General features: G+C 40.9%; 1 protein-coding gene across 1 annotated transcript; it reads left to right on the forward strand.

The window, feature by feature from the left end:
- The first annotated feature begins 2,307 nt into the window (after positions 1 to 2,307).
- Positions 2,308 to 37,545, forward strand: dkk2 (dickkopf WNT signaling pathway inhibitor 2). The gene is made up of 6 exons (XM_059965384.1): positions 2,308 to 2,323; positions 2,528 to 2,594; positions 3,345 to 3,575; positions 23,650 to 23,803; positions 29,402 to 29,551; positions 32,420 to 37,545. Coding segments are annotated over exons 1-6 (843 nt in total). The 5' UTR covers positions 2,308 to 2,321; the 3' UTR covers positions 32,659 to 37,545.
- Positions 37,546 to 72,089: the final 34,544 nt, after the last annotated feature.

A 72,089-nucleotide genomic window follows, 5' to 3' on the forward strand; every position in this document is an offset into this window, starting at 1 on the left:
GCATACACACTACCCTGAACTACTGTGTTTCAATGATGAATTGGAAATTCCATTTGTTCCTACTCTATATAAAGAATGCACTATACAAAGAAGCTGTTAATTTTACATTCTTGTCCTGGCCTTTATATTTTAGTAGTACATTCTGCTGACATATTAGTACAATTTGGTAAATAGGTTTATACTGAGGTAGACTGAAAAACACACACAAAATTCCGGAGGATCTCAGCAGGTCAGGCAGCATCAATGGAAATGAATGAACAGTCAACCTTTCAGGCCAAGACCTTGCATCAGGACTGGAAAGGAAGGCAGAAGAAGCCAGAATAAGAAGGTGAGGACAGGGGAACAAGCACACGCTAGAAGGAGTAAACCCAAGTGGGTTGGGGAGCAGTGGGTGGATGAAGTATGAAGCTGGGAGGTGAGAGGTAGAAAAGGTAGAGGGCTGGAGAAAGAGACATCTGATAGGAGAAGAGAAATGACTATGGGAGAAGGAGAAGGAGGAGGAGGAGGGACACTGGGGGGAGGGGGGAGAGGGAGAGAAAAGTAAGAGGGGAGCCAAAGTGGGGAATTGAAGAAGAGGGAAGAGGGTGGGAGAAAAAATTACTGGAAGCTAGAGAAATCAGTGTTCATGCCAACAGGGTGGAGGCTAACCAGGGAGGATATCGAGCAAGTTGGTAAACCTTCCATGCAGATCATTACGACAGTGTATTGAAGTAGAACAAGGGAAGGCAATTACAGAATGTGGAATGAAGTGTTGGAGTTGCAGAGAAAGTGCAGTGCAGGTAGACAATAAGGTGCAAGGCCACAACAAAGTCAATTGTGAGTTTATGATGCCAGGGGTCTGTTCAAAAGTTTTATAACAGCTGGATAGCCTGATGGTACATGCTTGTGTGGTTGTACACAACCTGATAGTGAGGGAGACGGCGGAGGTGGGGGGGGGAATGGGGGAGTTGGGAGAGGTGGAGGGAGGCGGTAAAGGGGGGGACAGGGGGCGAGAGGGGTGGGAGAACACCCGATCATGCTGGAGTTACCACAAAGGTCACACTGACAAGCTTTGACAGGAACCTAAGGAGGAGGGGATGGGGGAGAACTTTGCAAAGTTGACTATGATTTTAACACCTTTTCAGATGTCCCTAACATTTAAAGACATTCAAAAACTGTTAAAACTGAACTAAGCGGCTAAAATGTCTGTAATTTAATTGTCAAAACTGTTAACGCACATTAGAATATAATTTAGAAAACTTATTATGCTGTTAAATGATTTTAACAATATTTGTAAAACAATCCAAAGGGCTAGAGTCCTTAAGGAATAAGTAATACCTCAGACCCTACGGCGTGCAGTCAGGATCACGGAGGATAACTCCCTTGGTAAATGGAACGGCAATCGGCATTTGATCAATGGTTCAACGAGTTGATGAGTTCAGGCAGACGAATGAGGATGGTGATGTAGGAGAACTAGTTGGTATTTGTTTTCAAGGAAGCGTTAAAATCAGGTTTAATATCGCCGGCATGCGCCGTGAAATTCGTTGCTTTTGCGGCAGCAGAATAATAGAAAACATGACAATAGAGAAATATGTGTGAGTGCGCGCGCGCAATAAATTAAATAAATGGTGCAGAAATAAAAAAGTAGCGAGGTAGCGTTCGTGGGTTCAATGTCCATTTAGAAATATGATGGTTGAGAGGAAAAAGCTGTTCCTAAATCGTTGACAGTGTGTCTTCAGGCTCCTGTACCACCTCCGAGATGGTAGAAGGGGGTGATCTGGGTGATGGGGGTCCTTAATGATTGACGCTGCCCTTTTGAGATGGCGCCCCTCGAAGATGTCCTGGGCGCTACGCTCGTGCCCATGGTGGAGCTGGCTAAGTTTACAACTCTCTGCAGCTTAGGGTACGGGGCATTATTGGTGCAATGAAGGTGAAGAGAATGTTGATAGTGAAACTGACTTACGGATTGTCAAAGTGCATCGGAGCTCCAAGTGGGAAAAGAGGAAGGAGAGACTTCTGTAGGGCAAGAACAGGCTTGTGATAGAAATGTGTGATTTGAGTTCTCTAAAGATGAACATCCACGAGAGGAAAGAGGTCAGTGATTGTCAAGGACCATGGTTTTAGGTTCGTGGTCCTAACTCCATTCGGTAACCCAGGAGATAAAATCACCGTCACGTTCCAACTAATTGCCTCTTATTGACAAAGGTCAACATTTCCAAGTTGGTACCTTACTGCTATGAGCACTGACATCATTCGCCCTGCAACAGTTACTCATATTTTTGTTCTTCTCGTAAGGAATGCAGTTAGCCTCGTCTGGAGTGAAGATTTGCCACACGTAGCCTATGTATGGACAATATTGGTTGACCGTCAGATTCTCCGTTCTTAACGCAAAATCGGTAGCAAAGAGCTAGCAACAGAGAGAGAGAGAGAGAGAGAGAGATCGCTCTTGAAGCGAACTGTGGAGAGCGTCCTTTGTCCCTCCGATTTTAACTTACCTGCAAAATGCCTCTTGCACTTTAATATTAACCCTTCTCCCACCTTCATGCAGGGGGACCTGTGAAGGGAAGAAGAAGGCTTCTCTAGCGTCTGGGAATCGTAAATTCATGGGTCAGAGGGTGAGTCGTAAGTCGGTCGAGGCGGCCTTGTCAGTAAAACAGATCAAACCGATTTCTCCTCCCCTGTCAAATACGATCACCTCTTCGTCTAGCTGTTGATAATCAGGAGTTTGCCAACTCGAGCGTCTCCAAAAACAAAAATCCGCGGTGCGATCCTTAAGTGCTCAGAGTTTCATCCCCGCACGCAGCAGCGCTCGTTTTCCCGGACTGTGTGAAAATGGGGCAATGACTCGTTGAGGGGAGGGGGGGGGCAGAAATGGAGGGTCTGACCCACACTTATCCTTACAACATGCCCCTCCCACCCCTTTACACCCTTCCCGGCTCTCCCACAGGATTCCCTTTATTATCACGCCGTCAGTTTGAATCTTTGGAGATGATCGCTCAGGGATGAGGAGGGAAGTAGTTTTGTCGTGGCGGCAGTGGTGGGAAGGGGTGGGAGACCCGCCTGTATCCGACCACCTCCCTCCTCACGCCGCCCGTCATCTCCTGCATGGAAGGGCGGAGGAGGGTCTATAAATAGAGGGGCAGAGAGCTCGAGGGGCGCAGACAGCAATCTGCGGCTTCAAACGGAGCAATTACAGGCGACCCAATTCCAAGACTTTATTATTGCAGATTATTACCGATAAATCGATTCCATTGGGATAACCTGACGCCGTGCTGTCGAGCCTAACCGTGCTCTATTTAGTTAGATCTCTGTTAAAGTGCTGTCATTTGGAGAATTATTAATGTGAGTCGCTTGCTCTCACACAGACTTCACCTCTCTCGCTCTCTACAAGACTTTTGGCCATGTCTCCTTCTGGTTGGTTCCTTCTCTGGACCGCGCTGCTCGTGTTCGGGGTGCAAAGGGCTGACAGCGGCAGATCCAAGGTCAATTCCATCAAGTCTCCGGTCAGTGGACAGTCTCCGGACCAACTGCCCGTCAACAGATCCACCGTGATTCCGCAGGCGAAGGTCAATAAGAAAAGTGCCGCCGGGAGCCAGGTGAGTGAACTCTCGCCGTGCACTGCGGGCTAGCCCGTCGGCGACGAGCTGTGGGTAAAGTAGAGATTAATTTTTGGAGGGGGAGCGGCTGTTTATCTGAATCGGATGGCGCACATACTGAGTTTGATAAACTGTTATGCACGTCGGGATTGGGCTGAGACCCTTCAACCGCACGCTGCCATCCCTGTTACCTTCAGTCTTTGCTCTGTGCCCTGGTTAAAGGAAGACAGGGGTAGGTCGGCGGAATTAATAGGGAATACGGAGAGGGAGAGAGCGGAGAGAGATTGATGAGTGAAAGAGGGAGAGAGTAAGAGAGAGGAGGAAGAGGGGAAGGTGAGAGAGGGGAAAGGGACAGGAGGGGGCGAGGGAGAGGAAGGGGGAGAGGGAGAGGGAGACGGATATAAAGATAAATATAAAAGATTGCGAAGGTCCTATTTCCCACCAGAATGAGCTTTCCTGTGAATCTACCTACTGGTGCATCTGTAATCCATGGAGGGTCGGGGGAATCTTTAGAAACACCAGACTGACGACGGTCTGAACTTTGAACGATTTACTCTGTTCTGGCTGACCAGAGCTCTGATGGATACAAGGGATGGCACGGAGACAGAAATGGATTTTCATCCCATGGCAAGTCCGAAGGGGCGAGGGGAAGGGTTAAGTAGAGAAAGTATGGGTCGAAAGCGGGAGAAATTAGGGATTGAATGCACCGCAAGCTGGAGGTTTAAACCAAGAACATCAAGGGGAGTAACCGGCAGACACAAGCCAATACCTTTGGCGCGACTCCGCTTCTCCCGGGTCAACCACTTTAAACTTATGGAGTCAAACGGTATTTAATTATCTTACTGCCACCCACTAATAAAGTTAGAGCAATAAGAAACGCCAATAAATTTCAAACGCCCTGCTGTCAACAATGTAAGTCCAGCTCTTTGGAACCTTGAAGGAGAAATTAACTTCAGCCTTATTATTACTGACGTGGACCCGTTCGGTTAAATGTCCCCTTTGCGCAGCTATTCTGAGGTAATTCTCTGTAAAGTCACCGAAATGTGAACTGTTTCTTTTATTAGTTTAATGTATTTGGTAAGCCACAAATTAAATTTTCTTAAGAACTGGAAGATTTAGTATCAGAAGAACTGAATGCAGTGTGAGGTCAGAAATAGAGATTACTTTGCTCCGGATATATGATGGGGTGCGCATTTTCTTCAGCCAGAATAAGAAAGCATTATTGGCGCTGGAATGTGTGGCGACACTTCAGGCTGCCCCCAGCGCACCCTGGGTTTATTAGTTGCCAACGCAAACGACGCATTTCGCTGTGTGGTTCGGTGTACACATGATAAATAAACTTGAATCATGAAAAGGTTACCTGGCGAATCCATATCACTGTTTAAGTCATTTTACTGTGAGAAGTTGGTAACACTCACATCTGAGGCCAAGTGCCGTTCAGAATTCTTGACGCATGTGCTGAAGCTTTGGTGCCATACAGAGGAAATGTAACATTACTGCTCCTCAGTCAAACCTAAAGATCCCTCTGGAAAACTGGAGGAGTTTGCCCCAATGCCTTGACTGATAAATATCCCTCAGCCTGCGTTAATAAAGGAGATCTTCTGCAACTGGATTCCTGCTGTGCAAATTGAGCCACATTTCCTGATTTGCAACAATTCACTTCAGAATTTCTTTGTCAGCTGCAACATGATTTTGGACATCTCCGGGCCATGAACTGTGCTACAAAAATTCAGCTAATCTAGCTCACCTACCACTTGCTAAATATACCAGACAGGGCCCATTCAATACACTGCAAACTCAGCAGACAGAGCCACCTATTCAGATTCTGCATTTTATATGAATGAATGAAATTTTATTTTTCTGTCAGTACAAACATAACAAAAAGCATCATCTTCTTTCTTTTCAAGATGATTTCATAAGACAAAATTAAATATTTTTTTTTAAAGCTGACCGAAAAGGCGTAGGCTGAAGCTACAGCTTATTACGCCTACCCCTCTTACTTATACAAAAACATACTTGGCATCAATCATCATAACACAACAAAAAATTCATAATCTTTTTTGACACAAAATCCAATTCCAAGTATCATTTATTTTCATTACTCCCATTAATTTTAAATCATGTATTTTATATTTTATAGCAGCTTGTGGTAGCACGCAGTGAAGTTAAACTATCATGGAGTCACTGAGAGGATGGTGTAGTGGCAGCTATCATATTCAATATGCATTTATATTATAGGATGAATGGGAGAGAAAGAGCTTGTCTTTGAACCGCACACTTAATAGGTGCCCCAGTGAAGTTGAAACACAGTCATTACAGGGAATATAACTTCAGATTTTCAAATAACGTGGCCCTATAAATTAGATTAGCCAAATAGGAGCATGGCAGCACAATGGTTGGTCAGCACAACACTTTACAGTATAGACGACCCAGGTACAATTACTGCAAATGCCTGTAAGGAGTTTTTACATTCTCCCTGTGATGCACCATCAATAACTTACACTGAGACGTAAGGTGAGATATCGGCTTTTATTGACTGGAAGAAGGAACCAGGAGTGAGTGTCCATCATACTATGTCCTGGAGACTGAGGCCGAGCGTCAGGCCTCAGATCGCCTTTATACAGGGGCCTGTGGGAGGAGCCACAGGAGCAGTCAGCAGGGGGCGTGTCCAGACAGGCACATAGTTCACCACACCCTGTGACCGCATGGGATTCCATCTGGGTGCTCTCATAGTCCAAAGGCATGCTGGTTGGCAGGTTAATCAGCCATTGTAAATTGTTCCATGATTAAACTTGGATTAAATCAGGGGATTGCTGGGTTCCTTAGCTCAAAGGAAGGTAAAGGCCTATTCTGCGTTGTATCTCAATTAAACAAAGTAAAATAATGTATTATGTAGATGGTGGGTGAGGAATTTAATCTGATTACGGCACAAGGGGGATATCCGTTTTTCTTTGAATAACTTAGGTAATCTTGCCTTCGTACTTCCATGACATAAAACACTATTTTAACATCTCATCCAAAAGGCAGAAAATATAGGACATCTCTAGAGCACAAGAAGGCAAAAACTGAAGTAAGAGAAAAGACAAGAAGTAGTAGCCTGCTTCGGCTTGCCTTGCTGTTCAATACAATCATAGCTAATTAATTCTGACCTCATCTCCTGTGCCAGTTTCCCATAACATGCATTTCCTCAGTCTAATCTCTTGTAAATTTGCCTGACATATTTGTGTGTTATAACCTTAAAAATCGGAAGATGTTCATTGAATAGTCTCCTGACTCAGATAAGGCTGCCACCCTGAGCCAAGGCTGACACCTTGTGTCAAGAATTTAATCTGAATGCAGAACAATTATTTACAAAATCTCGACTGCCACCTTTCCATAGGGAATTCTTCCAAAATGCATCAGAGGAGTTTAATCAAGCAAAGCAAAACCTGTCAAGCCCCATAGGTGAAATAATAAAGTGCCTGGCCAAACAAGTGAGTTTTTATAAAGGGTCTGAATGTCAGAAAGAAAGAGGAAGAGGCAGAGGGGTATAGGAAATGGTCCAGAGATTGAAACCTGAGCCGCTGATGGTACAGCTGGCAATGGGCCACTGGTGAAGTAACTTCATCTGGGGTTAAGGAAGAAAGCATTGTGTGTAGATGTCTTGGAGAATTAACTAGGAGCAGTAATTCTCAGCACCTGTGGAAGAGGTCTTCCTTCTCTGCAACTTAAGACTTGTTAGATTTCTATTTTTTCCGCTTCTGGTGAAAAACTATAAAACTGAAACATAGATTCTGTTTCCTCTCCATTAGATTCTGCCTGAGTATTTCCAACTTTTATTTTTGTTTTTGTTTCATATTTTCCACTATCTGCAGATTTTGCTTTGCAGTTATCTTGGAATAATATTGGGCTAGTGAAGATCATAAGGATCAATTAGTAAGATTATAGAGGGATATGAAGACAAGGTGAGAATATGAATTTTAGGAGTTACTTGAATGGGAGCCAAGTCAAAAGGTGAAAGGAGATGGGTGAATATGTTTGGTGTGAGGAGGGGTATCCAGAGCTAAATTTTGAATGACTTTAAGTTAAGGAAGGATGGAATAAAGGAAACCATTGAGATAGCCAACTGTAGAGGTGTGGATGAGGGTCAAAACCAGAGAGTTATACAGGATAGAAATGGGTTCTTTGGCCTACAATGTACATTCAGTTCATTTGCCCATCTACACTAAACCCACTTGCCTGCATTAGGTCCTTATCCTTCCATGAATTGCCTATATACTGTGTCTGTCTGAATATCTTGTAATGGTAGTGATTGTACTTAATTTCATCGCCTTCCCTGGGAACACATTCCAGATATCAACACTTACAGTGAAATGGAGCACATCCCTCAAATCCTTTTTAAAATTCTTCCCTCTCACTTTAAACCACCGGCCTTTTGAGTTTACTACACCACCACTGGACGATGTCAGACAGGGTGGAGTTGGGTAACATTATGGAAGTAAAAATGGATGGTCTTGATTATCTTGACATGTGCATGTGCCCCAAAGCTCATTATGGGATCAAAGATGGTGCCAATATTATAAACAGTGTGGCTAACTTTCAGACAGCTACCAATAATAGAGACGGTGTTGGTGGCTAAAGAATGGGGCAATGGGAGAAAAGGCTTTAGTATAAAGATGGAGGAAATCTCCACTCATGGAATAGCAATGCTAGACTCACAGTCTGGGTCATGAGATATGGTGCAGACACAGATTTGGATGCTATCCGTGTCAATATTGAAAGTGGTGCTTTGTTTTCTGGTAATGTTACCAACAGCAACATGTTAATTAAAAATGGTGAGGGAGAGGCAAACAAGATACTTAGGGGAGAATAGAAGGTATGAGAAGCAAAAAGTTGTTCCAGATGTTCCATCAAAAGTTGTTCAATTCACAATAACATGCATTTAAAGTTGGCTTGGTTAGAAAGAATGTAGCAAATCAAAGAGAGCATCACTTAAGAGTTCTTAAAAGGTACCACTGGCTTTTAAAAGAAAGCTTACAGGGAAGAGAGGTAGGGCAAGCCATGGGGGAAGATCACATTACCATGACTTTATGAACAAGTATCAGGCTGGCCTGTTTACATTGAAGTGACATGATTACAAAGTGAGTCAAGTTTTACATTGAATGCTGAAGAAATTGGATCGAGCGTAAAGATAAAATAAACAGGTCACACCACAATTTAAATAAGTTTTAACATCATCTGATCTGATCCACAGCCTCAGTTCAAATATTCTGGCATAGATCTTGATTCCTCTGTGGTCCAAAGACTGTTTATATCAGCCATAAAAATAATCAATTCCTGAGTGGAAACTCCAAGCATTCATTATCCTGTGTCTGTCATCTCAGTCTTAATTGAGTGTCTATGTATTCTGAAATTATGTCCCTTTGTTTACGATCCCCGCCCCCAAAACAGAAAGCAACTTGTAAAACTTCCTCAAGTGTTTTGAGAAGGTTTACCTCTCAGTTTTCCCAATTTCACTCAATTTTTCTTCATCAGTCATCTTTCCTAGTAATTAATCCTATAAAATATGTCCTTTCTCTGAGGCAAATATATTCTTCCCTAAACAAGAAAATAAAAAAACAGCACTCAGTATTCCAGGTTTGATTGCTCCAAAGATCTGTTCAGTTGTAGGAAGGGCTTCACTACCTTTGTACTCTAATCCTAAACTGGTTATTCCTTTTGTTTTGCATTAATTTTATGTCTTTGCACCGTACTGCTGCTGCAAAACAATAAATATCACATCACCTAACTCAATGGTAGTAAACCTGATTCTGACTCTCTTGAAATGTAGTTGGAAGCACTACAATGTGATAATAGGGCCACTTTTAAAATATGAAAGGAAGATATCTTATTTACTGATATGCACACAAGGAAGTAATCTCATTTTAGCACATTGTTTTTCAGGATAATTGCATAAAAATTACAATACAGAGTCTCGTCATACAACTGAGCTTGTTTACTGTCCACATACAGTACTCCTAATCCTGAGCTTCTGTTCTATTATCATTGTTCTTCTTTATCGTTTATCAGGCATAGCATCTGTTTTAATTACTAACAGTGGTTCTACAGCCAAAAAGCAAGTACTTCTTTTGTTCTCTGTGTTAAATCTCTAACATTTAATCTTACAGTTATCTCCACCTCTCAACCGCTAGAAGGAATCTATCTCAAAGTTGCCTAATATTAAGTATCTCCTAATTATCACGTGAAAAAAAATCTGCATGTTTCAACGTCTTTCTTGTACGTCCACATCCTAGGAATGATGTACTGTGTAGCTTCTCTATTATATAGTATGTCGTCATGACTAGTGACTGAAGGGTTAAAGTTGATTTTATTGTATCTACAAAACAATCTTGATATTTCACAGCACACATCAGCTCTGTTCCTTAATTAGATCTCATTTTGATGTGTTATTTATTTTGCTTAACTCAAAATACTTGACAGTTTGTATTTTCTTGCATTGTACTTTACTCTTGAATTATTAAAATTCCAATGTGCCAAGTTTATAGCATGCACATGATAAAAAAATGTTGTAAATGTTATTATGTATTGTTCTAGGGAATAGCATTTGCAAAGAACTTTTGTCAGTTATGTAAGATATTTGGACCTTGATTTTGTTCTTCTAGAAGACGGAGGAGAAAGAGTGAAAGGTAGAGGCACAACAGAAGGGTACTTCAAATGGGTCAGACTAGGAGAGCAACAGGCAAAGGAAAGGAACCATTTATGAGGGAAATAGGGAATAAACAGCAACAGTAAATGATTAAAAAGTATCTGGGATATTCACAGTTGCCAAATGCTTTGCTAAGAAAATGAAATGATATTTGTTTTAATCTGTGTACAAAAATAGCAAGACACAAAGAGACAGTCAGATAACAAAACAAATGAGATTAAAGGCAATGCTTTCAAAACCTGTGTAAATGATATGATGTTATGAGTGAGGGTTAACATCTAAGCTCCTAAGTTTCAAAGCTACATGGAGCAGTGGGTGGAAAGGTAAGGATTACGTAACCACCAGGATGCTATCAGTGAAGATTAATTTCCCTGCAGTTGGAAAGCAGCATGTCCATAAGAGCTGGGATTCCCTGTAGCATTACTGTTCTACCATACTATTCCTTTCTGAAACACCCCCGCATGATGCAATATCAAAGCTGCAGATTAGAATCACTCTCATCACTTCTGGGGGTTGGTGGGTTTCATCTCCTGTTCATCAGTAATAACCTTCCTCCCCTATATCTGAACAGGTACAGACTTGTGGCAGGCAGGGCTTTAGCATGCTGGTGCCTATAATGGTCTTGGCACTCCTCATGGATTCCAAATACATTAACTTCACTTTGTGAGGATGAGTAGTGTACACAGAGCTGCCCTTCCTGATCCAAGTACTGGATTCCCTTATTCTCATGTTGCATGAGATTTCTAAACTTCAACATAACACCTTACATTTCTTTCCTGAGGCACAGTTCTCAGGTATACCCATCCATATTTAAGTAACAAGCGATATGCTGGATGAATGAACATCCATCTCTGATGGGAATTCAGTGAGACCCTTTCTCAATGTCCACCTCCTGTGGTTTTTCTTCTGCTGGATGAACATCATTTGTGGGATCACAGGAACTGATCCAGGCTTTCAAAACATCAATAATTCCTTTCTCCCCGCAGATGATACTCCACCTGCTCAGTTCCTCCAGCAGATTGCTTGTTGCTCCAGATCCCAGCATCTTCAGTACTTTATGTCTCCATTTTCTATTTATGCCTGAGATTCACAGACTTCTTGAGGAATCCTAGCAAGTGTGTTCTCATCTTTATCTGGCATTCCCAGACTGTCATTTGGATTCATTAGAATAGTGTAAGGGTAGGGCTGATTTTATTATTTTTTTTGTATAAATATCTATCAAATGTTGAGTTTCCTTCTTCTATTTTGATTCAGGTATATTTCTGAATGAATGCTGGTTTAAGATTGAAGATAGGATTTGCTATTTACAACATGGCTTTTTCACACTGAAAGCCACTTTATAGCAACAGGAGAGGCCATTTTGCTTACTGCTCAATTATTTGTATCAGACTGAAGCAAAACATATTGCCCAACATTGTTATACATGCAGCATACATTGGATTTCAAGGAAAAGCAAATCTGACATTCAGAGGTTGAGCTCCAATTTCAACAACACAAGCTGAATTCAGTAAAAGAATCCACAACTTTCAAAAACATTTCACTGAAGTTCTCCAATTAATTTGAAACTTTTTTTCCACCCGAAGAGTGGTCAGTCTATGGAAGGAGCTGCCAGAGGCAGGTACATTAGCAACATTTACAGTATTGTGCAAAAGTCGTAAGCACACACGCATATATACCTGTAGCTAGGGTGCCTAAGATTTTTGCACAGTACTGTATTTGTCATCGTTGAACAGAGATTAAGTTTTGTAAATCCGGCAAGAGCAATGGATGTTGGGAATGGTGAGGATTGGAGCACCACAGGAGGGATCTAGGACAGGCGGCAGAGAAGGAGAGCCGGGGCAGGGAATGGCGTGGGTGTAGACACACCCAGCCCTGAGAGAGCAAGCAAGGACATTTAATTCCAAACAATTTGCTTATTGATCATTTCAAGTGATAGGTTTCATGAACATTGTTAGATCTATAGTTGTGCAAAATAGTGGGAAGTATTCCAACATGCATCTAACTTGTGGTTTATAGATTATAGAAAAGAATTGAGGTGTCAGGAGATATCACTCCCTGCAGGATATATAGCTTCCATTCTGTCTTGTAACCACAGTATTTACATGGATAGTCCAACTGAGTTTCTGGTCAACAATGACCCACAGGAAGTTGATGGTGGGGGACTTGCCAATGGTAATATATTAAGTGATATATAGACTCTCTATTGTTGAAGATAGTCAATGCCTGGCACTTTTGTGGCCTAGATGTTACTTGCCACTTATCAGCCCTTACCTGAGGGTTGTTTAAAACTTGCTAGATATAGACATGGGCTGCATTATTTGCTGAGGAGTTGAGAATAGAGTTGATCAATCAACAGCAAACATTTCTACATCTGACATTGCGGGGAAAGGAAGATAATTGATGAAACAGATGAAGATGGATGGATCTAGGACACCACCGTGAGGAATTCCATCAGTGGTGCCCTGGAGTTAGGATAATTGATTTCCATTGACTACACCATCTTCCTTTTCTTCAATGTATGATTTCAACCACTGGAGTGTTTTGTCTTTGATGCCCATTGACTTCAGTTTGGCTGGGTATCCTGATGCCAAATATCAAATGCTGTCTCGATGGCAAAGACCGTCACTCATCTTGCCGCTAAGATCCAATTTCAGACTATATGGGGGAGATCTTCAATGGAATTTTTATATCTCTACTTACCCGGGAAATGGACACAAAGTCTATAGTTGTGGGGCAAAGCAGTAGTGAAGTCATGGACTGTGTACAGATTAGAGAGGAGGAAGTGTTTGCTGTCTTGAAGCATGTTAGGGTGGATAAATACCCATGCCCTGACAGGGTGTTCCCTGGGACCCTAAGGGAGGCTAGGGACCTAGCAGAGATATTTAAAATGTCCCTAGCCAGCGGTGAAGTGCTGGAGGATTGGAGGATAGACAATGTCATTCCATTGTTTAAAAAAGGCTCTAAGATTAAGACAGGAGATTATAGCCCAGTAATCTGACATCAGTAATGGCTAAGTTATTGGAAGGTATTCCAATGGTCCAGATATATACATATTTGGATAGACACGGACTGATTAGGGATAATGAATATGGCTTTCTGTGTGGTGGGTTATGTCTAACCAATCTTATAGAGCTGTTCGAGGAAGCTACCTAGAAATTTCATGAAAATAAGGCAGTGAATGTTGTCTACATGGAGTTTAGCAAAGTCTTTGATAAGGTTCTGCATGGGAAGTTGACCAAGAAATTTCAATCACTTGGCAGCCAAAATGAGGTGGTAAATTGAATTAGGCATTGGCTTCAAGGGAGAGGCAACAGAGTGATGGTGGTTGCTTCTCTGACTGGAGGCCTGTCACTAGTGGTGTGCAGCAGGGGTTGGTGCTGCGTCCTTCGTTTGCCATCTAATGTGGTAAACTGGATACCAGGTTTGGACAGTGAAGAAGACTATCAAAGCTTGCAGTGGAATATGGACAAGCTGGAAAAATGGCAGATGGAATTTCATGCAGACAAGTGTGAGGTGTTGCATTTTGGAAGAACAAACCAGGGTAGAACTTACACAGTGAGCGATGGGTCACTAAGGGGTGTGGTACAACAGAGATATCTTGGGATACAGATCCATTCTCCCTTGAACGTGTCATCATAGGTAGATAGGTTTGTAAAGAAAGCTTTTGGCATATTGGCCTTCATAAATCAAAGTACGAGTGCAATTCCTGTTTACCCCGTTTATCTCGGACTACATACAACACTGTCATGTCATCTGCAGAAATTCTCTGATGACTCAGCAATAGTTGGGTGTATAAAGGGAGGACAGGAGGATGAATACAGGCCCTGGTGAATCACTTTGTCAAATGGTGCAAGTTGAATCATCTGCAGCTCAGCATCAGTAAGACAAAGGAGATGGTGATGGACCTTAAGAAGACTAAGCGTGCATTGCTCCTTGTTACAGTTGATGGTGAGGATGGAGATGTGGTGAGGACCTACAAGTACCTGGGGGTGTACCTGGATGACAGACTTAAGTGGAGCTCCAAGTCAGAGGCTGTGCACAAAAAGGGCCAGAGTCACCTCTACCTCCTGAGGAGACTGAGGTCTTTTGGAGTATACAGGCCTTTCCTTCACATGTTCTAACAGTCTGTTGTTGCCAGTGTAATCTTATAAGCAATGGTGTGCTGAGACAATGACATCAACACGGGTGATGCCAACAGGCTCAATAAACTGATTAGAAAGGCTGGTTCTGTTATAGGAGTCAAACTGGACGCTCTAAATGCTGTGGTAGAACAAAGGATCCTACAAACAATCCTGGCAATTCTGGACTATATTTCTCACCCTCTGCATGCCACCTTGGCTGATCAGAGGAGCACTTTTAGTAACAGATTAAGACTACTCTGCTGCTCCAAAGAGTACTATATGAGGTCATTCTTACCCTTGGCCATTAGGTTCTATAATGAGTCAACCTATAGCCAGGGAAGTGATGACTGCCTCCTGTTAGACTGTTTGTGGTGACATTTTTGTAAATTCTTTCAACTTCTCTTCTAATATTTATATCTGTGCACCTGTAATGCTACTGTGACACTAATTTCCTTTGGGATCAATAAAGTATCTACCTATTCTTAGGATTTGGGATGTTATGCTGAAGTTGTATAAGACGTTGGTGAGGCCTAATTTGGAGTATTGTGTGCAGTTTTGGTCACCTACCTACAGGAAAGATGTCAATAATATTGAAAGAGCGTAGAGAATATTTACAAAGATGTTGCTGAGTCCTGAGTACCTGAGGGATAGGAAAAGGTTGCACAGGTTCAGAATTCATTCACTAAAGTATCAAAAAATGAGGGGAAGTTTGATAGAAGTATACAACATCATGAGAGGTATAGATAGGGTAAATGCAAGCAAGCTCTTTCCACTGAAGTTCAGTGAGGCTAGACTAGAACTAGACGTCATGAGTTAAGGGTTGAAAGTGAAACATTTAAAGGGCAAGTGAGAGGAAATTTCTTCACAGAGGGTGATGAGAGGGTGGAATGAGCAGCCAGCGGAAGTAGTGGATGTGGGTTTGATTTCAGCATTTAAGAGAAATTTTGATAGGCACATGGATGGGAGGGCTACGGAGGGTTATGGTCTAGGTGTGACTAGGCATGGACTATATGGGCGAAAAGGCTTGCTTCTGTGCTGTAGTCTTCTATGACTCCATGAGAGGTTACACAAACAACTAATTTATTCTCCAGAATTGTGATGATTTGATCAAAAATTTCCAGCTATTTAGCTGAACTGATAGAGTAAAGAAACATTTTATATAATTGGCACTGGCTTAGTAAGCCTGAACTAAAAAAAATAATAGATGTGTATCTTTTATGACTGAATTTGGGAAGCATTTCTACTCTTGACAAGTGTTAGAAGTTTGGAACAGTTGTTGATGAGAAGTCAGCCTGAGTTTTTTACGTTTTGATCATCAGTTGATTGAATAAGAGAAATGGTGCTTTTTGGAAGGGAACAGACGAGCCAACACCCCATTGAATGACACCAGGGGCTATGAATGGCCTCTTCTTGTTCTAGTGTTTCTATAATTCACATCTATTGTTGCAGATTGTATTTCTTCTACATTTTTACTAGACCTGAGAAGCAAAAATGATTCAAGAATGGAAGGTTTCCTTTGACCCACTGAGTGCATATGGAACTCTTTGTGGGACTATCTATTATGCCACATACCCCTACTCTTTTCCCATAGCCCGAGAAATTAATTTCTCCCAGATGCACAGTCACAGAGCCAGAGAGTGCAGGAGAGTGTCAGCATTGGCCATCAAACTCCTTAATACCATACTCCTTAATACATTAATACCATGCTTCCCTTTTGAAAGTTTTGATTAATCAGTCCCAGTTCACCTTCTTCACATCCTACCTGTGCTTTCCACCCAACATATTGAATTTGTGCCTCAGATCATCAATCACCCACTACCCAGAGCAATTTCTCTGACCTAAACCCATGATCTTGTACCCCTATATCCAAAACAAAAGTGATTCTTCAGGTTGGAAAACCAGAGCAACAGAAACAAAAACCTGTAGAAACTTAGCAGGTCAGACTGCATCTGTGGAAAGGAATAAGGAGCCGTTGTTTCGGGTCGAGACTCTGAGCCCTGACGAAGGGTCACGGCTGAAAACGCCAACTCTGTGTTCACCTCCATTGATGCTGCCTGACCTGCTGAGTCCCTCCAGCACTTTGTGTCTGAACCGCTATCAAATCTCCTATCCAGCTTCTTTACTCCAAAAAAAGACCTAACTACTGTAGGTTCTGACATTTGCTTTGAGGCACTTAGCTCTTTGCAAATAAATTCTGGAAACTGAATGAAAACATGCGATCGCTTCGATTTATTTTGATAAAAGTATGCTTAAGTTTTATTTGCTTTTCTTCTGCATCACCTTCATTTCTGAAGATGCAGTTTTATGAAAAGCATCTATTGTCTAATAATATCTTTGATCAAATGTTGTTAGTACTCGAACTAGTTAGTGGTAGCTAAGCCAAAATATCCCTTAGACTAATTTTTTTTTTCTTATTTAGAGAGAGAGTATAACACAGGTCCTTCCAGCCCAGCAAGCCACACTGTACAATAACCCACCTATCTGACCCTAGCCTGATCACAGGACTATTTACAATGACCAATTAACTACTAACCGGTACATCTTTGATTGTAGGAGACCTGGAGGAAACCCGTGTTTATGGACAGAATCTCCGAACTCCTCACGCACGTCACTGGAATTGAACTCCAAACTCTGATGCCCCAAGCTGTGATAGTGTGTCGCTACTGCTAAGCTACCATGGCACCCATTTCTAAATCTCTAAATTCTTTCATTTTGAAATTTCCCAGCTGGTCAGTGGCTAATAGCCTGGGGCAATAAAATCAGTTTATTCTTGTCTTTTCTACATCAGATGATGCAACAAGTGCATAACACATCAAATTAGATCAGGAATCAAATTAGGGAGCCTTGACCCAGCCCCTCATTAGCTATTCGTCAGTGTGGATGAATCTTATTGGTTGTTCTGTTGAGTATTACCATTCAGTTCCCCAAGTCCGTATGTCATTAAAATGCAGAGGGTGCACAAAGGATTTACAAAAACATTGCTGGACTTGAAAGGATTGACTAATAAGGAGAGGCTGGAAAGGCTGGGACTTTTTCCCTGGAATTTAGGAGGTTGAGGAGTGACTTAAAAGAGGTTTATAAAATCATGAGGGGTATAGATAAACTCAGTGGCCTCTTTATTAGGTACACCTGTACACCTACTCATTAATGCAAATATGTAATCAGCCAATCATATGGCAACAATAAAAGCATGCCAATATGGTCAAGAGGTTCAGTTGTTCTTCAGGCCAGCTATCAGAACATGGATAAATGTGATCTAAGTGATTCCGGCCATGGAATGATTGCTTGTGCTGGACGGAGTGATTTGAGAACCTCAGAAACTGCTGATCCCCTGGGATTTTCACACACAACAATCTCTAGATTTCACAGAAAATGGTACAAAAAACAACAAAAATCCACTAAGCAGCAGTTCTATGCGTGAAAACACCTTGTTAATGAAAAAGATCAGAGGAGAACGGCCAGACTAGTACCTGCTGACAGGAAAGCAACAATAACTCAAGTAACACATGTTACAACGGTGGTACACTGGACAGCATCTCTGAATGCACAACATGGTGAACCTTGAAGTGGATGGGCTACAGCAGCAGAAAACAACAAACAATCACTCAGTAGCTACTTTATTAGGTACAGGAGTGTAAGGTGATAACAGTCTTTCCCCAGGGCCAGGGATTCTAAAACTAGTGCAGAAATCTCAAGTGGGAGAGGAAAGATTTAAAAGGGATCTAAAGGACAACTTTTTCACATAGAGGGTAACGTGAGTGGGTATATGGAACAATCTGCCAAGGGAAGTGGTAGAGGCAGGTACAATTACAATATTTAAAAAAAAGGAGAAAAGGATTAGGTGGACATGAGCCAAACACAGGCAAATGGGACAAGCTCAGGCAACTTGGTCACCATAACTTTATGACCTTGGAATCCCGATGAAGAATTTCAGCTCAAAATGTTGACTTTTTATTCCTCTCCATAGATGCTGCCTGACCTGCTAAGTTTCTCCTGCATTTTGAATGTGTTGCCCTATGATCTTCTGACTCCTTATGGTGTAGAAAGACATTATTCAGTCCATCAAATCTGTGCCAGCTCACAGAGCAAAGCCATTCCCTTACTAATTTTCATTCCAATCTATTCTCTCTACAATCCTATCTCATTTGTACTTGGGGTAATTTATGGTAGAGTCAGAGCCATACAGTAGAGAAGCAGGTCCTTTGGCCAAAATGGTCCATGGTAACAAGATCCCAATCTAAGCTAATATCATTTACTTGCAATTAACCTCATGTCCAATTAACATACAAGTCTATATGCCCTTGGCAGTGTAGGTGAAAATGGAGAACCTAGTGGTGACAAGGTGATTGTGCCGACTTCTACAGAGTTGAGACTGGGCCATTGGAGCTGGGAGACAGAATTTCACTAAACGCCCCAGAGCCTGGGCCAAAGAATCTGTTTCCATGTTTGGCTCATATCCACCTAATCCTTTTCTCCTTTCTTTTAAATGTTGTAATTGTACCTGCCTCTACCACTTCCCCTGGCAGATTGTTCCATATACCCACTCACTCTACCCTCTGTGTGGAAAAAGTGTGATCTGTTTCTCTTCCTCAATGAATTCTGAATGTCATAAGACAAGGAGAGGAGATTGGCCATCTTGGCAAGATGAAGATGGAAAGTCATTCCTCAAGTGTATTTGTCTAGGTCCCTGACACTGGCAAGGAACAGCTTTGGCAGTGATGTGGAAATAAGTCAGCCAGCTGACCAGTGTCAAAGCTCACTCAGTATGTTCCCAGTAGGATTAATGAGCTAGCATGTTAGATTTCATAACCTCAGGAAAGAAAGACTTGCTTCTCGAACGTAAAATAATGTAAAAAGAAGGGAGTCTTCAGGTTGTTGTGGAATATTCTTGAGCATGATAGCACTTCACATTATTGAGAATAAACTAATCCAAAGAAGAGCATTATTTACAAGAGGAACAGTTTGCTCACAGTGGGAACATTATCCCCTTGAAACTAGTAAGGGGATTGTGAACTCGCTCTTGTGTGGATCATGCTGTGTCTCGGCCAATTAATCAGCAAGAGAACACAAACAGAAAGAAAAACCTTTGAATCATCAGTCACCTTTTTGCCAAAGCCTCAGTTCAGAATCTGATATTTTTGCTGCAAACCTCTTTCAGTGCTGAGTACAATGATATATATGTAAAAATTGTCCAAGGGAACTCTTATATTGTCAAGGGAATATTATTGAATAAGACTGGTGAGGTGGGCAGAACAATATTCCCAATATTGCAAACTTCCAGAATTTATGACTTTTCTACAAATTTAATATGAGCATACTTTATTATATTTTATACTTTTTATTTGTAAATCATGTTGTTCATTATCATGCTTGTCTTTAGGAGCTGTGATCTCTTTTTCCAAATTTCAGTTCCACTAAAATTATAAAATTATAATTAAATGAATATGGAATTAAAATTCAATTAGTCTCAGTTACAATGGTCTTGAAAGTGCTAAATTATTGCAAGCACTTAATTAGTTCACTGATCCTACTAAGAGAAAGAAATCTGCTATTCTTACTTGATCTGATCTACATATGATTCCAGAACTAAGAATGTGGTTGATTCACGACTTCTTCATTTCAGGAACAATTAGAGATAGACAATATATCCCAGTGATGTCCACTTCCCATACATGATTGAGTACATACATCTTTTTCATGTGCCAGGAAAACTTGCCTTCATTTAAAAGATAGACAGGGATCTCTGTTTAACAGTCTATTCAGAGCATGAAAACTAGACGCAGAATAAATGTCCCTACAAGCCTTTAGTAAGATTAAAGCCTTAGCTCATTTTCATGTGCGATCCTCAATGCTGTGGTTTTCCCTGTAATTCAGAAAATACTTAATGACTCAGCCCTTCCTACTCATGAAGTAGAGAACTCCAAAGATTCACATATCTCTAACAGAAGAAATTCCTTCTTTTTAATCTTAAAAGACCAATTTCTTGTCCTGAGGCCATATTTCCCAGTACTAGGTTAATCACCATAGGAAACATTTCTCAGAATGTATCCTATCAAGCTGCTGGGGATCTTGTTTTCAATAATATTGCTGTCCATTCTTCGAAGCTCATGTAGAATGCCCATCTGCTTGTTCATTCCTTATATAATAACTCCTTCATATCTGGCATCAATTAAGTGGATTTATTTGTATTTTCTCCAAGGCAAGTATATCCTTCCTTAACTAAGTAGATTAAACCTATACACAATACCTCAGGCATGATCTCAGCTAATTCCTGTACATTTATAACAAAACTTATTCACTTTTGTAGTCCATTCACTATCATCCCATTTACCTTCTCGATTTCTTGTCGTGCCTGCCATCTTTCTGTGTTATGCAAACTTCTCTCACAACAGCAGCATTCAACAGTCTCACATCACTTAAACAATGCATTTATTTCCCTCTCGTCCCTCTCTTTCTCTCTCCTGAATGCAATATTGAAGCTTATAAGATTATGAGAGGCATAGATAGGGTAGATGGCCAGAATATTTTTTTTTCCCTAGAGTAGAAATATTGAATACCAGAAGGCTTTAAATTGAGAGAGAGCGTAAAGGGGTTGTACCTGGCAAGGATTTCTCACACAGAGAGTGGTGGTACCTAGAATGTGCTGACAGGGTTGTTAGTGGAAGCAGATATGATAGTGGCATTTAAGGTGCTTGTAGATGGCCACGCAGATAAGCAAACAATGGAGGTATATGTGCAGCAAAAGGAATTAGTTGAAATTGGTATCATGCTTGGCACAGACATCATGGACCCAAGGGCTTGTTTCTGTGTTGTATTCTCCTATGCTCTATAACAACATGGATCATAGCTTGAATTCAAATTTTGAAATGTATTTTCACTCAGAAATTACAGCTGGCAGAATCAATTTTATGTAATGCCAGTTTTAGATCAAGTAACACTCTTTCTAAATTCTGAGTTAAAGACCTGCTAGGGATATAAACCAATTAGGTGAATGAACAATAACAGCGTCATATGGATTATAAAGTAGCAAAGTATGATGTAAGGAGAGTGGGAAGGCAATGTACTATTTATGTGGAGTGAGGCTGTTGAACGCTGCTGTTTGAGGTGGAAGCTATGTTAACATCATTGCACACTCACTTTCAAGATATTTTGCAATCATTTTGCAGAACTTGTGTTGTATGCAATGCTCTTATGATGTACCAAATCTAACTTCTACTTCCGTGTGTCCCAAACACAACTTAATTTTTCAGTTTTCCTTTTTATTTTCAGCAACTATATACAACAACCATCTGAGTAATAATAGCACCTCCTGCACTGTGATGTTAGTCTGGAATACACGCTCCAGTCTCGTATATAGAGCATGAAGTCATAATCTTTTAATTCAGGGCAGAGGTAGTACAGTAGACCCAAGACCAACACTGCCGACTATAAGTGGATAGCATTACTCCTGACAGTGTTGTAACTATACAGACCAAAACTTAACTAAAAGATAGCATGGATTTTGTTGTGGATCTCCAGGGGATTCTCTGTGTAGACTCTGCATAAAGAATTACAGATACATGGCAGTGATTATAAAATGATAATCTAATGAGAAGTGAGTAATAAATTGATTTATCATTTCTCTTTTTAATCCTTAAATCAGATTGTAATATTGTAGTCATTACTCACATTTTATACTGTATGCTAGCTGAACGCTGATGTCATTGCTTTGGGGCAGCCTGGAATTCGGAACATGGCAACTAAAACAGAAGAATATTTCATCTGGCTTCCCTTTAAAATTGTCCTTTTAAAAGAGACTGCAGATGTTGGAATCAAGAGCAAAAAGCAAACTGCCAAAGGAACACAGTGTGTCAGTCAGAATTTGTGGAGGCAGTGGATGCATTCCTGACGCAGGGTGCCAACACGAAATGTCAAACAGCTCTTTGCCTCTACAGATGCTGCTTGACCTTTTGCGGCATTACAGCTAAAATTAAAAGTATATTTGTCAGATTTCTTCAAAAAATTAAATATATATACTGTAGTATTTTAAAAACTGCAGAATGAAAGATGAATTTATTATATAACGTCTAGCTTAATGATGTATGCAAATTATTGTTTGTTATTTAGATATTAAATTCAGGGGGATAATTGGACCAGAACAGGTGTGATTTATGGATCTGTTCTGAAATTATACCTCTGTCTTTATTTTATACATTTTATAAATATGTATTCTTGCATTTATTATGAAATTTACCAATGTCAAAATGCACACTGACAGATGATCTGGTATTAGTTCAGTTTGAGGGACCTTACTGTTCACTAAATGGCTACATTCAGACAGAGATAACAACTCCAAAATATTTCTTTACTTCATCGGTTACAAAGTGCTCTGGAGTGTGATCCTGAGGCCATGGAAGGACTTATCTCAATACACTCAATAAAAATGTCAATACAATACAATACAAAATGCACAAATGATGCATTTCACTGTATGTTTCAATATGCACGTAATAAATATATTTCAATCTTGAAACCCTTCCTTTTATAAATTTGTAAATTGTAATTACACCCTCCCAGCAGTGATGGCACTGTAGAGCAATCACTAACAGGTAAGATTACAGCATGCTGACATAAGAAATTCTCCTATAAAAGTTGATTGGGAAAACATTGAGTTAGTAACATTTTTATTTATTGTAATGGCTAGATTTATGAATCTAATTATATATTCATTGTAAAAAGACATTTAAGATTTTCCAACTCAGCATGCAGAAATGTCACTGTAGTTTACATAATTACATCGTTACCTTGGGAGTTTTACACCAGTCTGCTATGACTCTTCCAATTACAATGCTGTTGTGTTAATTATACTCCTGTTCTCTGCACCATTTCATACCCAACAGCAAATAGAGAAGCAAAATCTGTGATGGTTACTGTGGAGCAAGGGGACATTGTACAAGGGGACATGACATTGTGAATGAGATAAGAAGAGGATATCTGTGTGAAAATGATTTCAGACAAAGCTATCTTTCACAAGCGTTCAATAACGCAAGGGATTTTACTGAGTGCAGCCACTCTTTTTCAACCAACAGTGCATCAAAACCTGATACTCTCCCCTTCAGGGCAAGGTGCTGAGTGGATTTTCAACAACCTTTGGTCCCACCCACCATCACCATGCTCTCATCTTCCCCACCCTCTCTACAGAACCATCTGCAGCATTAGCTTCACTTACTGTTACTATTGTTAATCAAATCTTAATAGTATACTTTGTGATTTTTTTTCTATCCTTCAGAAACAAGCATGCAGCAGCGATAAGGAATGTGTGCCGAGTGGTTACTGTCACCACTCACACCACCAAGGCTACCCGACCTGCCTCTCCTGCAGACGAAGGAAGAAGCGATGCCACAGAGACTCCATGTGTTGCCCTGGGAATTACTGCAGTAATGGTGTGTGCACTTTGAATTCACTGCCTTATGAGTCATCGTACAGTAAGCCCCCAGGTTACAACAGGGTTCCTTTACTGAGAACTGCTCCCAAACTGAACCATTCGTATATCGGAAACAAATAGAATGAAGTGTGACAGGAGAGTCGGCAGATGTTAGAAGAGCAGCCACCAGCCGGTTCTGAAGGCTCGATGACTGCTTGGCTCCAAACCCTGCTGGTTTGTTGCAACACTGTGATGGGTGGGGAGAGAAGGCGCATGGTCCTGCCCCACCCTGGCAGAAGGTGCCCGCAGCCCCAGTGCAGCTGACACTGGTTTCCCAGATGCTTGTTTGCATGTACGGGGCGCCCATAAGTCAGGCATTTATAATTTCAGGAGCATCTGTATTAGGTAAATAATGACGCAGAGAGGGGCCACTAACTGGTCAAAGGCATGGAGCAGGGACACAGAAGACTGACCCTTCAGTGCTGCATTGCTGGATGTCCTGCACTGAAGGAGTGCTGCATTGCTGCAGGTGCAGCACTGTTATAGCTGCTGTACTGAGGCAACCCTGCACTAATGGAGGTGCTGTACTCAGAGAGTACTGCATTGGTGCAGGTTCTGAACAGAGGTAGTGCTGTAGTTTGGAGCTGCTGTAGATCCAACCAGTTGAACTTGAAAGCTTGCATAGAACAGTTTGGCTGGCTAACAATTGTCTACAAACCATTATCACTGTAGCAGAATTCCTGTTTATTATCTTGTTGCCTGAATAGGTGGGAGATACAGATGTGCGGGGCAGAAACCCCTTGAGATCTTGCTGAAGTTTTTAAAGCTGGCCTGGATGAAGTATAGAAATCTGGGATGTCTGTTAATGAGACTGTCCTAAGGATCTGTAAAATCCTTTGTTTAACCTCCGGTTACACCTGGTAACCTGATCGTCTTGCTGCATTCAGGGCAACACAGTTCCAGGCTGGGTCACCCTCAGGCCCCACTCAGTTGGTTGTTTTATGTAGTCACAGAGATGTCCTCGCAGAATCTGAATGAATATGGTATCAGAACGTTTCCCTGTGCTGTCCATAAATAGCAGGTTAACCCTTTGGTTCGGGCCTTATTGTGTGATTTGCCAGCTCAAGCAAATTAGGCTAGAATCTGCTGGCAGCTACCAGCATATGATCTGATTACATGTTATTGTCCAGAGATATTAACCTGTCAATAATTAAAATCCAGGTCCAAAATAAAAGAGTTTGGGTGATGCCATGCTTTTAGATGGGTGAGATGAAATAACATTGATATACAAAACATTCAAAAACATTATCAAACACTTCAAAAGCAACTAAACAAAAAATAAAAATTAAATCATTAAATTATTAGTAAAAATATAAATTCCTAAACAAAAATTAAAATTATTGAAAAAAACAAAACATTTAGAATTTTCTTTATCATTTAAAATATATTTGTAAAGAGTTAGGCCATAAAAGCAAACCAATAGATGTGAATTTCTTTGGAGTTATTGTTTTCCCTTGACAGATCCACTCCATTCAGACTTCAGGTAGGTTAAAAAGAACAAGACCTATCTGCTGGAGAGCTGCAGAAGGTTAGTGCACAGCTTTAGACCCCACTAAAGAAGCTAACGGCAGACACTGCTGTGAAATCGCTCACAGAGCTTGCCCAGTGAGTTTGGGAACTCCATCCTTGAGATAATGTCCCAGAATTTCAGGCACATAACTGTGGGGTTTGGGAAATAAGTGTCGATGTAGATGTACCGGCATCTTTCAACAAGTTCCAGCCTGTCCGTTCTGTAGCACTGGATGTGAAACAGACGAAGAATGCGATGTAACCTTAAATATTCTGTGGCTATGGTGTGGGAATTCACTGTAACACTGAATGCCAATAAATCGGATCTGTGGCGAGCCCCCTGATGCTAGAAGCAGAACATGATGAGCAGCTGCCATTCTACTGGATGTTTAATATAACAGCCCAATGTTTCAGGATTTGTTCTGAAAAGAATTGGTCATGAGGAAGAGAAACAGAAAATCAGACAGTTTAAGTAATTTCCACCCATTTTCATTTCCAAAAACCAAATGGTGTATTTACCAAAGTTTCCTTTGCTGGGTTATTCTCAGCTGGGATACATTGACGGCAGTGCTGCGCATACGCCAGTGTGCGTCAAGCTCAAGGGGAAGTACATTCAGTGATGTGTGTCCAGTGATGGTAACCTGCATCGTTCGCTTCCTGAAACAATCAGGGGAAATTGCTACAAACAAGCACGAATATTTAAGCCAATGTGAGCCCAAAATTCTGAATCCGGCTGTGCAAACTTCCACAAGACTGTGCGGAAGAAATTCCCTGGCTTGAGAAGCGGCAATTGACATCACCAAGCAGGTTCCTTATTCTATTTTCTCCGGTGTTTCCGTCTGGCACACCGTCAGAGTGCCTTGCTGGACTGGGCTTGCCCTGTTTGTGGCTGTCCTCCAGTGCTAGGGTTTGCATTGTACTGCTGACTCCAACTACGGCAAAACACAAACTGGATCCATGATGCCAGCTGGGTGACATGAAGCAAGATCTATATACGTTGTCTAACAGTTCAAAAGCAATTAAACAAAAATAAAAATTAAATCATTAAATTGTTAGTAAAAATATAAATTCTCAAATAAAAATTAAAATTATTGAATGTTTGCTAAGCTCTGTGCTGAATCATAAGGACTGCAAATGATGACCGAGGATGGTCTGGCTGAGAGATTGTACACGTGATGGATGGTGCATGTAGCTTTCCAGTGAACAGACTTATCACTTTGTTCCAGTTCTCTGCTGCAGGTTCCAGGATGCTCTGTCTCTAGCAATGACACAGTCCACTGGAGGAGGGCAAAACAGTTACCCTACATAAATGAGTAAAAACTGCATTTGCTATAGAAATACTATAGCAGTATCAGCAACTGACCACATTGTAGTTCTCAGAATAAAATTGCAGGAACGATCTTTTCACATCTGTGCCTCTTGGCGCTCTTTTATAGTCCCATTGGAAATCGCATCCCCAAAAAAAAGCAATGAAGTTGTGTTGAAGTGTTGAGTTTGGAAGAAATCTCACACTCTTGCACTTCCTGACTTCCTACAGTTACCACAAGCATCAGCTTATAATAAATGATATTTAACTTGCACAGCATGTTTAAGCTGGAGATCACTTGGGGAATGTTGGTTGAACCAATTTCCTTCCCTTAAAAGTCTGCTGAATTTTATCCAGATTGATGATTTGTTGCAGTTGAAGCCAATACCCTTCAGCAAGTGGTTACTGCTCCAACTGCAAGACTCACAGTGACCACAACACCGGAGGTGGATGTAGAAGGATGAACTAAGTGGTCTTTAGGTCCAGCAGACAACCCTGATCAAGGTGTTTGTAAGGGAACCCACACTGTTTTGTCAGACTCCTGCCTTCATCCCTTATCCTTCAGAAGAAGATAATCTCATCAAGAATCACTTAACACAAACTCTAATATGACATTCACTCCAAGAGCCAGGTAGTATCTCTATCAAGACCGATGTACCATGATGTACCATGCATGGACATTTCCATTCTACAGTAGCAGACTTATCAATACAACTATCCATCATATTAGCCCCTGAATAATAAACCAATCCATGAAAGCAAGAAGTCAGAAAAGAGCTGATCCTGATGAAGACTGAACAGTTTTTGTCATCATCTTTGACTTCAGTCTCCACTCCTCAGTTGCTGGTGGAATGGTGTGGTATAATGGTATATGATGAACACAGAGAGGAATAAAAAAGTGATATCTGTAGTTTAAAGACCACTACAACTTAGGAATGGGCTTTGGCTCCAATATAAAGGACTCTCAACATAGTGCATAGTAAATAGTCTTCTTCTCTGGCCTATATTTATATGATCTATAAAGGCTAGCATGGTTGGGCAATCTGCTAAGACTAATAACTGGTACATGTATTTCCTTCAAGAGCATAGGGAGATCTGAGCCATCATTCAGCAGAGAAGAGGGCTGAACTGTGACAACTGAAGACATCTGAGAATAATATGAAACTAATAACAGAACATGCCATTCAGCCCCTCAAGTCTATTCAATCTCTTGAAGGGCCTTGGCCTGAAACTGTGTCCCATCTATAGACACTGCCTGAACTGCTGAATTCCTCCAGCATTTTGTGTGTTTCTTTGGATTTCCGGCATCTGTAGAATCTCTTGTGTTTATTCCATCACTTCATAGCTCAGCTCTTACTTATGTGTTTGACGTGCCTTTTCCACCTTTGCCTCATGAAAATCTGCCACCTTCAGTTCTAACAATTCACTTTGTGCAGAATCCACAAGTTATAGAGAGAGAATTCCAGATTTTAATCACCATTTTCCAATTGTCTTTAGATTTCATTCCTGGAAAGCCTGATTCTAATTCTAATATTAGCCCTGTTCTTAATTAACTCAACAAAGGAATGGATTCTTTTTGTGATTGTCTAATTAAATCATCCAGTCACTTTGAAGCTACTAGCAAGAAAACTATCTCCTACCCAGCACACCTGTTAAACATATATGTGCAATTCCAAGAGCCATTTCTTCATAATTTAACCCTTTACAACAGTGACATTTTCTATTTCGGATCTCTACTCTTTTGAACCCAGTCAGGGTTCTGGAACCCAGGATCGGGGTGTTAGCGTTCTTTGGTTATCCTTCCAGTGCATTAAGAGGATTTTCAGTGTTTGTGGTATCTATCTTGCAGTAACACAGCCTTTGTTAATTGAGGAAAAGTGCACTTGAAGATGAAGATCTTGAACCTCGAGCATGGTCTGTGAGCAGCAATGATCTCTGCACTACACTCCTGTATGCTTCTGATACCTGGGCTACCACAGCAGGCAACTTAAATCACTATAAAGATAGCAAGGTGGCTGAAAGGATAAATGAATAACAAATGGATGGAGCGATTCATTTGGCACAAGAGTATTTTGTGAGCCAGAAAAGAAGCAAGGAAATTACTAGACTCATTAAGAAGCTAAATTAGGCACTGAGTTGCTAAATAACTGCATTCACATGAGCAGAAAATAATAGCCATTAATATAATAGTAATGCAAGGAGATATGACTGAATGTAAGAGAATTTTATGATGCCCAAAGAAATAGTAAATTAATGTTGAGAAGTAGGATTCCAGGTACTGGAAAGTTGCCCAGCAAGGTAACGAATGGATTGATCTTGAAATGTCAGTGGGTAACAAATCAGGCACAAGTATTCATCTCTGGAATTATTTGTGCTTTTATAAGCACAAACATACATGTATGTATATATATACACACACACACACACATTTCTGCCTGGCTCTATGTTTGCACAAGTACGTTTCTCTATATGACTTCTCTTAGGATGAGGTAAAGTTCTTCCATTCCGGCAGTTCCAAGCTGGTAATGAGGGCTATATGTAGACAGCACCTGCTGCAGGAGGAGTTCAGTGGTGCAAGCTGTTGAACAGTTTCTGAAATGGTGAGCTCACTCAACGTTTCACTGCGCCACTCACACAGAACTCCCTATGTGCTCCCATGCCTCGTGATTTTGCCACTGGATTAACGGTGACTAGCTTTTGGCTGTGTGATAATCTTGTTGCCGTTGTTGTTCTTTCTCTCAGGGATCTGTGTTGCACTTCTTGATGGCACTCAGCACAGGACCTCCACTGGGGATGTACAAGAGCACTCGAAAAAGGTCACACACCGTGGATCCAAGGGCACATACTGGCAGATTGTGGGCAACACCCAGGCTAAACCATCACGTGAGAAAGGTAAGTGCCATCATTATTATTATCAAATTCTTTATCAGCTTCAAATTTTAACAGGAACGTGAGGCCAAGTGTCACATCTGACCTTACTGAGGTGTGTTAACCATGCTACCAAGGGAAATTTTAGTATTTTGTATATGGGGAATCAAACCCACTACTATATCATTTTGGGAGATACAGTACCTCTATAGGCAGTGCATGTATTGTGAATGCACCATGAAGTTAGCAGCATGTTCCATCCCAGGAATATACTGCTCATGAAGTCTTTGTAGCTTACCATCATAACCAGCGGGAGACTGGAAAGATACTTAAAGTTGATTTAAAGCAATGGCTACTTGTGGGTTTTATAATGTTTTGCAGTGAATTAGATCACTTAATAATAAACCCCACAACTTATATTTGGGTGTCTGCTCCATATAACACTGGAATAAGTGCTTACTCACCATTATTTGATAAACTTTTACAGTCACATATAGGGCCATACCAGGCTGTTGGGAATAACTTGTATACTTGAAGCAAGAGAATTAATAATTTTACTGTGTTGGCTAAAGCTCTAGTGGAACTGTAAAATAATGCATTAGTTATTTCCATTCCAGACCAGTCTAGTTATAATTAGAACTCAGATGGGGAATTCCTCTTCCACAGGGAGAAGGGTGCAAATTAGAAATATACTTTGATTTCTGGTCACAAGGCTTATCACATTCACTACCAATGAAATCCAGCAAATAAAGAGTTTTTCAGCCTATGAATTATGTTTTAGCATTTGATGTGTTGACAGAAGAGCAGACTAGCAAAATTATGGAGCGAAGGCAGATCATTTTTATCATATTTCAGAGGGTGATTTTGCAAAGGTTCACTAGAGGGAGTTTAAGAAGGTTACTCCAGGAAATATCCCAATCTGATGTTACCCCTGTAAATAAGATGATACATATTTCTAAGTTCATTGTTTCACTGGGTGGGTTTTTACATGCTTCACATATACTTGTCTCTGGGACAAAGTTCCTTGTTCCACTTGTCCACTGCACTGTGCTTTCAGGCAAGTACTAATTCACACACAAAATATTTAGAGCCTCCTAACAGGCCTCGGGTTGTCTTCACCACAGCCTTTATCTCTTGCCCTTTTTAAAAGTTATTCATTTCATTAAATATACTCAAGAAGGAGATGGATGTATTTATTAATGCTAAAGGGATCAGGGGATATGGGAGAAAGCAGCAACATGGCACTGAAATGAATGATCGGCCATAATTGTGTTAAATGGTGAAGCAGACCTGTACATTCCTATTTTCCTGTTTTACCATCCTCTGGTCATGTATCCTAAACTGGATCTTGGATTCAATTAAAATGTGGATAAATTCTACTCATAATAACTTTTAAAGGATACAAAGTCTTCAAATAGTGGTTCTTTTTCTAACAGTGAGGAAATCTTTACATGTTGTACTTACATTATCTAACCATGTTTACATAAGTATATACAAATACACCACACATCCAGTGAATGTGACCATGTTCCATTATTCCTCTTCGTCTTCTCTCTAGTCCTTGACACAGTCAGTTGGAGTAAGGTTCATCCCAGACCTTTTTGCCATTGATAGATGATAGCCCGTGTCCTCCAGTAATAATTGAAATAAAAGAGGCTCTCAGCAACATAATGTTTTATCTAAAATCTTTAGGGATCCATCCTTGATCCGATCATGTTCTCCAGCTACATCCCCCACTTTAGTTGCAGGGTCTTCTGGGCATCCAGTTCGACAAAAGTTTTCACCTCATCTTTGGCCTAATTTCTGTACGTCCATTACTTCCCTGAGATTATTTCTGGCATCTTTGGATCATAGCAATTTAGTAGCTGAAAGAAATCACATAGGGACGTGGAAGGAAACTGCTATTCTTCACTATTGTTGGTGATTTTAGTCAACTGGTTATTAGTGGAATGAATAGTGGAATGGAATAAGCTCTTGGACTAACAACCACTGGAGGTTATATAATGACATTTCCAGGAATACTTTGCAGCATAATTGCTAACTCTGCTTCTCATAGTGAACACATAAATTATAATCATTTAGGATATAGATGTGAGAGATAAGCTCAATTTGATGAACATCAGGGTAATCTAGGTTGCTTTGTTGTACTTTAGCATCTGTTAGAACACTCTCTTTGCCCCAGTTAATTAGAAATATGAATTCAAATTCTTCACATCACTTCCATAATCATAAATTTGGATTGTTTCTGAAGGACCCGTTCACTTTTACAGGATTTTTTTTGCATATAACAATCAGCAGATAGTTCTCAATGCCAGTAGAAGGATTTGTGTTTTAAAACGGGATTACATTTTCACCAACTACAATTTGTCAACTAGTTTTTTCAATATGGGACTCAATAGACCTCATACAAAAAATTATTGAGGGCACGCCTGCTCTTTCATGTGGCTGTTCATAAAATGACATCTGCAGATGTTGCTTCTTGATGTTTTGAGGCAATAACTAGCAAAGATTTAGGCCTCTAAGTAAAAAGGTATTGACTTACAACTCTTTACAGTCAAGAATTATTTCATTATCTATAGAATTATACAAAGAGTACAATTAGTTTGCCCCCACCTTCCCTTTGGTCAGGTACAAGCAATTCTTCAAATCTGCTCTCTAAAGTTCCTAAATCTCAATATTGGTATCCTTCAGCTTCTGAGACCCCAAGCTTTGGAATTCACTCCAAAAAACTCTCCAACTCTCTCTGCTTCACCAAAACTCCACCTCCCCATAGCGTCTTCATCAGTTCAGTATACGTCATTGTCTGAATATGTAACCACCATGGACCTTGGTGGCACACTTTTTTCCAATGCTCAGAGAAATATGTAAATTCAAGTCCTTTTATTTGCATAGGTCATGAAGGAGACTCTTGTTTACGTTCTTCTGATTGTGCGGAAGGATTCTGTTGCGCCCGCCACTTTTGGACCAAGATTTGCAAGCCTGTTCTTCGTCAGGGAGAAGTATGTACAAAGCAGAAGAGGAAAGGTTCACATGGCTTAGAGCTTTTCCAGCGCTGTGACTGTGCTAAAGGACTTTCCTGCAAAATTTGGAAAGAAGCCAAATCGAGGCTCCACATCTGCCAGAAAATCTGAATGCATTGGGATTGTGCGACATCCCCGAGACTGTGTGAAACAAGGTGCTTTATAGGACCATATCATGTAAATAATGCAGGATTTGTTAAAGCAGCTTTTCTTTAACAAGAATCCTTTCTCGCTTAATGCAAAAGCGCAAAGAAGACAGGTCCAAGAGTCACAGCATTTTCACTTCAGCTAATCCATGACAGGTTACCATTTTCAAATAAATTAAAAGCCTTACAGCAGGCAGCATTGGCCTGCAGTCTTTATTTTCCATTACAATTTGTAATTTTCAGTGTGTGGGTATCACTAACAGGTCTGGTATTTATTTCTCATCCCAGTGCCCCCCCCCCCCCACAAAGTTGATGATAGGTCTACATTTGAGCTCCCACTGTTGGAAATGACCCACAATGATATTGGTTGGATTATGTGAACTACACATATAACCTTTCTGCACAAGTGGAAGCCATTTGATCCATAGGGCCTGTCCCAGCACTTTAAAACATATTGACATGCATGCAAGCCTGCATTTATTGACTTGCAGTGTTGCCTCTGGGAGAGCAGGAGCAGTCACCATCTTTCATCATTTCTCCAGTGGGCTGCCAAAGAACAGTCATTAGTCATGTCTTTTCCCACATAAAACCTATTGGTTTCATCTGCAGAGATGCCATTCGCCAGAGTCGCACAAAGTTACACACTTCAAACATTTCACTAGTAGCTTTGTATCAAGAAACTTCAGTGAGATAAACAATATTACAGACAAGTCCCACAGCCCCTCAAATCTGCTCCTCCATTCAACTCCACCATGGAGAATATCTCTCCAGTTCATCTATCCACCACTTTCATGCAGACTCCAAGTCCCTTTTATCTCTTGTTACATTAGAGACAAAGCCACTAACCTAATTCAAATAGTTAAGACCACATTTATCATTGAGAAAACTAAGACCAAACATTTATATCTCAAGAAAAGGTGAAAAGTCAAAAGGCCGTTTTCAATTAATCACCGAATAAGCTTTAGGAAGTTTGTTGAATAGCTTATCTAAAACAATCTAAGCTTGTGTATCAGATTCCTTTCTTCAAAGTGTTATGTGATTCATGATATTTAAAAATCTGTTTCAAAACACGTAAGTTAAAAGATGCATTGCATGAAGTTAAAGTGAGGGCTACTCACTACTGGTCCAATCAACCTGTTGCTAATTTGTGTATTTTTATGAAAAATAAACAACAGGAGAATATTACACAGTAGACGCTAGAAGAATGCAGAGCACCTGGAGAAGTGGCTTGACGGGAGGGGAAATTCTACATAATGCCTGAAGCTATGAAGTGATGAATTTGGTAAAGAAAATTGGGAAATAAGTAATGTAAATGCTGATCTTCTTGTCCTTGATCTTTTACACTGTTCTAATGCAACTAAACATAAGCTTGAAGGGCAATGTCTCATATTCAGGACTCATTGAATATTCAGTGATTTCAGATAATTAATAATTATATTCTGGCACTTTTCATTTCCAAAGTTAAATTTATTTTTATTTTCTCAATTTCTCCCATTCCTCCAAACTATTTTTAGTTATATCATAATTAATCTCTTTAGCACCCTCTTTCATCTTTTACTTTCACCATATTTGTCATTTATCTTCCACTCTTTTCCCCACCTTGTCTTGTGTTCACATCAAAGCTCTTCCAGTTTTGTTCAGACACCATCAAGTGAAATGTTCGTTCTGTTTCTATCTTTATATGTAGCACCTGATTACAGTATCTGTTTACTTTCAGACTTTATTTCAGCTTTCCACAACTGCAGTATTTTACAAGTAGTCTTGCTTAGAAGGGGATGCAGAAACACAAAGTATTGTGTGTTCTTTGGTGCCATATGTAGATTGATAGAAAATATATAGGACCCTTAATTTTACTAAAGCAAGAAACATTTGCCAGATTTTTACTGGTTAGGTCTGAGCTAGAGTACCATATCCAATGTAAGCACCATCAAAATGGCAAAGCCTGAGGTTGGGTGCAGAAGCAACTTAATGAAACTTCAGTAAAGTTATTTAATGAGATCAGAGAAAATGTGTTTGGAGAAGAGACAGTAACGACAAGATTTAAAAGAAGTGTTCAGGCTAATAAAAAGATTTTGATATTGGAAATGGGGAAATACTTTAAACTGACAGGAAACTCTATTACCACAGCTTTAAGGTTATTAGTAACAGAACCAAACTGATGTGGAAACTTTGATTTACAGCAGGTTGTGATCTGGAATGCACTAACTGATGGGTCAGTGAAGCAGACTAAAGCTCAATAGTGAATAGCTTAATAGTGAATCAGATACACATGTAAGGATAGAGCTACAGGGAGATGCAAGGTTGTATCACTCCAGTGCTGAAGGCATAATTGTTGATCATGTCTTTGATTCTATGGAGACATCATAATTGGTGGCACCAGTCAATCATTGTTGCAATACATCCAACTAGCACTAAGGCTAGTTTAACATCTGGAAATTTAGTAGTTGGGTAATATCAGTTCACCTTTGATCATGTGTTTGTTGTTGACTTTAAAACAAAATTTCAGCAAAAGCCCTTGTATCGTACGCTGGCAAAAGAAAGGGTGTAAGGAGATGTGGCAGGGGGAATAAGTGAAGTTGATCTATCAAGAGGAGATAAAGCTGATAGTTTTTGTCACCATCAATTCTTAATCAATCCATGAAACTGAACTGTGGTTACAATATTAGATCATGCTGTTCTTAGCACAGTCCAATATATTTAATTTTACAAGTTGATTCAGTCAGTAAAAAATGGAAACCATAAGTGACAACAATTGGATGAGGCAGGAACTAGTGAATTAGGAGCCTTTTATTCAGTAAGGTTGTAATACTCCAAATTTTCTTCCCGATAATTGAGTTGCAGAATGAAAACAGACTGCCATTTTGCTGAAGCTCATGCTGGCAAAGGCCAAGTTCTCACCCCTATTAACTTTAGTGAAACTTTCCAGTTAAGCACTCCCTGGACTTTGAAAGTACCTTTCAGGAAAATGTGCATCCTCGATTTTTGCCCAATGAGCAGAAAACCAGGGAACTAAAATACAGACTGTCAAAATGAGCTGTGAACTGTATTTTTACCCAACTGGCAGTAAGGTGAGATCAAATATTTCGTTGGCAGCACATATTTGCACATGTTTACACTTAACAGAGCTTCATCGCTTCAGATCAAAGTGCACTGGGTGGAACACTTGCACACATTAGTGAGCCAAATTGTCATAATACTTACATATATTGACGAAAGGATCAGAAATCAGGTTGAGAAAAGAGAGATTGTGACATAGACCATGCCATATATTAACAGAATTTTCCTCAGTATCAATAACAAAGGAGAAAAGTATCTTATAATGTCACAAACATGTTGGTGATTGCTAAGTGTAAACATGTACAGGATTTTATGTGTGAGATTTCTTTTGAAGAGAAAATTCAAGCCAGTTCTTGTCTCTACTTGTGGGGTGCTGAGTCTAATTTTCTGGTTGTGCTAACACGTGTAGCAATTTTTTGTTCTTTTAAGAGTTTGCTACAAATATCAAGATGTATTTTTAATATTCTGACACCTCAAGGTTTTAAAGCCCACGTAAAGCATAATGAAGTACGTACTATTAGTGAATAATGCTTAGAACAACAGATGTAACATAGATAAAGTTATGTTAATCCCTCTTCTTAAACTGCACATTATAGTGACTGTGGAAAAAGAAAATGGTGAGGTAATTTTGGAGAGAATTATACAGGGAACTATGGATAGCAGTGAGAGTTTGCCAGAAAATTATCTTTTTAAAGGAGTCCAGATGATGAATTGCTTGAAATTTGCTGTTGAAGTTTATCTTGATCTGTATCCAGTGAATGGGATTATTTTTATCCCAGTCATTCTGCTAGTTATTTCCTGTAATAGTGCTGTTGACGATGCAATGTTAAGATGCAAGATGCAAAATGTCAGTCTATATAAAGGTTACTGGGAGATTGTAGTTGCATTATAAGGGATATTGTGTGTGTTATGTTGTGCCGGAGTCTGTGCATGGCTTAAATTGGTTTGGAATATCTATGGTTATAAGAGGCACAAGCAAGATCCATGCACATAAGGGAATTTTGAATCAACTGGGCATCAATCCATTACCACTCAATATTCAGAATAACTAAGTAACTGCTGGCCACTTCCAAATTTAAAAAAATGACAATTGGAAGAGATGAAGAGATGAACACAGCCACAAGGGATTCTGCTAATGCTGGAAAAGAAGAGAGATGCAGAAGACATGAAAAGTTGTTTGAGATCACAGATGACACAAATACCAATCATATAAAGTCACGTATTAAATAAGTTATTATACTTATTGTTTGCAGCGGATTTTCTCAGAAAGCAGGATCTGGGGAATGAGACACCGCAATATACTATACACATCATTCAGTTTGCTTTGTGGATATAATTACTGCTGGTATGCTAAGTAAGTCAAATGGAAGTTATCATCTCTTGACTTTCCCATCCCCTCTATTGTCTCTACATCCCTCATCCTACCACCCATCATCACCATAAATATTAAAGACACCATTGTAATTATTAAAGGAATATATGTATTGAATTTCAGACTTATTTTTAAAGCAGGTATCACAGATTTCAAAATACTGAGAGAATTTCTAATTATTTTACATCTACCAATATTCTGTTTTCACATCAATGTTATTAAAATAGCAAGATTATTTAATCTAAGATTAAATCTACCATTTTGCTGTGGAATTCTTACAGGTGTTTCAGTGTTGCTTTTCAGAGCTGTTAATATCATTCAACTAGAACCAATTATATTTAGTTTAAAATCCCATGTTGCAAGGGGAAATAAAGTTTTCTTTTGTATAGTATTTTACATGTATTCAAAAGAATTTATTTTACATATGACTATCAATAATTTTTTTAAAATAAAGCAAATTGCAATTATTCATTAATTACTCTGTTTGATTGTAACTTTTGTGTTGTGTGCTTTTTTAACTTCCATGTTGTTCAGCTGCTGGACTTGAATTCATACGGTAGAAATTGAAAGCACAGTCTAAACATAATTGCAAATGATGGTCAGCAGCAAGTTCCTTTGGAGTCCTGGGCACAAGCATAACAAATCACAACTCAATTATGTGCGAGAGGTGTGAATTTAGCAGCGGGATCTCTCATATTGACAGGGAACTGATTATCCTCACTAACTCTACCTTAAACTGGTGGATTACTCAACGCTGGTGTTAGGTCAAACATTAGAATGAATACCTTTTTGGTTCTATGACAGTATTGTTTAAAATGGGAGGGCATAACTATCCCTGAAATATAAAGCCATCGCAACAAGCAAGATGCTGGAATAACTCAGAAGCTCAGGCAGCATCTATGGAAGGAAATGGACAATTGATATTTTCATCTGGACTGGAATCCAGATTCCAGCATCTGCTATCTCTTCTGTCTCCAAACATTAAGTCTTATTTTGGGGCCATCTGGTCTTTTGATGAAGATTACATGGTATGTTTCTGTGGTGAACACCACAGTAGAAACTCAGGATGGGATGACCCTTTTCAATGATGGACTGATCTTGTCTCGGTGCTGATTCAGCACTGAAAAGGCAGAGCTACTGTGCCATTGAACCTCCAGGTCCCATTGTGAGAAGATGGAACCAAACAGGCAAAAAGATCTCTCACTTAAAATTATTCTTCATGTACAAGTGTCAGATTCCCATATTGCCCCACAAGAAATTAATAGTGAGGGGGTACCTTCTTGATCAGCTACAGCCAATGTGGGGTAATGTTTCTCTCATGGATTCAGAAAACATTGGGATACCTGGTGATACTATTCACCAGTTCATGAAGCTGAGGAATTCCTATTCCACTTAAAAAGAAGTCTTTCATGGGTTGTGGGATGTTTAAGGACGGGAATGGAGAAATTGTATTTGAAGGACTGGGCCTGTTTAGAAGAATGGAAGTTGATAACATCAAAACAGACAAAACTCTTGACAAAGTAGACACAGACATTATGTTTCCCCTGAGCAGCATGATTAAAGTCAAGGGTCAGAGACTCAAAATACAGGTCCTGTCAGTCCAGACTGAAATGAGAAAAATCTTTGGGAGGTTGTAAAGCTTCAATCATCGAGCATATTCCAAAAAAAATAGAATTTAGGATGTAAAATAAGTCAAGAGACCTGGATTGTTGTAAGAAAGTGACACTGGAGATGTGTGCTGAAGCATAATTAGAAAGCTGGAAAACTACCTGCAACCACCTTACACCATCCATTGCCTCTGTATCAAGAATTCAAAGAACTTAAGAAACAGGAGCGTGAGAATGACAACATGATGGCAGAGGACCAGGAACAGAGCAGCCATGACACTCATTAGATCAGTGCTGCTCCATTCTTACCCCTAACACTTCTTTCCTGCTTTCTTCATACCCCTTGACTTCCTTGCATTGTAAATGTCCTTAAGTTTTCACCTTAAATATGTTCAGTGGTGTAGCCTGCACAGATGTCTCAGATACAGAATTCCAAAGGATGTAAAAACACAATTAACAGAAGGGTAAGAATCACAACTCATGGTTAAAAAAAAATCCTCCTCAATTCCATCTGAACTGGAAAATATTTTATTCCAGAATTATTCCCCACACTGCGTTGGCCACGCTAAGGAATCTTCTCAGCATCCACGTCAACAAACCCCCGCCCCCAAAATCTTACCCTTTTAAGAGCTCTACTCCAATAAATATAAACACAACCTACTCATCTTTTCTTCAAACATCATCAGTTCTGTTTTTCCAGGAATCAACCAAGGGAACTGTTTCCAATGCAAGCATGTCCCCATTGAAAACCCTTTAGTGTCATTGGTTAAAATAATGGGTAAAAAAAAAGTTATACTTATAGGTTAAAGAGAAGATACGCGCTAGCAGTGAAACATAAACAACATTCCCGAACATTCCAGTGAAGGCTCAAGCATTCACTTTAAAAAATCTGATTTTCAAAGGCACTTCCACCAAAAAATTTCTTTCCCTTGCAAACCTTGGGAACCTTGTGTCCTTTTGGCAATTAAGCTCTCAGTTTGCCTCCTTAAAGCTCAGTTGAAGTCTTAGGTTCTTTGTGAAAGCATTCAAACAATGTCTGCTACATAAAATTGTGCATCTTAACGGGATTTGGTAGTCTTTACTTTCTATCTCTACCCAAACGCCAAACAAAACAAATACTAAACTAATCCTCCACAAACTGGAAGCTGCATTTCAACATACTATCTTATATAGATTATCCCAGGAAAGGAAATTTGACATCCTTACCCAGTCTGGCCTATATGTGACCCAAATTCGTTTCATTGTAAACCTTCATTTTAGAGGGTAGCCAGCAAGGAACAGCAAGCACCAACATTCCAGACAATGTAGGCAAAACTGCTTTGAAGATTTGTTTAGGGATAAACAATGTACTGAAGAAAAAGACATTGGAAATTAGTAGAAGTGGGATTAGCCCACAAGTGATTTTGATTTGATTTTGAAATAACAATAAGACAACAAATAATAAGGGCCATGAGATTCTTGTCTCTTGGGAAAATTTTTCTTTGATGTAGAGATGAACGGTCGGGGATGATCAGTTTTGATTGAATTAGCCAACAAAGCAAAAACCATGACAATGACACCAATGTTGAATCACATAAAAGGGTTTCCTGAAAGCTTAGCAATCATGGATCACGAGGCCATCTGTGTCTGGTGGATACTTCCAAATTATTGCCATCTGTCAAGCTGCACATAGATGTCTTAAACTGGTTCTTTATTCTTTTAAGGGAATTCTTTTATCAGATATCTGTTTACCTGCAGAGCAATTGTTGTCTTCTACTCTGTAATAGTTTTGAATCCTATGAAATAAAGAATGAGTTTATCTTTCCATTACAGGTTGCTTGCAGGTCAACCGTTCAAACAAGAGACTAAAGCCAGACACGGGAACATAAATTCTCCCATTCTGCCCCTTAGGTTTTCGTTGTACCAGTGAGAAATCTTAACTTCTCACAAAGACCCTCTTACGATTTGGACTCATCAGCGAGTGTTCATTTGTCATCAGTGACACCCTCCACAAGGATATACACAGAAAGAGCCCTGCCAAAAGGAAAGGGAAAGGGGCCAAAATTCCTTGTAATATTCGGGACAGGCCAGGACAGATGTTGGAATAGAACCTAAGTACAGTTGTTCCCTGTGGCTTTAAAACCATTGAAGTTCGTAACTCTGTGGGAGACCACTCAGTGCATTACGTTTGCCTTAGATTTGTGGCAGAGTGAAACAAAACTGTTCCTCTTATCCCAGGTCCTCCACTGCAAAGTGGATAGATTTATTCAAATATTCACTGTCCATTCTCCAACAACCATTGACATAAACACAAATACAAGCTACAAAAAAAGAGCTATAAATCTCAGCTATCAAGCTGCATCTGTAGAGGCAAACACAACCTTTCATCCTTTCATCAGGAAGACCTACTTATATCTAAATTTCTTAATTTACTGACTGACATTTAGTAGTCATTTAGGGGCAGATATATGAGTATCATTCTTATACTCTTATACTCAGTGACAACTTTATTAGGTACACCTGCTCATTAATGCAAATATCAAATCAGCCAATCATGTGGCAGCAACTCAAAACATAAAATCATGCAGATATGGTCAAGAGGTTCAGTTGTTGAGACCAAACATCAGAATGAGGAAGAACTGTGATCTAAATGACTTTGACTGTGGAATGATTGTTTGTGCCAGATGGGGGTAGTTTGAGTATCTCAGAAACTGCTGATGATCTGTGATTTTCATACACAACAGTTTCTAGATTTTACAGAAAATGTTGTGAGAAACAAAAAAGGTTCCAGTGATCGTCAGTTCTGTGACCAGTGAGTGTATGAAAGGAAGAACTGTCTATTATATTAAAGAATTCCACATTTTTAGGATATCAGAATTCTAAGATAATGTGAAGCATAGCCTTTGGTGCTGTGGGAAATGTTGCAGCCAATTTGGATACAGAGTGCTCCCACAAACAACACTGAGATAATAACGTCATGAAACATTGTCTAATATTTCAATGCCGAGTCAATGGCCCTAAACATCTCATGTCCTGCTGTACATTTGGCTCTTGCTGCAGAATTCAGTTCTGTCAACTGCATCCATTTTTTGAAAGTGTCTAATATTTGATGATAACACTAGTGAAAAGGGATGAATTTATTAGGCATGTAGACTTGAAAAATTAAGTTTGTTTAATGTCTTGCCCGAATGATAGAAACACAGAAGAGTGAGCCAGTATTCTTGGTCCAACTTTCTAGAATCATCTTTTAAGACAGGATGGAGCACTCAAAAATGAATATGAGATGCTTATGATAAGACAGTTAAATCAAAAAAGGTTGATGTTTCTCAATTAAATATGTCACAAAGTCCTGAAAAATGTTGTCTCATTTTTACTACATACTGTACCAGCAGTTATGGTTGAAATGACAATAAAAGTGACTTGACTTGACTTGAGAAACTGTTGCTATTATTCAAATTAGCTAACCACTATCCTGAGGCAGGAAGGGTAATTAGGGAGTTGATTAGGGAGTTAACATTGGCATGTGCTAAAGGTAATGCAGTCGTTATGGGAGATTTCAACATGCAGGTGAACTGGGAGAATCAGGTAGGTGCTGGACCCCAGGATAGGGAGTTTGTGGAGTGTCTAAGGGATGTATTTTTGGAACAGCTTGTGCTTGAGCCAACCAGGAACGAGGCTATTTTGGACTTGGTGATGTGTAATGAACAGGAATTGATAAGTGATCTTGAAGTAAAGGAGCCATTAGGAAGTAGTGATCATAACATGATAAATTTTTATCTACAATTTGAGAGGGATAAGGGCAGATCAGAGGTGTCAGTGTTGCAATTAAATAAAGGAGACTACGGAGCCATGAGGGAAGAGCTGGCCAAAGTTAAATGGGCGGATGCCCTGGCAGGAAAGACAGTGGATCAGCAGTGGCAGATATTCTTGGGCATAATACAAAAGATGCAAAAGCAGTTCATTCCAATGAGAAGGAAGGATTCAAAGAGGGGGAAGCGGCCACAGTGGTTGACAAAGGAAGTCAGAGATTGTATAGCATTAAAGAAAAAGAAGTATGACAGGGCTAAGATGAGTGGGAATACAGATGATTGGGAAAGTTTTAAGGAACAGCAGATCTTAACTATAAAAGCAAGACAGAGAGAAAAAAATCAGGTATGAGCTCAGTCTAGCCAGGAATATAAAAGGAGATAGCAAAAGCTTTTTTAGCTATGTGAAGAGAAAGAAGATAGTTAAGAACAATGTTGGCCCCTTGAAGAATGAATTGGGAGAAATTGTTATGGGAAACAGGGAAACGGCAACAGAATTTAATGCGTACTTTAGATCTGTCTTCACCAGGGAGGACACAAGCAATCTCCCAGATGTATGGATGGGCCAGGGTCATAAGATATCAGAGGAATTGAAACAGATTGACATTAGGAAAGAAACTGTGATGAGTAGACTGATAGGACTGAAGGCTAATAAATCCCCGGGTCCAGATGGTCTGCATCCGAGGGTTCTAAAAGAGGTGGCTCAGGAAATTGCGGATGCATTGGTAATCATTTTCCAATGGTCTTTAGATTCAGGATCAGTTCCTGAAGATTGGAGAGTGGCTAATGTTATCCCACTTTTCAAGAAAGGAGGGAAGGAGAAAACGGAGAACTATCACCCTGTTAGCCTAACATCAGACGTGGGGAAGATGCTTGAGTCCATTATTAAGGACGAAATAGTGGCATATCTTGATGGCAGTAATAGGATTAGGCCGAGCCAGCATGGATTTACCAAGGGCAAATCATGCTTGACTAATTTGTTGGAGTTTTTTGAGGGTGTAACAAGGATGTTAGATGAGGGTAAGCCAGTGGATGTAGTGTACCTAGATTTTCAGAAGGCATTCGATAAAGTGCCACATAGGAGATTGGTGAGTAAAATCAGAGCTCATGGCATTGGGGGCAGGGTTTCAACATGGATAGAAAACTGGTTGGCAGATAGAAAGCAAAGGGTAGCAGTGAATGGGTGTTTCTCGGACTGGCTCGAGGTGACTAGTGGGGTACCACAGGGCTCTGTATTGGGACCACAGCTCTTTACGATTTATGTCAACGATTTAGATGAGGGCATTGAAAACTATATCAGCAAGTTTGCTGACGATACTAAACTGGGTAGCAGTGTGACATGCGAAGAGGATGTTAGGAGAATAGAGGGAGACTTGGATAGGCTGGGTGAGTGGGCAGATACTTGGCAGATGCCATTCAATGTGAATAAATGTGAAGTTATCCACTTTGGAAGCAGGAACAAGAGGGCAGAGTATTGTCTGAACGGTGTAGAGTTAGGTAAGGGAGAAATGCAAAGAGACCTAGGAGTCCTAGTTCACCAGTCAATGAAGGTGAATGAGCAAGTGCAACAGGCAGTGAAGAGGGCAAATGGAATGTTGGCCTTTGTTACAAGGGGAATTGAATACAAGAGCAAGGATGTCCTTTTGCATTTGTACAGGGCCCTGGTGAGACCACACCTGGAATATTGTGTACAGTTTTGGTCTCCAGGTTTAAGGAAGGACATTCTGGCAATTGAGGAAGTGCAGCGTAGATTCACTAGGTTGATTCCTGGGATGGCAGGGCTGTCTTACGCAGAGAGATTGGAGAGATTGGGCTTGTACACGCTGGAATTGAGGAGATTGAGAGGGGATCTGATTGAAACGTTTAAGATAATTAAAGGATTTGATAGGATTGAGGCAGGAAATATGTTCCAGATGTTGGGAGAGTCCAGTACCAGAGGGCATGGATTGAGAATAAGAGGTCAGTTATTTAAAACAACTCTGAGGAAAAACTTCTTCTCCCAGAGAGTTGTGGAGGTGTGGAATGCACTGCCTCGGAAGACGGTGGAGGCCAATTCTCTGGATGCTTTCAAGAAGGAGCTAGATAGATATCTGATGGATAGGGGAATCTAGGGATATGGGGACAAGGCAGGGACTGGGTATTGATAGTGAATGATCAGCCATGATCTCAGAATGGCGGTGCAGACTCGAGGGGCCGAATGGTCTACTTCTGCACCTATTGTCTATTGTAAAGGAAGATGGGTCTCACCCATTTGCAAGCCATTTTACAAGGTCCTGCATAATAGGCTGATTCTGAAGATTAAGACACATGGGATCTAAAGTGTGCTGCCTACTTGGATCCAAATTTGGCTTGGTTTAGACAGGAGGCAGAGGATGGTGGTGGAAAGATACTTTCTGATTGGAAGTCTGTGACTATGGGGCTCAGCTCTTTTTTGTGATACTTACTAAACAATTTGGATGTGAATGTGTGAGGTATGATTTTAAAGGCTGCAGTTGCAACAAAGGTTGGAATTATTGTGGATGGTGAGGAAGCAGATGGACGTTTGAGTTGAACATTGACAAATGGTACTGAAGTGCAAGATGGTGCACTTTGGGAAGTCAAGAAGGAGTAAGACATACAGTATGAATGGCAGGGCACTATGAAAGCTTGATAAACAGAGTGCCCTTGGAGTTCAAGTTCATAGTTTATTGAAGGGGGCATAACAGGGAGATAAAGTGGTACAGACGTTTAGCATGCTTGCTTTCTGAGGTTAGGGCATAGAATATAAATGTTGGGATGTCATGTTGTGTGCAATTCTGGTCAGCGCATAATAAGAAAGATGCAGTTGTGGTGAAGAGAATGCAGAGATCAGAATCCGAATCAGTTATATTAAGGAGGGAGATTGGATTTGTTTTCCTGAGGAAAGGAAGATGAGGGGAGTCCTGATAAAATTATGTAAAGTTATAAGAGGAATGGTTCAGGTAGTCATTCACCTCTTCCCTCACCTCCATTCAACGGCCCAAACAGCCCTTCCAGGTGAGACAACACTTCACCTGCGAATCAGCTGAGGTTGCCTGTTGTGCCCAATGCTCCTAATGTGACCTCATCTATATTGGTGAGACCCATCGTAAATGGGGGACTGCTTCATTAAGCACCACTGCTCCATCCGCCGAAATCAGAAATTCGTGGCAGCCAAACATTTTAAGTGCAATTCCCATTCCCATTCCAGTATGTTGATCCATGGCCTCCTCTTTTGTCACAATGTGGCCTCAGGGTGGAGAAGCATCCCCTTATATTCCATCAGGGTATCCTCCAACCTGATGATATGAATTTCAATTTCTTCTTCTGGTAAAAAGAATTTTCTCCTCCTCCCCATTTCTTCTATTCCCACTTTGGCCCTTACCTCTTCTCATCTTACTGCTTCTCATCTTCCAGTGGTCCTGTCTTTCTTCCCTTTCTCCTATGGTTCACTCTCCTCTCCTATCAGATTCCTTTTTCTCCAGCCCTTTACCTTTCCTGCTCACCTGGCTTCACCTATCATTTTCTAACTATCTTCCTTTCCCTCCCCCAAGCTTTCTATTCTGTCATCTTCTCCCCTTCCTTTCCAGTCCTGAAGAAGAGTCTCGGCCCAAACGTTGACTGTTTATTGATTTACATAGATGCTGCCTGACCTGCTGTGTTTCTGCAACATTTTGTGTATGTTGCTATGGATAGGGTATTTTTTTTTTTGGTAGTAGGGTTATCAAAAGCAATAGGGCATAGATGTGAGGTGAAAAGAAGCAGTTTTAAAGATCTGAGAGGAAAGTTTTCTTACACAGAGGGTGGTTGATATCTGGAACTAACTGCCAGAGAATGCGATAGAGTCAAATAAAATTACTATGTTAAAGAGACATCTAGACATGCACTTGGGTAGGAAAGGAATCGAAAGATGCCTGTCTAATGGAAGCAAAATACTATATATAGATAAGCATAAAGTTTGACATGGGCATAGTGGGCCAAAGGATCTATTCCTCTTCTATATAATTTTATGGCTATATAATTTATTACACCAATGGACATCTGACCTGGGGTTTTCTACACACTTTCAGAGAATAGCTGGTGGGAACTCCTTACTAATGAACCTGGTTTATAGAAGCTTCAAAGGAATTCATCTAAACTTGTACTCAGCCTTTTAATATACTTGACAATTGTCAAAGTTGAAAAGTTGGAAAATATCCTCAATGTCTGGAAGTTCTAGGTGAAAGGAGTCATGCTGGGTCTAGGGGTGGGTGGATGTGGTCATTGCTTCTGGGAAGCATGAGCTGTTAGCTCTGTCACAGTTGACAAATTATGTTTAGATGAAATGGAAGCCACGATAGTTTTTTAGCATATTTCCAGGACTAAGAGGATGGGAAACAACGGCAGCTGGAAGGTGGCCCAATGGAATTTTTCGGTGTGACAATGAAGCCAACTTGGATGTGATCTCCATAGGTTAGAATGCTCACGTCATGAATGGAAGCATTCCTGGGATTAACCCTTCCTAGTTGGAGATCGCTGATCCACTAACCAAGTGGTCACCAACCTTTTTAAGCCCAAGATCCCCTACCTCGGTCTTAGTGAAAGGTAAGATCGACCTACTAAATTGGTTAGTCACACGCATGCGCACCGGGCAGAAAAGGCTGAAAGTAAAATCCCGGAACCCAAAAATAGAAATAATGTATGTACACCAGGGGTCACCACCCTTTTTTGCACTGCAGACCGGTTTAGTCAATTCTTGTAGACTGGCCAACGGGGTGGGGGGTGGTGTTAAACATGGCCGGAATACAGCGATACTCGAAGCAGGTTCCTTATGTCCAGTCTATTCCACAATTTAGTTTACATGGCTCTCAGCACTTAACTTCTGTCCTGCTTGCTCACATTTTTTCCGCTGGAAAAACTCAACAGGTTTGTCGTTAAGTGCAGGGTGCTTGGACTCAGGGTGCCGAAGCAGTTTTGAGGGCTTCATTGCCTCAGCGGACAGCCTCCGGGCCCAAACTCCAGCCTCCTGCCCACCGCCAGACACCTTGGTCAGGTGCGGCTGGTCGTGGGTGGGATGAGAAGAAAAGGTCAGGGTTGGAGGTCCCCGTGCCGCGGCTGTGGCGGTCGCAGTCTGGAGAGAATGACCGACTGACCGAGCGAGCAGTGTGACAGGGTGTGCGCCCTCCCCCCTTGTAGGTAGGTAGGATCTATCGGCTGACAAAAGTTTGGCTGGAGGGATGACTTCAGTAGATCACAGTGAGGTAGCTGCTCTGCTACTTACGAAACCCTGAGCCCGAATTAGGTCGTCGGAGAATATTTTAGCACTGGGTTCCCCACAAACATTCGGTGTGCTAAACAGGTTTAGAGGCGGCACCCATCTGTCTGTGCCCCAGGCCAGTAGAAACGGCACCTTTCACTGGCCGCACAAGGCAGCTGGTTACCCGAGGCCAACCAGTGATCCCTGGCATGAGGATATCACTGCGTTTAGGTGACTGATAACCTCGCCTGCATTCAAGTTCAACAGTGGGCGTGACAGGGAATGAGGAAAGGTGCAGCTGACTCATATCGTTTCCTCACGGCCCGGTGGTTGGGGACCACTGAAGTACACTGTGTAGTGCGTGGCGGGGGAGCTACACGCACGCGCACTGGGCAGAAAGAACGGAACTAAAACCCCGCAACCCGGAAACAATCTCTCAACAGTATTTGTGTATTTATTTTTCACTTTTTTTGGGATCTACTGGGAAAGTCTCAAAGATCGACCAGTCGATCGTGATCGAGAGGTTGGTGACCACTACACTAACCAGTGCTGACCTTATTTCAGTCAGAGCTATCTGTTTCTCATTAAATCAAGTATGAAGTGGAATTATATATACATTGCAATCTGATGATTAAGATAGCAGATACTGGAGTACCGTTTTCGTTCCTGAGTCTTGTAATACAGACTGGACACATTGTAATAATTACTACATTTTAAACTGAAGTCTAATAAATTTAATGTCTTGCAACAGACAATACTTTGTGCCAAGTAGTTTCAAAATCTTAAATGTATTAATACTTTTCTTCCTTACATATATAAAAAAACATATATAGTACTTTCCATAGCTTCAGCAGATACAGGAGAGTTGTTTGCCTAGACCAATACTTTTAATGTGTGGTACATTTGCAGAAGTGTTAACCCAGTTCTCCTGCTATTTTTATTGGAAAGTAAAGGCATCATAGGCCCAGACATAAGCGACAAAGAACTAGCCTCCATTTCTAATTTTTTTTTTGGCCAGTACATCAGATTACTATTTGTCTACAATACTCTTGCTGAGGCAGGAACTTGACCAAAGCACAACTTGTTGGTAGCTCTGGTAAATGTGACTGGTCTCTTGGTAAAACTGTAGACAACTGTCACCTGTTTCTTGGCAAAACTTTGATAATTCATTTTGTAGTTTTAATGACTTTTTCCAACTAACTGAGCAGCACTAGAAACTTTGAGCAATGCTCCTGAACTTAGATCCCACACTGCCAGGTTATTTCCTTTCAACCATCAGGCTCCTGAACCAGTGTGGATAATGTCACTCACCTCAACACTGAACACAACCTTTGCACTCACAATGACTCTACAACTCCTGTTCTCAGATTTGTTTGTTTGTTTATTTATTTTTATTTGCATAGTTTGTGTTGGCGCGTGGCCAAGTAGTTAAGGCATTAGTCCAGTGATCTGAAGGTCGCTAGTTCGAGCCTCAGCTAAGGCAGCGTGTTGTGTCCTTGAGCAAGGCACTTAACAACACATTGCTCTGCCATGACACCGGTGCCAAGCTGTATCGGCCCTTGCCCTTCCCTTGGACAAAATCAGTGGCATGAAGAGGGGAAATTTGCAGCATGGGCAACTGCCGGTCTCCCATACAACCCTGCCCAGGCCTGCGCCCTGGAAACTTTCCAAGGCACAAATCCATGGTCTCTCGAGACAAACAGATGCCAAAAGAAGGTTGTCTTTGTTTGCACATTGGCTGCTTGTCAGTCTTTGTGTGCAGTTTTTCATTGATCTATTGTATTTCTTTGTTCTGTTGCAAATGCCTGCAGGAAAATAGCGAGAAATATGGCAGCACGGTGGGTAGCATGATACTATTACAGCTCGGGGCATCGGAGTTCAGTCCCAGCATCCTCTGTCTCTGTACATCCTCCCTGTGGAATGTGTGGGTTTTCTCCAGGTCCTCTAGTTTCCTCCACAATTCAAAGACGTACCGGTCATTGTAAATTGTCCAGAGATTAGGTTAGGGTCAATCATGGTTGTCGAGTGTTATCGGGCAATGTGGCTTGAAGGGTCGGAAGTGCCTATTGCGTGCTGTATCTCTAAATGAATAAACTGAATCTCAGGTAAGTATATGGTGACATATTTACTTTGTACTTAGAACTTTTGCTCCGAACGCAACAACCATTCACACAACTTCACCTGTAGTTTTGACTATTCCCGCTAATACCAACACTTCATAAGACCATAAAACCATAAGATATAGGAGCAGAAGTAGGCCATTTGACCCATCAAGTCTGCTCCACCATTCAATCATGGGCTGATCCAATTCTTCCAGTCATCCCTACACCCCATACCCTTTGATGTCCTGACTAATCAAAGACTCATCTATCTCTGCCTTAAATGCACCCAATGACTTGGCCTCCACAGCCGCTTGTGGCAACAAATTCCACAGATTTACCACCCTCTGACTAAAGTAATTTCTCTGCATCTCTGTCCTTCAATCCTAAAGTCATGCCCTCTTGTCCTAGAATCCCAGACCATGGGAAATAATTTTGCTATATCTAATCTGTTCAGGCCTTTTAATATTCAGAATGTTTCTATGAGATCTCCCCTCATTCTCCTGATCTCAAGGAAATACAGCGCAAGAGCTGCCAAATGTTCCTCATATAGTAACCCTTTCATTCCTGGAATTACTTTCATGAATCTTCTCTGAACCCTCTCCAATGTCAGTATATATTTTCTAAAATAAGGAGCCCAAAACTGCACACAATACTCCAAGCCTGGTCTCACGAGTGCCTTATAGAGCCTCAACATCACACCCCTGCTCTTATGTTCTATACCTTGAGAAATGAATATTGCATACGCCTTCTTCACCACCGACTCAACCTGGAGGTTAACCTTTAGGGTATCCTGCACAAGGACTCCCAAGACCCTTTGCATCTCTGCATTTTGAATTCTCTCCCCACCTAAATAGTAGTCTGCCTGTTTATTTCTTCAGTTGCTCTTCTAGTGGTACTGGTGGCTCTATCTGTTTCCTGACACGTCAAGAACAACCAGCTGATCCTCCATCTTTGACAAACAGTCTTTGCTTCTATTTCCCTTGACCACGCACCAGACTTGCTAATCACAAGAGAGGTATTTAATTGATATACTGCATTTAAGTACATAACTACAGAAAATAAGAAATAAGCACCATGTTCCGCAGCCAGAGTAACCAAAATGGAACAAGTCTGGTGGTTTCATGGTCCATTAATAAATTTATTTGAAATAAACCCATCAAGTGTTTTCAAACCGAATTAAGTTGCAAATTTTAGAAATATGGTACAAATAATGGGAAACAGCCTAATAAGCTTTGAGCATGGCATTAAATGACTCTTAAAACCACATCAGACAAATTACACGTACTTAAATATATATGATTCAAATAATAGCTTTGATGATTTTGTGATCTTATTAATCAGAAACATAGCGCCCTGGTTTGACTGCATTGAATTATCTTGACACCCATCTCTACTCCTTGTTAGAAAAGGGAAAATTGTCTACATTTACCTACTTTACAGTTGTTGATTTCATCTCTAGTTGATCATAATGTGCTTGGCTCCCATGATATTCTTTGTTTCCGGTCTCTTCTGCACTGAAGTTACCCATTCTGTGTCCAGGATGAAAGTAAACCACACTGTACCAGATTTCAGAGCTGCTACTCACGACACCAAATCTTGCCACTCCACCATTCTTAATTCTCTCTCAGTAGTACTGTGAGAGGTGTCATGGCAACTGCCTCACAGTGGGAGGTCTCTGGGTTCAGTCCCTGCATGTTACCTGTGTGGAGTTTCTACTCTCTCCGCATTTCAGTGTGTGTTTTTCCATTGCTGCTCCACTCTCCCCCACATCCCAAAGGCCTTGGCGACAATAAATTTCTTATAGTGCAAAGAAATTGCAAAGTTCAAAGTACATTTATTATCAAAGTATGTATACATTATACAACCTTGAGATTCATCTCCTTACAGGCAGCCACAAAACAAAGAAACCCAAAAGAACCCACAAAAGAAAAGACCATTGAACACTCAAAGTGCAGAGGGAAAATGGTGCAAACAATAAAAGTAAGCAAATAACATTCAGAACGCAAGTGAGTCTACAGAATTGAAGCCAGGCTTCTTTTCAGCCGGAGCAGGCCACAGCCTTCGTTCAGCGCAGAGCCAAGGAAGTGTCGCAGAGCAGTGAGCAGAGCCAGCCCCAGCCTGGCGTTTAAATCATTCAAACATCCAGTCATTCCTCATTCTAGGACCCAGGCTCTGTCGCTTCGATACGCTCTGGGCCTGGATCTCACCGTCACATTGCCGCCCATGCCTGACCCTCCCAAATCAGCCTTGCACTTCGATCGATCAAACCTTGGGTCTTTCCTCACTGTCGGCTTCGGTGGACAGGGCTCGCCTTGACTCCGCCTCCCCTCCACTCGCCTCTGCATTGTTTGCCAGAAATTTTACTACAGAAAGCGTTATTAATAAAGTATCAGGTTGTATTCTTTAATCAAAGGGCAAATGGATGGATATGAGAGGGATTGATCAGATTGTTTTGCTGGAGTCCAGTCTCCTGATGATTTCTTTCTACATTAGTATCATAAAATTATAGAAACGTACAGCACAAAAAGCAGTTCAACCTATTGTGTAAATTTATTTTTATCGCAAACTTTCTGACTTATCTCAATATCATTAAAACTTCACAGATCCCTTGTAGTCTTGATGTCCATCTTCAGACCCTACCTTAGCTCAAAGTATTCCTTAAGCCCAGGTTTGGGTCAACTGCTCTAGAGCAATACTTCTATATTAATCAATTTCCTATTAGAAGCTACTTGCTCTATGCCTTTCATAACAAAAACACAAAATACTCCTTGAATTGTTAATCTATAAGCAGAAGCAGACGATGGAGAAGGGTAGGCTCCTTGGAGACAGAGCAGTGGAGTTTAAATTACTGCCCGTCCCTTGTGCAGGCTGAAGTTGTTACAGTCTGCCTCATGAGGTCCTGTTCAAAACAAAAGTTTCCTCTTTGTAAATAATTGGTTTCTGGACTTGCTTCCATCCTTAGGCATGTAACATACCTGGAGGACACTGTCTGTCACTAATTGTGTAACCCTCTCCAGTCAGAAAATGCCAGGGGGAAGTTAAGGAACCCATGCAAACAAAAAAGATATACGGTGTCTGATGGTCGGCACTGAAATGTGAGCAGTCTGCAGGGAACTTTGCTTGGTTTTAAAATTTGGTTATTACATAACCTTAACTGTCTGCACCATGGCACAATGCCTTTGAAAGGTATCTGTTATATATGAACACATTATGTCTTCAAAGGCACACAGCGTAGTTTCCTTAATTCCCAACATCCTTCGATTGTCGCTACACCAAAGATTGAGGGGCTATCTCTTTCCACCAGTCTTCTGAGAATGTAATTTAAAACTCTGGAAAAAGAAAACCCAATCAATGGCACTGTACCTTTTCAAAGTAGGACTATTTAGCTATTCAAGTTTGAGTTCCTCAATTTGTCATTGTAGCCTTGGAGGAGGGAAATGAGTGCTGTAAATACTTTGTACCCTAACCCTTTCAGCATCATGTGGGAACTTTTCACTTAAAAGAAAATTGTTAGCATGAAGCAGGAGGGAAGCTGTTGCAATATGAGGAAAGACGAGCTGCTTCACTTTGAACATCGTGCAAAGTGAACTATCGCTATCCAACAGATGTGGAAGGTGGCAGCAAGGGAAAATGCAGCTTGACTCCACTAAACTTTGACCCAAACAGGAAGGGAAAGAAGTCAAACACATCTGTGCCATGCTTTGATGTAGGAGATCATTTGCAATAATTGCCAGGATAACTGGAATAATAACAGGCACTTGTAACAATCATTCCCAATAACATTATCAAAAGTTAAGTAGAGCAACTTAAGTCATTTTTTAAAACTTATGTACTGAACAATTTTGTGAAGTCAAGTGGAGCTACAAACTGTATAACTTTGTACAGGAATGAGCTGGCAGTGATTCACTTTTGGGATGGACCCAGCCCATTTGTGGATCAACTACTGAAACTGACTCAGCTCTTTATTCTTGCATAGACTGCATGTCCCTCAACTCCTTCTCTGCCTGCAACAGCCATTTTCATAATTTTTCAAATGGGCTGCTTTGGTCAAAAGCTTTCAATGTGAGAACCACACTAAATTATGTCATTGCTACCAATTCTTCGTTTTGCTTATTGTGACACTAAACATGTACAGACTTTGTTTCCTTTGCCTCTCTCCCTCAAACACACACACGTACACACACTTACATAGCGCACACATAAACTGAGTGCCTTTGCCCACAGCCTATTTCCACACAATCCCACTCTTCTCCTCTCCCATTTACCTCTCACATCACAGTGTTCATTATCTTTGAATCCCTGAATCAAGCACCATCTTTTGGAAAGGTGTCGGTGCATACACACACAGCAGCCTCTCAGGGCCAACCAAAGGTGCTTTTTCCCTCGTTAACTGTGTTTTTATACACAGTAAGGCTATTCTTGTCTCCAATAGCTACCTGTACAGCAGGTCCACTGCATCAGTGAGCTGCTCATTATTCAGAGTAGATGGCTGGGGTGTCGTAAGAGCCGGCTGGCGGTTTGGAGAAGGCGAGCCAGCCCATCGAACCAGGGATGTTGAATTGGGTTGTTGGGCAGGGGAATTCGGGCCGGGCTGCTAGGCTAGGGGATTCAAGCTGGGCCATCCGGCCAGGAGATTTGATCCGGGCTATCATGCTGGGAGATTCAAGTCAGGCCATTGGGCCGCAGGAGAAGCCAGTTTCGGTTCAGAAGAGCTGACCTGAATGGAGACCATGCTGCTGTATACTACCTAGACCCAAAACGCTGATGCAATCACGAAGAAGTCATGCCAGCAGCTCTACTTCATTAAGAGTTTGTATGTATATCACCAAAGACAAGTTTCTGCAGATGTACACTGGAGAGGATTTTGACCAGTTGCATCACAGCTTAGTATAGCGTTCCAATGCATAAGGGGCTGCAGAGTGTTGTAGACTGAACCAGCTCCGTCACAGGCATTGGGAGTGTGTAGTCAGAAAGCAGGCATGTCTGGTTTTACTGAGTGAGTTGTGTTACAGCTGGGGCAAGTTGTAACCTCAGCATCTATTATTACTGTCTTCTGGAGCTTGCCTTCAACCTTTGGAAACTGGAGCGAAACTTCTCACACCATGGTAGTGCAGTGGTTAATGCGATGCTACTGCAACTTGGGGCATTCTGGAGTTCAGAGGTGAATTCTGCTGCCATTTGTAAGGGGTCCGCAGATTCTCCTCGTGGAATTTCCCCAGGTGCTCTGGTTTTCTCCCACAGTCCAAAGACATACCAGGTAAGTTAACCAGTCATTGTAAATTGCCCTGTGATTAGGTTAATGTTAATCAGGTTGGAGGAGCCAGAATCTCCTACTCCACATTGCATCACCAAGTATATAAATAATGAATAAATAAATTCCCTAGGTCTTCTTTCTTTCATATTCTTTGAATTCTTTACCTCTCCTTGTGCGGTGTACGCAGGCAGATGGTGTACATGCTGTAGTTGGCGTGTTAATTTTGATGTGTTCTTTCTCCAGATGCTGTGTAGGGCATGATTGTAAAAGTGTGAACTGGATCTTTGTTGCTGTGTGGGAGAAAGACAAAAGTTCAAAGCAAATTTATTATCAAAGTATTTACATGTTACCATATACTACCATGAGATTCATTTTCTTGCAGGCGTTTACAGAGAGAAAAAAAGAATGCAATAGAATTTATAAAACGTACAATAGAACATATATCAGCAAGACTGACAGACAACCAATATGTAAAAGAAGACAAACTATGCAGATAAAATAATACTAAGAACATGAGCTGCAAAGACCATCGAAAGTGAGTCTGTAGGTCGTAGAATCAGTTCAGATTAGTGCTGATTGAAGTTATCCATGCAAGTTCAATTGCCTGAATTTTGTAGGGTAATAACCGTGCATTTCCAACTACTCTGCAGAGGAATGCTGTTTCATTTGGCTATATTCATGTACGATTGAATGATAATTGAACTTTGAAGTTGAACTTGAAACCTGGTGGTGTGGAACCTATGGCTTCTGTTTCTCTTGCCCAATGGCAATAGCAAGAAGATAGCATGGCCTGGACAGTGGGGTCTTTGATGATGGATACCGCTTTCACGAGGCAGCGCTCTATGTATATGTACTTAAAGTTGGGGAGGGCTTTGCACTAGGCACTAGGCTAGTATGCACTACTTCTTATATCCATTTCCATTCCTGGGTTTCTGTGCTTCCATAACAAACTCTGATGCAATAAGTTAGAATAAACTCCACTGTGTATCTATAGAATTCTGTCAAAGCTTTTGGTGACATGTGAATCTACATAATAGAGTCATCTAAGTAGACGTGCTGTTTATGCCTTCTTTGTGATGACACTTACGCGCTTGTCCCAGGACAGAGCCTTTGATACGTTAATGCCAAGGAATTTAAAGCCTCTCCACTTCCATTCCCCTAATCTTCTTCCTCCTGTAGTCAATAATCAGCTCTTTGGGTTTCACTGATTTTATTTGTAGGTGTGGGGACATTTGGATTCAAGTAGAAAGGTAGACAATACCCCCCTTATAAAATTATTGATAGTTGAATTGTGGGTCTATGCATATTATATAATTCCATTGAGTCATATCTTTCATTTGATGCAATGCAATCTAGTCTTGTCTCAAATGCTTGCCTTCCAAAAATGGGAGGAATGCACTTTTATCACAGAAAAGATCAGAGCAACAGATACATGCATTGAGAATCTTCCCATTGCTGGTGGCCCTAAAATTAGAAATTGGGCAGTTAGATTATCAATATTAAAAAATTCTCACTTATTATGATCCATTTATTTTATGGCAACTGGCTAAATTAACCAGGCCCAACACCACATCCTTACAGGTATTGTTTCTTGAATGATCTATCATAGTTGTGGATTGAGGCTGGATAGTCATTTGCAAGTGCCATAACGTGCAAATCCTCAGAACATAAGCCAAAATTATCTCCAGATTGTGGAGAATGCAGAACTTAATGTCATTAATATCCACTTATTCATTACTTCCCTTGGAGTGCCGGAATCTAAACCATTCTGTTCAGTTGTAGACATTATAAGTTTTCTACAGAAGCCCCTTAGTAGAAACCAGGAACCTTTGTATTCTTGTAAAACCTTGTAAAATGTTAACCTTAAAAAGTTGAAAACAAATTTTAAACTAAACCTGGGCGGGTGGTTTTATAGGAGAGCATTATTTTAAACAAATCAAAGATTGTGAATTAATGGATAAAATAACAAAAAAAAAAAACAATCAAGGAGGATTTTCTTTATATAACAAGTTATGATGACTTGTAAATCCTGGAAGAACCAGGAAAGCACTTTCAATACTAAATCAGGAGTAGATTTGGTATGTAAAGGAGAGGTTTGCAGACCTTCAGGGAAAGAGCAGGGTATGGGTCAATTTAAATAGCATAGACAGGATGGTCAAACAATTTATCATATACTGTAAGATATGCTGCCAGAGAAAAAAGAAGACAGCATGGTAATAGCAAATTAATAGGATTGACTTCCCAATATTTGTCCCTTCCAACTTTCTCTTTCTATGAAGCTAGTGGAGATTTAGAAAGATATATATCAGTCCTTGACCCAGTGGTTCTTGTTGTGCAACAGTCCAAAGTGGAAAGCTACCTTATGATGAGAACTGTGGATCCACACAGTCTGCACAAAGTCACTTCATTGTGGAATGCCATTTTTATGATATATTCAACCAATTGAGCAACAAGGTTCTTGCTTGGCTTGCCTTTTATGCCTTTCACTTAACTAACCCTACAGACAAACGTAAATAAGAACTGAAAGGTGTTGGAAATCTGAAATAAAAATTGAAAATACTCAACATCTGTGCAAAGAGAAACAGAGCTTGTTAGACCATAAAATCATAAGATAAAGGAGCAGAATTAGGTCATTTGCCTGATCGAATCTGCTTTGCCATTCCTTTGTGGCTGATTTGTTATTCCTCTCAGCTTCATTCACCTGCCTTCTCCCCATAAACTTTGACACCCTTACTAGTCAAGAACCTACCAACCTCCGCTTTAAAAATTTACACAATGACCTGACCTCCACAGTTATCTGTAGCAATGAATTTCACAGATTCACAACACTTTGGCTAAAAAAATTCCTCCTCATCTCTGTTCTAAAGGGATGACATTCTATTCTGAGGCTATGCCCTCTGGTCCTAGACTCTTCCACTATAGGAAACAGCCTCTCCACATCCACTCTATCTAGGCCCTTCTAAATATGATGTTTCAATGAGATCCCGCCTCATTCTTTTAAACTTCAGTGACTATAGGGCCAGAATCATCAAATACTTATCAAAAATTAAAACTTCCATTTCAATCATTCTCATGAGCCTCGTGTGAACCCACTCCAATGCCAGCACATCCTTTCTTAGATAAGAGGTCAAGACTGTTCACAACAATCCAAGTACAATCTGACCAGTGCCTTATAAAGCCTCAGCATTACATCCTTGCTTTGACATACTAACCTCTTGAATTGAATGCTAACATTACATTTGCCTTCCTTACCACTGACTCAACCTGCACGTTAACCTTCAGGAAGTCCTGCATGAGGTTCTTTCTTTGCACCTCTAATTTCTGAATTTGTGCCCCATTTAGAAAATAGTGTATGCCTTTATTCCTTATATCAAAGGGCATGACCAAATACTTCTCTACACAGAACTCTGTCTGCCATTTCTTTGCCAGTTCTCCTAATTTGTCTAAACCCTTCTGCAGGTTCCCTGTTTTCTCAACACTATCTGCCCCTCCACCTATCTTCACATTGTGTGCAAACTTGGCCACAAAGCCATCAATTCCATCATGCAAATGACTGGCATATACTTTGAGTATCTGTTAACATTGACCTTTGGCAGTATGTAAGGTGTGGTCAGGATCAAGGAGGAGCACTTTCTTGGTAAGTAGAATGGTCAACACTTAATCAATAGATGTTCCAAATTGGAGGAACTAAAGTGAGACAAGACTGCTATGTCTAAGCACCACAAAGAGTGAAATATAGACCTCTTGCCTTCTTCAAAGTCCAGTCCATCTGGTGTATCAAGAAGCCATTAGATCATACCGACATATGCAGTATGTCTGAGGTGAGTGATGTCTCCATAAAACACAGAATGCAGCAATCCCTTGTTTCCCTCTGATGCAGCAAACTTGCTAACAAGAAGAACTTTGAAACTCCACACAGTCAGATTTGAACCCAAGCTGCTGGAGCTGTCAGGTAGCAGATCTACCAGCTGCACAACTCAGCCTATTACAAGCTGACTAGACTGTCAAGAGATCTGAGTTTGAATCTCACCCCAGCAGAATTCAATTCCACTATGTGGAATTTAAATTCAGGCTAATAATCTGGCAATTAAAAAAAATAAACTAGCCATTAATAATGATGTCCACAGAAGAGGCAGGCAGTTGTAAATAGCTGCACCAGCACCCACTTCAAGGGCAGTCCTGAATGTATGATAAATGGTGTTCCTATCAGAAACATCTAGGTCCTAATACTGGAAATACTTCGAAGTTCTTCCTTCTTTGGAGCTGCACAATTCCAACTAACAATGCAGGGTCCGTGTCTGTAAATACCATCCACAGATTTCTTTAGATCCAGCAGTAGGAACTTCTCAACTCATGCTTCAGAACAGTAAAATCAGTACAAAGGAAGCTGATTAACCTTCGCCCAAGCAAAATAAATTGAATAAATTCAGCAAACAAATAAAATTTTGAGTGCTGCCAAATAAAATTAAGGAAATATGAGCCAACGTCATATTTTTATGTTTAGTTCACTTTGAAGGGGGTCATAAATAGACGGAAAAAACTGCTGCATTATTTTTGGAAATTTTACAAAAACAATTTTATCTAAAAGATTTATCAGAAGCAGATGCTTTCCAAAATAGGATGATTTTATTGTCTAGGTACTTAATTTGTGATATTAAAATAAAGATATTTACCCGTATTGTTTATATCAGCTCATCTGAAGTGGATTAAAAAAACTCAGGTCCACAGGTGAAAATATTAAATTTGCTTTCTTGATTCATCAGGCATGTAGTTAAAAGCAGATGGTTTAGAATAAGGGCATGTGCAAAATGTTCAGGAGGATTTGTTTTTCTGCTTTAAAACTGCCAACTTTTTTATATTTGTATTCTGAAGGATGAGCTTTCTGGCTTAGCTGCACTGACAGCAATAAATCCTCCCGAAGCACAAGATCAGCGGGAAAAGAAAATATGATAAGTAAGCAAAACAGAAAAGATGAAGAAAATAAAATGAATCAGAAAGAGAGAGAAAGAGAAAAGAAGGGAGAGAGAGAAGGAGAACGAGATAGGACATTCTTATGTCTTGTTAAGAAATTCGAAAAGCCTCAAAAATTTTTTTAGGATATCCTGGGCTCTGGATCCTGAGATGGGTCCCATCTGCACTCCTGTCAAGTTGCTCTGATAAAAGAAACTCAGTATGTCAACCTGATGGTAGACTTGTGATTTTGAAGGCATAAAAAAATGCTAGACTGGGAGTGTTCTTCAACAATTGCAAGTTTGTTTGCACAGAGGGATGAACGTTTCCACTTTTTTTTTATCACTTCTGTGGAAGATATTAATACTGAGCTGCCCAATGGATCATATTCACCTGGTCGAAAACTGACAAGCACACTATGTTCCGCAGAAATTTGAAGGTAGAAGCTATACTTCCTTGAACTGAAGGGGATGAGAAGCATAAGGCTCAGCATGTGACTAGAGTTATTTGGTAAGCCCATAGTTTTTCCAATAATGCACTAGTACCATCTGTATTCTCAGCTGACAAAGATCAATAACATCTATAGTCTTGCATGGTGCAGTTCAATGAAAATTCCTCACAGGAGCAATAGGAATTGACATGCAAATGGACCAATTAATCTATTAAGCCATGGCTCTATAAACATTGGCATCACCTTAGCAATACCAGTCTTACCCTATCAGAGATATTCCCCTTGTTCTGTTTATCATTCCGCATCCCCTCTGCAATTTAACATGTTTTTTTCTCTTTTCCAATTCTGATGAAAGGTCTTTAATTGAAATGTTAATGGAGTTTATTTTTCACCAATGTTAAGATTGAGTATTTTCAGAAATTTCTGTACTTTACCTCAATTTTCCACTTTTCAAGGTAATAAATGATTTCACATTGGCAATTTTGGTGCCAGTTAATGACAATAGAGAAGCAAGAGCACTGAATGGATAATTCAACAGGACTCCCATTGCTCATCTAATAATAACCAGTTGCGATCCACTGCCACTGCACATTCACACTTAACTTCACTGAACCAGTAACTCTTCTCCAAGATTAGCAGTTCATTCCAAAATATGACAGGACATGAAACTTGAGATGAGACATTTCCAGTGGGAACCAAGTGCACCATCTGTCCTGAGGTATGAAAGGCTAGTCTCTAATGTCATGTTAGGTTGGATCAGGAGAGAGTACTTGAGCCAGGGTGTACCTGAACTTTGCACCTGCCAGTATCGCACACTACAAGAGGAACACATGAGCAAGTGCAATAAACTGCAAGTGCATAGAAGCTCCTGTCAGACAGTTGGACAGGGTGTAACATCGCCATGGAAATTTGAAAGCTCCCACTGCAAAGATTTTCCTACAGGACTATTAGAAGTCTTGTCAGCACTAGGGACATCAAATGGGTGTCATAAGAAATCAGTGTCACTAAATCTCACTACTTAGATTCAGGATCAGTTCCTGAAGGTTGGAGAGTTGCTAATGTTATCCCACTTTTCAAGAAGGGAGGGAAGGAGAAAACAGAGAACTATCGCCCTGTTAGCCTAACGTGAGTCGTGGGGAAGATGCTTGAGTCCATTATTAAGGACGAAATAGTGGCACATCTAGATGGCAGAAATAGGATTAGGCCGATCCAGCATGGATTTACCAAGGGCAAATCATGCTTGACTAATCTGTTGGAGTTTTTTGAGGGTGTAACAAGGATGTTAGACGAGGGTAAGCCAGTGGATGTTGTATACCTAGATTTTCAGAAGGCATTCGATAAGGTGCCACATAGGAGATTGGTGAGTAAAATCAGAGCTCATGGTATTGGGGGCAGGGTTTCAACATGGATAGAAAACTGGTTGGCAGATAGAAAGCAAAGGGTAGCAGTGAATGGGTGTTTCTCGGACTGGCTCGAGGTGACTAGTGGGGTACCACAGGGCTCTGTATTGGGACCACAGCTCTTTACGATTTATGTCAATGATTTAGATGAGGGCATTGAAAACTATATCAGCAAGTTTGCTGTCGATACTAAACTGGGTGGCAGTGTGACATGCGAAGAGGACGTTAGGAGAATACAGGGAGACTTGGATAGGCTGGGTGAGTGGGCAGATACTTGGCAGATGTCATTCAATGTGAATAAATGTGAAGTTATCCACTTTGGAAGCAGGAACAAGAGGGCAGAGTATTGTCTGAACGGTGTAGAGTTAGGTAAGGGAGAAATGCAAAGAGACCTAGGAGTCCTAGTTCATCAGTCAATGAAGGTGAATGAGCAAGTGCAACAGGCAGTGAAGAGGGCAAATGGAATGTTGGCCTTTGTTACAAGGGGAATTGAATACAAGAGCAAGGATGTCCTTTTGCACTTGTACAGGGCCCTGGTGAGACCACACCTGGAATATTGTGTACAGTTTTGGTCTCCAGGTTTAAGGAAGGACATTCTGGCAATTGAGGAAGTGCAGCGTAGATTCACTAGGTTGATTCCTGGGATGGCAGGGCTGTCTTACGCAGAGAGATTGGAGAGATTGGGCTTGTACACGCTGGAATTGAGGAGATTGAGAGGGGATCTGATTGAAATGTTTAAGATAATTAAAGGATTTGATAGGATTGAGGCAGGAAATATGTTCCAGATGTTGGGAGAGTCCAGTACCAGAAGGCATGGATTGAGAATAAGAGGTCAGTTATTTAAAACAGAGTTGAGGAAGAGCTTCTTCTCCCAGAGAGTTGTGCAGGTGTGGAATCCACTACCTCGGAAGACGGTGGAGGCCAGTTCTCTGGATGCTTTCAAGAAGGAGCTGGATAGATATCTGATGGATAGGGGAATCAAGGGATATGGGGACAAGGCAGGGACTGGGTATTGATAGTGAATGATCAGCCATGATCTCAGAATGGCGGTGCAGACTCGAGGGGCCGAATGGTCTACTTCTGCACCTATTGTCTATTCTATTCTATTCTATTCTACTGATGAAAATTATTGTCTGTTTTAGATTATACAACAACACAAGCTTCCACTTCCTTCATCAGTGCTGTCCTGCTGTATACCAATCCACTTCATCCTCTGATGAGCCCCACGCCCATTCATCATAGTCCATGCAGTATTTTCAAAGCGGAATCAGAAACTTGAGAAAACCTGAAGATGCTGGACAATAGACAATAGACAGTAGGTGCAGGAGTAGACCATTCGGCCCTTCTAGCCAGCACCGGCATGATCATAGCTGATCATACACAATCAGTACCCCATTCCTGTCCTCTCCCCATATCCCTTGACCCTGTTATCTATAAGAGCTCTATCTAACTCTCTCTTGAATGCATCCAGAGACTTGGCCTCCACTGCCTTCTGGGGCAGAACATTCCACATATCCACCACTCTCTAGGTGAAAAAGTTTTTCCGCATATCTGTTCTAAATGGCCTACTCCTTATTCTTAAACTGTGGCCTCTAGTTCTGGACTCACCCATCAGTGGGAACATGCTTCCTGCCTCCAGCGTGTCCAATCCCTTAATAATCTTATATGTTTCAATCAGATCCTCTCTCATCCTTCTAAATTCCAGTATATACAAGCCCAGTCGCTCCAATCTTTCAACATATGACAGTCCTGCCATTCCAGGAATTAACCTTGTGAACCTACGCTGCACTCTCTCAATAGCAAGAATGTCCTTCCTCAAATTTGGAGACCAAAACTGCCCACAATACTCCAGGTGGGTCTCACCAGGGCCTTGTAAAGCTGCAGAAGGACCTCTTTATTCCTATACTCAATTCCCCTTGTTATAAAGGCCAGCATGCCATTAGCTTTCTTAACTGCCTGCTGTACCTGCATGCTTGCTTTCATTGACTGATGTCCAAGAACACCTAGATTTTGTTGTACTTCCCCTTTTTCTAACTTGACTCCATTTAGATAGTAATCTGCCTTCCTGTTCTTGCCACCAAAGTGGATAACCTCACATTTGTCCACATTAAACTGCATCTGCCATACATTTGCCCACTCACCCAACCTATCCAAGTCACCCTGCATTCTCATAACATCCTCCTGACATTTCACACTGCCACCCAGCTTTGTGTCATCAGCAAATTTGCTAATGTGACTTTTAATCCCTTCATCTAATTCATTAACGTATATTGTAAACAGCTGCGGTCCCAGCACCGAACCTTGCGGTACCCCACTGGTCACAGCCTGCCATTCCAAAAGGGACTCGTTAATCGTTACTCTTTGTTTCCTGTCAGCCAGCCAATTTTCAATCCATGTCAGTACTCTGCCCCCAATACCATGTGCCCTAATTTTGCCCACTAATCTCCTATGTGGGACTTTATCAAAAGCTTTCTGGAAGTCCAGGTACACTACATCCACTGTCTTTCCCTTGTCCATTTTCATAGTTACATCCTCAAAAAAACTCCAGAAGATTAGTCAAGCATGATTTTCCCTTCATAAGTCCATGCTGACTCAGACTGATCCTTCTACTGCTATCTAAATGTGTCATAATTTCCTCTTTTATAATTGACTCCAGCATCTTTCCCATCACTGACGTCAGGCTAACCGGTCTATAATTCCATTTTCTCTCTCCCTCCTTTCTTGAAAAGTGGGACAACATTAGCCACCCTCCAATCAGCAGGAACTGTTCCTGAATCTATAGAACATTGGAAAATGATTACCAATGCATCCACGATTTCTAGAGCAACCTCTTTAAGTACCCTAGGATGCAGACCATCAGGTCCCGGGGACTTATCAGCCTTCAGACTCAACAGTCTATCCAACACCGTTTCTTGCCTGATATAAATTTCCTTCAGTTCATCCTTTACCCTAGTTCCTTTGGCCACTATTACATCTGGGAGATCGTTTGTGTCTTCCCTAGTGAAGACAGATGCAAAGTACCTGTTCAACTCATCTACTATTTCCTTGTTCCCCATAGTAAATTCACCCGTTTCTGTCTTCAATGGCCCAATTTTGGTCTTAACTGTTTTTTTGCTATTCACATACCTAAAGAAGCTTTTACTATCCTCCTTTATGTTCTTGGTTAGTTTACCTTCGTACCTCATTTTTTCTTGGCATATTGCCTTTTTTGTTATCTTCTGTTGCTCTTTAAAAGCTTCCCAGTCCGCCGGTTTCCCGCTCATCTTTGCTATGTTATACTTCTCTTTTATTTTTATACTGCCCTTTACTTTCCTCATCAGCCACGGCTGCCCTTTACTCCCCTTAGGATCTTTCTTCCTCTTTGGAATGAACTGATCCTGCACCTTCTGCATTATTCCCAGAAATACCTGCTATTGTTGTTCTACTGTCTTCCCTGCTAGGATATTGTTCCATTGAACTTTGGCCAGCTCCTCCCTCATAGCTCCATAGTTCCCTTTGTTCAACTGTAATACTGACACATCCGATTTTTCCCTTCTCCTTCTCAAATTGTAGGTTAAAACATATCACATTATGGTCACTACCTCCTAATGGTTCCTTTACCTCCAGGTCTCTGATCAAATCTGGTTCATTGCACAACACTAAATCTAGAATTGCCTTCTCCCTGGTAGGCTCCAGTACAAGCTGTTCTAAGAATCCATCTCGGAGGCACTCCACAAACTCCCTTTCTTGGGGTCCAGTACTATTCTGATTCTCCCAGTCTACCTGCATGTTGAAATCCCCCTTGACAACTGTATCATTACCTTTGTGACATGCCAATTTTAACTCTTCATTCAACTTACACCCTACATCCAGACTGCTGTTTGGGGGCCTGTAGATAACTCCCATTAGGGTCTTTCTACCCTTAGAATTTCTCAGTTCTATCCATACTGACTCTACATCCCCTGATTCTATATCCCCCCTCGCAAGGGACTGAATATCATTCCTCACCAACAGAGCCACCCCACCCCCTCTTCCAGTCAGTCTGTCCTTTCGATAAGATGTATATCCTTGAATATTCATTTCCCAGGCCCTGTCCGCTTGAAACCATGTCTCTGTTATTCCCATAACATCATACTTGCCAATTTCCAACTGAGTCTCAAGCTCATCTACTTTATTCCTTATACTTCATGCATTCATATATAATACTTTTAATTTGTTACTCCCCTCGCCTTTCATATCAATTCCTATTTCACTTGGCCATACTGTATGATCTCTTCTTGAGCTTTCTACTCCATTGATTCTGTTGTCCTTCTTAACTTTTCTTATTTTCACTTTCCCTTTAACTCCATTCTTATATTTTCAGTTCATCCCCTCCCCCCCACTACGTAGTTTAAACACATCCATGTTGCAGCGGCAAACCTGTCTGCCAGAATGCTGGTCCCCCGCCTATTAAGGTGGAACCCATCCCTTTTGTACAATTCATCCCTACCCCAAAACAGATCCCAGTGGTCCAAGAATGTAAATCCTTGCTTCCTCCAGCAGTTCCTCAGCCACACATTCAGATAGATCCATTATCTCCCTTTTCCTGCCCTCACCAGCATAAGGAACTGGAAGCAAATCAGAGATAACCACCCTGGAAGTCCTGTTTTTCAGTCTTCTTCCGAGTTCTCTGAAAACCCGCTGCAGAATGTCCTTCCTCTTCTTCCCGATGTCATTTGTGCCAACATGCACTACCACTTCCGGCTGTTCACCTTCACCCTTGAGGATTCCCTGCAATCGGTCCGTGATGTCATGGATCCAAACACCAGGGAGGCAACACACCATCCTTAAATCTCGCCTGTTGCTGCAGAAACCCCTTTCCGTACCTCTTACTATGGAGTCCCCTACTACCACAGCTCTTCCTGATGTCTGACTCCTCGGCTCTGCTTCTGCACCAATTTTCGGCTCACAGACCTGTCCGCCTCTCAGACTGGCAGTATCTTCTGTCCTGACAGCTTCCAAGAAGGTGAAACTGTTTACGAGAGGCACATCCCCTGGGGTCTCCTGTACTTCAAGCATCCTTTCCTTCCTCATCATCGCCCCCTTTCTCTCTTCCGGTATCCTCGGTGTAACTACCTCACTGTAGGTCCTGCCCAGAAAACTCTGTTTTTTGCGGATGAACCTGAGGTCATCCAGTTCTTTCTTCAGTGCTGCAACATGCTCCTTCAGAAGCTGAATCTGGACACACTTTCCACAGCCGTAGCAGCCAGGGGCACCATCAGTGTCCCTGACCTCCCACATCATGCATGTAGCACACTGAATCAGCTTAGCGGTCTTTACCCTCTCCAAAAGTAACACACAGAAAATGCTGGAGGAGCTCAGCAGGCCAGGCAACATCTTTGGGGAAGCGTGAACAGTTCACGTTTTGGGCCGAGAACCTTCATCAGGATTTTCATGTGTACTATTGTCATGTGTACCGAGAAACAGTGAAAGAGTTTTATTCTATGTGCTGTCCAGACAAATCATGCCATTCATAATTACATCCAGGTAGTAAAAAGAAAACAGAACATAGAATAGAGAAGGATTTTTATTTGTCACACTTTAAAAACATACTAAAATCTGTATTGGTTCATAGTGCAAGTTGATGCTGGGAAATAGGTTCCCCTGGTTAATCAGTCTAGAACAAGACACCATAGTTCAGCCTGCATGTTATCGAAAGGTGAAGCAGGCTCATTAGGCCCTTCTCTTATATTCTAACAGAACATGTCAGGAACCAGAGCTTCATACAAAGGAAACAATTTATATTGTAATGTTCGCAATTTATATAATTACTGTCTCATTATGCTTTATCAACAATTCTTGTATTTCTACCAGATGCAGGGTTTTGACCGAAAGTATCAACAATCTCTTTCCTCCCACAGATGCTGCATGGCTTGCTGGGATCTCCATCGTTGCTGATTCAAGCATCTGCAATCTGCTGTGTCACTATTATTTCAGCCGCGTATCAATTTTTAAATACCTGATCTAGGAAAGTTGCAAGTTAGGATGCTTTTTGCAATATTTCTAGCAGAACAGCATTCTCCGCACTGAAAACATGGGATAAGCTATATTCTTGAAGCACTAGACTGTACAGTGAAGCTAATCCCACTACACCATTATATGGGGAATTCCAGGATTATAGCTTAGATATTATAGGAACAATAATACATTTGTATATTAGGGTGTAAAGTGATTTCAAAGGAACCTGATAAGTAAAAGACGGAAGTGCACTCAGGTTGGGGAGAATTTGTGAGAAAACAATACTTTTTAAAATTTCATGTTAATGACTTTAGATTAAAAGATGAGCAACTTTTAGCAAGTATGAATCCAACAGATTTAGTTTTGTCCAACCATTTACACCACTCTCCAGGGCTGAAATTGCACAGCAGTTAATTCCAGTTCTCCGTCTATGGCTGTTTCCAGTCAGAGATATATGTTAAGACCATTAGACATAGGAGCAGAATTAGGCCATGTGGCCCATCAAGTCTGCTCCACCATTCAATCATGGCCGATCCTTTCTTCTTCTCCTTCTCAACCCCAGTTCCCGGCCTTCTTCCCGTAACCTTTGATGCCATGTCCAATCAAGAGCCTATCAATCACTGCCTTAAATACACCCAATGACCTGGCCTCCTAAGCTGCACATGGCAACAAGTTCCACAAATTCACCACCCTCTGGCTAAAGAAATTTCTCCACATCTCTGTTTTGAAAGGGCGCCACTCTATCCTGAGGCTGTGCTCTCTTATACTGGACTCATCCACCATGGGAAACATCCTTTTCACATCTAATCTGTCTAGGCCTTTCAACTTTCAAAAGGTTTCAATGAGATCCCCCTTCATCCTTCTGCATTCCAGTGAGCACAGACCCAGAGCCATGAAACGTTGCTTGTATGATAACCCTTTCATTCCTGGAATTATCCTTGTAAACCTCTTCTGGACCCTCCCCAAAGCCAGAAATGCCATACTGCACCAGTGGAGAATAGCCCTTTAGTAGGAAACCTTCTAGCATTAAACCAAGACCCGGCCTGCTCCTTCAGATGGGTTTATTTTGATGAGAAGAGGAGTTAATTGATCTGTGAAATGTTTATCCATCAGTCACTCTCACTAATCAGCTTTGCTGCTCAACATGCTCAGAGTCCTCCTCTTTGGTGACTTGGAAGAGGGGACTGAGTGTAGCATAGCAAAATTTGCTGATGATACTAAACTGAGTAGAAAAGCAAATTGTACAGAGGATGTGGAGAGTCTGCAGAGGGATATAGGTAGGTTAAGTGAGGGGCCAAGGTCTGGCAGATAGAATACAACATTGGTAAATGTGAGATCATGCACTTTGGAAGGAATAATAGAAGAGCAGATTATTATTTAAATGGTGAAAGATTGCAGCGTGCTGTTGTGCAGAGGAACTTGGAAGTGCTTGTGCATGACTTGCAAGAAGTTGGCTTGCAAGTACTACAGGTTATTAACAGGTTATTAAGAACAGAATGTTGGCCTTCATTGCTAGAGGGATTGAATTCAAGAGCAGGGAGGTCATGCTGCAACTATACAGGGTACTGGTGAGGCTGCTCCTGGAGTACTGTGTGCAGTTCTAGTCTCCATAATTGAGAAAGGATATACTGGCTTTGGAGGTAGTGCAGAGCAGGTTCACCAGGTTGATTCCAGGGATGAAGGGGTTAAGCTATGAGGAGAGATTGAGTTGCTTGGGACTATACTCCCTGGAGTTCAGAAGAATGAGAGGGGATCTTATAGAAACACACAACATTTTGCAAGGGATAGATAAGATAGAAGTAGGAAAGTTGTTTCCATTGGTAGGTGAGACTAGAACTAGGGGACATTGCCTCAGGATTCAGGGGAGAAGATTTAGGATGGAGATGAGGAGAGACTGGTTTTCCCAGAGAGTGGTGAATCTGTGGAATTCTCTGCCCAGGGAAGCAGTTGAGGCTTCTTTACTAAATATATTTAAGAAACAGTTAGATAGGCTTTTACATAGTAGGAGAATTAAGGATTATGGGGGAAAAAGCAAGTAGATGGAGCTGAGTTTACGGACAGATCAGCCATGATCTTACTGAATGGCAGAGCAGGCTCGATGGGCCGGATGGCCTACTCCTGCTCCTATTTCTTATGTTCTTATGTTTACCCATATTAGGCTATTACTCATGTCATATTTCAAAACTACATCATTGGTTGTAAAAAAAATCAGGTTATTTTGAAGTTGTAAAAGATACTGTAAAATTGCAAGTTGTTTCTTTTTTTCTTTATGAAGCCATTTTTGGGGAAAAGTTCTACTGAATCTGTTACTATTGCTCTGACAGGCAGTATATTCCAGATCAGAGCAAATCATTTTTCAAAACAAAAACCTTCCTACTTTCCTTTTGGTATTCTTGCCGTAAATCTATTCACTGTTTTATGTTCCATCTCCTTCACTGGATCTTCTTTTGATCAGTAACTACTGACACCAGAAAACATTCAGCTTTATGCAGCCAGAAGTAATTTAGCTTAATTTGCCGTAACAAGCAATCTGCTGAAGGAAATTAACGGTTCAAGGGAAGTAAAGAATTGTCAACATTCCTGGACCAAACGCTGCATAAATACTCCTTGTTGCTCCAGATACAAGCATCTGCAATCCCTTATAATTCCTTTCCTCTCATACAGATGCTGCCTGACCCATTGAATTCCTCCAACAGATTGTTGCTCCAGAAACCAGCATCTGCAACTTTTTGTTGTTTCTTACCTCCCAAAGTTTCTGCCGGACCCTTTGAGTTCCTCCAGCATATTGTATGTTGCCCCAGGTTGCAGCATCTCCAGTCTCTTGTGTCTCTCTAGTTTAATTTAGTGTTGTGTTTGGCACAGATATGTTGGGTCAAAGGGTGTTTTCCTGTGCTGCGCTGTGCTGTACTAATTTCTATGATCTATCAAAGAGCAATAAGTGTTGACAAAAGCATTTATCTGTGACATAAGCTATAGTCTCTGGAACCCATTAATGTCATTAAAATAAATATCATAGCTTCAAAATGGCCACTTATATTCAGAATTTTCAAATTAACATTGACAAAAACTAACAACTTCACATGTCGCAAAGTAAACATGTGATCTGACCATTGTATATACATACATGTTATAAAACATAACACATACACAACAAAAGTTCGTGGCAAGAACCTGGAAAATGTGGACCACTTCCTTATTTTGGCGAAGGCAAAAGTAGATGATGAAATTCATTACCACCTTCAAAGCACCAGCACAGCCTTGTGCTGATTGTGGAAAAGGATATCTGAAGATCAATACGTCAGACCTGGCACAAAACTCATGGTTTACTAGACATCTATGCTCCTTGCCCTCCAATATGCCTCTGAGGCCTGGATTACCTGTAGCAGTCACCTCCAGGCACTGGGGAGATGCCACCCATCTCTGCAAGATCTCTGCATCAAGAGCACATAAAATCTCTGCAGAGGCAAAAGGGGAGTCTACCTGGCCTGCAAAACAAATAAAACTGAAGGTGCTTTGATGTGAAACAAAAGCTAAAGGACTGGAAGAACCGAAGCCTGTCCTGTTGTGCTTTTCCTGCCCCATCAACAGAAGTCTACATTTCAAACTTTGGGTTTATTGGTCATTTCAGAATGCACAAAACCAGACTGAAAGCAAATCATCCCTGATACAGAGGGACCTCTTAAGAAGGAGAAACTCATTAGCCAAGAGCAAAACCAAAGGGGTGAGGGTTCAGCAGGAAAACAATTAGAGGAAGTTGATGATCAAATCTATGGAATTATGAAGTATTACAGCGTGAGTCTAATAGATCCTAACTCCTTCTATCCATCTAGTTATTCAAATGTCTTAGATGTTGTTATTGTACCTTTCCCCAACCACTTCCTCTGGTAGATAACTTCACATATGCATCATCCTCTGTGTGAAGAAGATGCCCCTCTGGTCCCTTATAAATATTTCACCTTATACCTTAAATCTATGCCCTCGAGTTTTTAGTTCCCCTTCACTGGGAAATTGGCTATGTACATTCACTCTATCTGTACCCATAATGATTCTATTCACCTGTGTAAAATCAATCTCCTATGTTAAAAAGAATAAAATCCTGGCTTGCCCGACCTCACCCTGTGACTCACACCCCGGAATGGGCCTTAATGGATCACAGTAATTAGAGAGAAAGACATGCAATGGCCTTCCTTACAGAATGCCACAAAGCAG

This window comes from Hypanus sabinus, chromosome 3 (assembly GCF_030144855.1).
Source record: "Hypanus sabinus isolate sHypSab1 chromosome 3, sHypSab1.hap1, whole genome shotgun sequence".
Classification (NCBI taxonomy): domain Eukaryota; kingdom Metazoa; phylum Chordata; class Chondrichthyes; order Myliobatiformes; family Dasyatidae; genus Hypanus; species Hypanus sabinus.

Excerpts from the sequence above, each read along its gene's own strand:
- dkk2 (XM_059965384.1), top strand. Across the intron at positions 3,576-23,649 it reads AAAGTGCCGCCGGGAGCCAG|AAACAAGCATGCAGCAGCGA; the intron begins GTGAGTGAACTC and ends TCTATCCTTCAG. Across the intron at positions 23,804-29,401 it reads TGGGAATTACTGCAGTAATG|GGATCTGTGTTGCACTTCTT; the intron begins GTGTGTGCACTT and ends TCTTTCTCTCAG.